The sequence below is a fragment of the Schistocerca serialis genome, chromosome 6, assembly GCF_023864345.2.
Source record: "Schistocerca serialis cubense isolate TAMUIC-IGC-003099 chromosome 6, iqSchSeri2.2, whole genome shotgun sequence".
NCBI classification, from domain to species: domain Eukaryota; kingdom Metazoa; phylum Arthropoda; class Insecta; order Orthoptera; family Acrididae; genus Schistocerca; species Schistocerca serialis.
In genome coordinates, this window is record NC_064643.1 from 95,881,971 (window position 1) to 95,954,059 (window position 72,089).

At 40.4% G+C, this 72,089-nt stretch overlaps 1 protein-coding gene across 1 annotated transcript; it reads right to left on the reverse strand.

Annotated features, from left to right (window-relative positions):
- Nucleotides 1–5,945: 5,945 nt before the first annotated feature.
- LOC126484650 (alkaline ceramidase) lies at nucleotides 5,946–34,163 on the reverse strand. Its single transcript, XM_050108240.1, has 5 exons — nucleotides 34,006–34,163; nucleotides 33,796–33,914; nucleotides 33,422–33,678; nucleotides 32,294–32,431; nucleotides 5,946–10,666 (listed from the first exon to the last, which is right to left on the reverse strand). Exons 2-5 carry the CDS (start codon nucleotides 33,886–33,888, stop codon nucleotides 10,348–10,350), a joined length of 807 nt encoding a protein of 268 aa, XP_049964197.1. The 5' UTR covers nucleotides 33,889–33,914; nucleotides 34,006–34,163; the 3' UTR covers nucleotides 5,946–10,347.
- Nucleotides 34,164–72,089: the final 37,926 nt, after the last annotated feature.

Genomic DNA, 72,089 nt, shown 5'->3' on the forward strand with positions numbered 1-72,089 from the left:
TTTGGAAGGGGAATACAACGAGGACTCCAGAGATTAGGGTAAATGGAAAGGAAGGAAGGCGGAGAAGAAGGAGGAAGACTTATTGAGGATTGGGACTTGGAATGTTTTAACCCTTCTCCAGGAAGGGAAATTAGAAAATGCCAAACATGAAATGACAAGAAACAAATTGGATGTACTCTGAATGTGAGGTGAGATGGGGTGGTTGTGGAGAACTAGAAAGTGCCGACTTCCGATTGTACTATTCAGGTGAAGATAAAAATGTTATGTATGGGGTTGGAATTTTGATAGGTAAAAGACTGAAGGACAAGGTTATCAAGGTTGAATGTGTTAGTGGAAGAATAATGATGATGAGACTGAAAGGGAAAAAGAAAGACTTACTTATCATCCAGGTATATATACCAACAAGTAATCATTCAGATGAAGAGGTAGAAGAATGTTATGAGAAGATAGAAAACTTAGCAGAGAGAGAGAAAAGAAATGCATGTATCGTTGTAATGGGTGGTTGCAATCTGGTAGTTGGTGAAGGACCAGAAGGAAAAGCTCTGGGAATATTTGGACTGTGAGAAAGAAATGAGATTTAAATTGGAAAGAACCTGGGAAGGACAGAAGAGAGAGCACATTAACTTTGAGAAACTGAGAGAAACAGGCAATTGTGAAAAATTAGAGAATGCATATTGTGAAATCATGACGCAACAACAGAAAATGGAATGCACAGAAGGAAGATGGGGTTGTTTTAAAAATGGGATCAAAAAGGCAGCTAAGGAAACACTTGGAATCAAGGAGAGGAAAAAAGTAAAGAAAGAATGGGTAACACCAGATATGATAACCAAGATGGATGGCTGCAGGAAATGGAAAACTATAAACACAGAAGAAGGGAAGCGCAACTACAGGACGTTAAATAATGAATTAAGAAGGGCAACAGAAAAAGCAAAGGAGAAATGGCTGACAGAAAAGTGACAAGATAAAGAAGGAAAGAAAATATGATTTGATGTACAAAGAAGCAATGGATTTGACATTCAGGGAAAAGAAAAACAACAATGGACTAAAGGAAGTAGAGGCAGCAGACGGTAAAATGGTGAGTGAACCCCAAGAAATAATGAGATGGGAAGAATATATACGAGGTGCATTCAAGTTCTAAGGCCTCCGATTTTTTTCTAATTAACTACTCACCCAAAATCGATGAAACTGGCATTACTTCTCGACGTAATTGCCCTGCAGATGTACACATTTTTCACAACGCTGACGCCATGATTCCATGGCAGTGGCGAAGGCTTCTTTAGGAGTCTGTTTTGACCACTGAAAAATTGCTGAGGCAATAGCAGCACGACTGGTGAATGTGCGGCCATGGAGAGTGGCCTTCATTGTTGGAAAAAGCCAAAAGTCACTAGGAGCCAGGTCAGGTGAGTAGGGAGCATGAGGAATCACTTCAAAGTTGTTATCATGAAGAAACTGTTGCGTAACGTTAGCTTGATGTGCGGGTGCGTTGTCTTTGTGAAACAGCACACGCGCAGCCCTTCCCGGATGTTTTTGTTGCAGTGCAGGAAGGAATTTGTTCTTCAAAACATTTTCATAGGATGCACCTGTTACTGTAGTGCCCTTTGGAATGCAATGGGTAAGGATTACGCCCTCACTGTCCCAGAACATGGACACCATCATTTTTTCAGCACTGGCGGTTACCCGAAATTTTTTTGGTGGCGGTGAATCTGTGTGTTTCCATTGAGCTGAGTGGCGCTTTGTTTCTGGATTGAAAAATGGCATCCATGTCTCATCCATTGTCACAACCAATGAAAAGAAAGTCCCATTCATGCTGTCATTGTGCGTCAACATTGCTTGGCAACATGCCACATGGGCAGCCATGTGGTCGTCCGACAGCATACATGGCACCCACCTAGATGACACTTTTCGCATTTTCAGGTCGTCATGCAGGATTGTGTGCACAGAACCCACAGAAATGCCAACTCTGGAGGCGATCTGTTCAACAGTCATTCAGCGATCCCCCAAAACAATTCTCTCCACTTTCTCGATCATATCGTCAGACTGGCTCGTGCGAGCCCGAGGTTGTTTTGGTTTGTTGTCACACGATGTTCTGCCTTCATTAAACTGTCGCACCCACGAACGCGCTTTTGACACATCCATAACTCCATCACCACATGTCTCCTTCAACTGTCGATGAATTTCAATTGGTTTCACACCGCGCAAATTCAGAAAACGAATGATTGCACGCTGTTCAAGTAAGGAAAACGTCGCCATTTTAAGTATTTAAAACAGTTCTCATTCTCGCCGCTGGCGGTAAAATTCCATCTGCCGTACGGTGCTGCCATCTCTGGGACGTATTGACGATGAATGCAGCCTCATTTTAAAACAATGCGCATGTTTCTATCTCTTTCCAGTCTGGAGAAAAAAAATCGGAGGCCTTAGAAGTTGAATGCACCTCGTAGAATGGCTATATGCTGCAGATAGACGACCAAGTGAAGAAGAGCTTGGGACAAGAAGAAGAAGAAGAAGAAGAAGAAGAAGAAGAAGATAAAGCTGCAGATGATGATGAAGGAAATACAATAATAACTAGTGAGATTGAAGCATCTATGAAGGAGGTGAAAAATGGAAAGGCAATGGGAATTGATGAGATTCCTGTGGAACTGTTAAAGTCATTGGAGGAAGAAGGGAAAAAGGAAGTTGGTTGACTTGTGTAATCAAATATACATGACAGGAAAATGGCCAAAGGACTTTACAGAAAGTATCGTAATACCTTAAGAAAAGAAAAAGAACAGCAAAAAGTGTAAAGAACATAGAACAGTGAGCCTGATATCGCATGCAGCCAAAGTCTCACTGAGGACACTCAACAGAAGGCTATATGGAAAGTTGAATTGTGTGATAGCAGATGAACAAGTTGGTTTCAGGCAAGGAGTGTGAACTAGAGATGCCATTCAGCATAGAGTGATAGGGGAGAGGTACATGGAGAAGAAAATGGAGGTGTACGTTGTGTTCATTGATCTTGGGACAAACTGACGGAAATCCTAAGGAAACATGGAGTTGACTGGAAGGATAGACAGCTAATCAGAAATTTATATTTGAACCAGAGCGCTAAAGTAGGAATAGGAGGTGTGATGAGTGAAGAAATTGAACTGGGAAGAGGTGTAAGACAAGGTGGTTGTTTATCACCAACACTGATCAATATCTATCTGGAGGAAATTATTAATGAAAGTTTTGATGGAAGAGGAGTTTGTATAGGAAGTCAGAGAGTGGAGTGTATAAATTTGCAGATGACAGAGTTGTGATGCCAGATAGTGCAAGAGAGATGGATCTAAACACAAAATTAAAAGGATATGGAATGAAGATTAAAAAGAAGAAAATGAAAAGCATGGTAATTGGAGGAAAGGGGAAAAAATGCTGTATGAAAATAGAGGGAGAGGAAATAGAGCAAGTGAATAATTTCACAGTTACTTTGGAAGTGTAATAATGGATGATATGTATTGCTCAACAGAAATTAGGAACAGAATTGCAATGGCAAAAGAAGGATTCAAGAGGAAACAGCAATTACTTTGTGGACCACTAAACAAAGATCTGAGGAAAATACTTGCCAATTGTTACATCTGGAGCATTGCACTGTATGGTGCGGAGACCTGGACATTGAGGAAGGAAGATAAAAGAAGATTGGAGGCACTAGAGATGTGGATATAGAGAAGAATGGAAAAAGTGAAATGGGAAGACCGAGTAAGAAATGAAGAAGTATTTGCTGAAAGTCATTATAAAGAGAAAACGGAACTGTATTGAACATGGTTTGAGGGGGGACTGTTTATTGAAGGAAAGAATAGAATGAAAGGTGGAGGAGAAAAAGGGGAAGAGGAAAAAGAAGATATCACATGCTGGACAATATCCAAGGAGACAAATATTCAGAAATGAAAAACTGGATATGGCCAGACAAAAGTGGAAGAGGCTTAACCCATGACAAGAACTGCTGTAAGGCAGAATAGTATACCACCACTACTACTACTACTACTACTACTACTACTATCTGCGACTCAGCATCTCCGCTATGTGATGAGTAGGAACTTTCCTTCTCTAATATTATCACTAAACTTGGGGTATATTCTGCAGCATACTGTTTGACCGTCTGTTCCGAGAGAGATTGGTTCGTACAAATGTAGATTACTCCCAGCAGCATCAACAGTAGATCAAATATTAACCCTAAGGAAAATTTTACAAAAGCCTTGCTATTAACTACGAAGCAGCATATGATAGCATAGACAGAGAAAATCTGCATTGTACCTTGACTGAAGTAGGAACTTCTGGAGAATTCCTAAAATTAATCACAATGAATCAGATATAGAGTAGTGTAAGAATGGGAGGACTGGTGTCTAATCCACTAGATATACAAGATGGTGCAAGGCAAGGAGATGCACTGGCTTGCTGCATTTTTAATGTTGTCTCGGAGACGGTCAGAAGCTATGCAGACCTGTTAAGCTAGGGAATGATCTTTTATAAATCAGAACTTATAATAGTTCATGTCACAATATTGTGAAAAGGAAAGTTGTTACTCACCATATAGTGGAGATGCTGAGTCACAGATAGGCACAAATATAGCTTTCAGCCAGTAAGACATTTGTCAGCAAACACACGCATACACACTCACGCAGAAAACTCTCACATACAACAGTTTTGTGTGTGTGTGTGTGTGTGTGTGTGTGTGTGCGCGCGCGCCGCGCGCACGGGTGCGCCATTTAATTCTGACGAAGGCCTTACTGGCAGAAAGCTATATTTGTAATATCTTTTTGTTGTGCCTATCTGTGATTCAGTATCTCCGCTGTATGGTGAATAGCAACTTTCCTTTTCACAATATTTTTTTATATTCCATCCTGGATTTTCCATTGTTTAATATCTCATGCCCGTGACATAGGTGTAGTCACAAGAATTAGGAAGACAATGGAGGAGACGTTCATCACACTTTAGCAGCTGATAGGTATATGGGACTGGATATCAAACAACATAGTATAAATATATGGCTGCTGGAAGAGCATGTCATCCTCATGCTGAACATGAACTTTTGGAGAGGACAGCAGTTTCAATATCTGGGATTGACATTCATCCACTAAAATGACACCAATTATGAAATGAAACAGATAAATAGCAGGCAACAAAGCCTATTAGAAAATTAACATCAAAATATGTTGGAATGCTAGATGCCTTTGAGAGGAAGGTACTTTGAAAAATCATTGGTCCAAACTTTGAAAGGAGGAGGAGGAGGAGGAGGAGGAGGAGGAGGAGGAGGAGGTGGTGATGGTGGTACAACCATGAGCTATACTGTATATAAAAATCCATCTGTTAGAAGAATAGTGAAATCAGACACACTGAGATGGGGGTAGCATTTGGCATGGGTCTGATACAGAAGTGACCAAAAGGATATCCAAGGTGTCAGAGGATTGGGCCGTTTGAGAACCAGGTGGATAGATGGAGTCATGGAGGACCTGCAGAAATGGACTGTAGAGGATGGAAAGCTCAAGAGAGGGATCGTGATGTGATAACTGGTGGAGAATTGTTGAATAGAGCAAGGTTCACAATGAACTATTGAGCCATAAAAGTGGTGAGACATTTAAATGTAAAGTAATGAATTAAAGTATTATTAGTTTGGTTTCAACAACCTCAAATCTTTCCTATAAAGTATAATGGGAAATCCAGGAAGAAATAAGAACAATATTTTTTTATAAATGTGCCTGTCTGCTTCTCAACATTTCCTCCACTGTCAATGTAAAATATACAATGATTCAAAGAATTATTGTATATATTTTATATAAATAATTTTTATGGTAAAAAGGCGACTGGAAAACTGGTATATAAAAAGGTGCAGACTGCTTTTTGAGGTGTAACACTGCTCTCAGTTAAATTTAAGTAGCTCAGTTAGGAGTCATCAGCATCTGACTAATTTTCATACTTAATAACAAGATAAATCATTGTGTTACACAACATAATTCATTTTTTATTTCTCTTATCAAAATACAATCATACAAAATGTTGAATTATATTATACAAAAGTTTATTATCTTTGGTATTTAAGATTTAGCTGTCAAAGAATCAGGTAAATGTTCAATTATATAAACACCAGAAATTTGTACTCGCTAAGCACAGTTTTTAAATGTAATTCCTCTTGACACACATGCACTATACTCTAATTACTCATCTGTTATGACAGTGTCCTCTCATGATTCTACCTTTTGACACTCTAATGGTAGAAAATAAAATATTTATTCAGAATGAGCACATCATAAGTTCATCCCCAACATCCAATATTAAAACTGTGCCACAGACAATGTAACATGTGCCAAGAGATTCAGTCTCTTCTTTCTGAGCATACCCAACACAGTGAATCACATTTCTGGTTCACACACAAAAAATATTAAAAAATATTTTAAGCTTATTGAGTTACAGATTACAAGATCAGAGACTGCTCTATAATATGAAATTCTACCTCTGAATCTCAAGGCAGATTTCTAAAAATTACAGTTTTCATTACCTGTAACATTGTAATACATCATCAGAGACCGATATGGCAAAAAATACAATGAGGGTAATACGCAATATGAAATAAATCAAAGTGTTTAATGAAACACCTAAATACAAGACCAGCATGTAATAGTAAATAAGTAAAGATTCAGACTAGAGAGGGCAAGAAATTTTCAAAATTCAAAGCAAAATACTGCATATACAATTATCATTAAGCATATTCCCTTTTAATCACATAGGCAAGAACAGAAATCCATACATGGTGGGTAATACACAGTCCAGTCACATTAATATGACCAACACATATGTTCGATGTCAGCATGCAGTAACCATTTACAGACACCAGGCGGCAGCGTTACCATTGTAGGGTGTACATAAAGCAGGTTACAAGATGCAAAGAACAGTGCAATCTTTGTCATAATATGGAAACATAGTGATTTATCTGATGTCCAAAAGGGCATGACAACTGGATTTTGAGCCATGGTGGAAGTGCTTCCGAAATGACTAAGTTTGTAAACTGTCCACATGCCACCATGGTTAAAGTATACCATGCATGGTAAAATGGTGCAATCCAAAATCAGTGCCGAAGCAACTGTGGTGCACCACAGACCACAGATGACAGCGGTGAATGACAGCTGCGAATATGCGTACGGGCAAACAGACTTGCTACTGTTGAGCAACTGAATGTCCAGATGAACCAATGACATTGCAGTGAACAGTGCTGCAAATGGATCTCCACAGCACACTGCTGGTTCATACACCCAAACTGACTGATGTTAATCAGCGATGAAGGCTGGAATATGCACACCAGTACCACAACTAGACATCCACTGAGTGACGACAGGTGCCCTTTTAAGATGAATCACATTTTATGCATCATTGGACAGGTGGCCATTGGTGTGTACAGTGCGAAACATCTTAAAGCAAACACCCTGCACATAATATTGTCTGGGGAGCAATTGTGTGGCATTCCCTGGGTCATCTCGTCATTCTGGTTGGCACAATGAACCAACACAAGTACGCATGTATCCTTGGGAATCATGCCCACTCCCACATGCAGCTTGTTTTTCCTCGGCACAGTGGCATCTACCAGCAGGACAGTGCAATGCGTCACACAGCTTGCAGTGTACGTGCCTGGATCAAAGAGAACCAGATGAGTTTACCATACACCCCTGGCCACCAAACACCCCAAGATTTAAACCCAGTTGAGAATGTGGGGCACCACTTCAATCAAGCTGTTCGCACAATGGATCCTCAGTCGCAAAACCTTGCGCAGCTGGCCATGGTACAGGAGGAGGGGGAGGGGGAGGGGCAGCACAGCTCTGTGTCCCTGTTAGTACCTTCCACCTCACTGATTTGATTCCTCCACATTTCACATTGGTTTACACTGAAAAGGTGGCTATTCAGGCTTTTGACAGGTGGTCACGTTAGTGTGACTGGACAGTGTACAGCAGGAAGTACAACAAAAGTGAGCAGTTTCAAATTTAATTTCCAAGACTTATGAAAGCAAATGTTTTTACTCTGTTAGGAAAACAAGTGCCATGTATTAATAACTGATTATCAGTTACAAAGACATATTTCCTGTTGGCCCCAATACTTCCCATGTACCACATGGAAGAAGCAAATTAACTTTCTCTACAAGTAATTACTACAAAACAGGCAAGAAATATTAAATAGATGTTTAAATAAATTTAGTGTTGGAAAAGTGCAGGAGATCATAACTTCAGATTTTTTTTCTCCGCATAACTGCATACACCATGTGTAAGAAAATAGCAAACTTCTTGTAGCCAAAGTTTTATGGTGTTATTGCTTCAGAAAAAAAACTTCAATATAGTTTGAATTGATACCAGTAGTTTAGCAACCAGCAGGAGGAATAAAAAGTTTCACATTTAGCAACAGTCATTCATTTCAAGAGTCTCCCTCCTCTAATTTGTGTGTTGAAGAGGCCTGCCCCTTAATAAGCCAAATAAGTTCATATCAGGGGTTAGCAATGACTAGTGAAAATTGCCAAATATATTCAAGATCCTCACATAAGTGCTATCCTTATTTATTTACAGCCAGTGCAACATGAACAATGAAAAGCAGCACCAAAGAGATCAAAATTAATTGGAAACAATTACAGTGTATTTGATTTGCTGCTGATATAATCATCTTAGCAAATTCTGGTAACAATATGAACTTTACACTAAAAGTTTGTCCAATGCCTTGGATACACATAAACTAGAGGCAAACAAGACTAAAATAAATTGAAAAGACAATTAAAGGCAAACATTAAGGTAGGGAGTAAAATGCTACCCCAAGTAAATCAATTTAGCTACTCAGGAAGTACAATAGCAGACAACACAAGTATAATGGATATTTTTTTTAAAAAAAAGGACTGTTATGATTAAACAAGCATTCAGAAATAAGAATAACTTTTTGGACCATTTTAAGTTATGGCTGTGAAGGGTGGACTTAAGAGGAAAAAAATTACGAGTGCTGGGTATAGAGAACAGCCACAAAACACCCTGCATTGAAAGGAAGTACGTCTAATGAATAAATATTAAAAGAAACTGAAGAGAAAAGGACTCTGGTTAACAGAGAGAAGAAAAACTAAATTAAGTGAACACCTAATTTCACATAACAGCTTTATAGAACACATCTTGAAAGAAAAATACTGAGAAAAAAATCAGTACGCTGGCCTTGAACATCATATGACAATGGAATGAATTGCAGTAACTGTGACCAAATGGTTAGGGACAGAGAAGGGTGGCACACCAACAATAGGTTGCCTTTAGTGTCTGATGATGACACGGGTGCTAATGCATTACTTGGAGAGAAACGTTTTTCAATATGCAACCTTATATCCACTCTTAGAATTGGTCTTGATAAGCACTTCCAGCAGCAAGTAAAGAAATTACATCTATATAGCAGTCAATAATATAGATGGTAAAATGACAAAAATTAATGAAAAAATTATATTATTGCAGTTACTTTTGTTATTGTATCCTGTATAAATGACCTGATTTTTAAGTTCATTCTGAATGTAGTGCAGAACAATAACACATCCAGCTAGGTTCTTTTCCACTGAAATTTTTGGATTGTTACAGAATCTTTCAAAACAGATACACCATATATTTCAGTGGCAGAAGGTGTTAATTGTAATGATGTTCCTGCTTTGATGCTTGGCACTCTTAACTGGGAGCAGCCCTATATAGATATTGCAGATACTTGTTTCATGAATTATCTCCTGTTTACAAGTTCACCTCCTCAACAGTCTTAAACAAATTATAAGTATTCATAGACAAACAAAAGCTGTTTAAACTTAAACATCAACTGAACATTTAATTACTAAGGTAACACTGTGTATCCTACTCTGTATGATACAAAGTTTAAGTAGTGATTAAATATTGCACTCAGTAACTATTTTTATGTACAAAAAACATTCACATACTACTAATATTTACAACATGGTGAGAAATTAAATTAAATAAAAAATATTATATTGCTATAAACCTCTGTATGGGTACACATACAGATCATACTTTCTCTTTTTAAACTCTGGCAACTACATGTGCCAATACTTTTGCTAAATAAATTAAATATATTAAGTTTCCTTTTAACAGAAATTGCATAATTTTACATTATAAATTCGTTGTTAGGGTTATTACCAAGAACTGTGGGACAATTTGTTCATGTGAGGGGGAAAAGGTTGGAATATTAATTACAAGACAGTGGCACACCACAAACATACCAGTAACGGTAGAATGTTATTGTAGTTACTATACAATAATGTAAAAATGTTAAAAAACTATGAATATTATTTGGTATACATCTAGCAACACTGAACATGAGGACATTAACTCATTTGATTTATATTTCATTCTTGTGATTTTTATAGTAGCAACGAATTGAAACATATGGGATTCCTAGTTCAAAGTCATCTCTAGGCCAGTACCGCAGCATAGGTGTCTGCTCTGGACGTTCCTCTTGGACAGCAAAGTATGCAAACAGCACACATGCAGTGTAGGATGCTATGAAGATCAGCACATGCCATAGAGCATGTAAGTATGGGAAGTTGAGGGACAGCCAGGTGTCACACAGAAGCCTGTCATTCAGCCAGCAGGTAACTGCTAGCAGCCACACAGCTGCACAGCGCACTCCCAGACGGTATACCCGCCAGCACGGACACCTAAATACACAAACAAACAACACTCAAATCCAAATGTAATTAACACAAAGGAAATACAAATTACCATCAGTTATAAATAACATAATACAAATCCAATGTTGAACCCTGCCTGACTTAGATCACTCGTCCATCCAACTGAGATCCAACCCCAATAACCCAAATCACCCTCTATTAACATTCAAGAATTTCTTAACCTCAAACCTTGCCTCACCATCATTCCCCAAATCCCTCAACATGAAACTAATCTTTCATCCACAGAAAGAATCACAATCCACCAACTAAAAACTGATCCCAACCTTGTAACCCTACCAGCTGACAAAGGCTCCACTACTGTGGTTTTGACCTGCAGGTATTACTTGGCAGAGGGACTCCGCCAGCTGTCAGATGCATCCACCTTGAAACCCCGCCACAGGGGCCCCATCCCAGAAATACAACAATATCTTCGGTCTTTCACCACATCAATAGGCCCATCCCAGAATATCTCTCTCTCTCTCTCTCTCTCTCTCTCTCTCTCTCTCTCTCTCTCTCTCTCTCTCTGTGTGTGTGTGTGTGTGTGTGTGTGTGTGTGTGTGTGTGTGTGTATATATACCACTCCTCCTCCTCTCCTACCTTCTACACACTTCCTACAGCCCACAGACTGATCCACGTAGGACACCCCACTGTGGTTGGTTACTGTGCCCTCCATTGAGAGAATCTCTATCCTCATGGGCCAACATCTTCAACCTGTTACCAATAACCTACCCTTCTATATAAAAGACACCAATCATTTCCTCCACTGACTCTGCTGGGTTCTTGTTCCTTTACCACACAGTGTCCTGCTCATCACTACTGCTGCTACTTCCCTCTACACTAACACCCCTATTGCACGTGGCCTTATTGCTATTGAACACTAACTTTTCCAATACCCCCCAACTGCCTCCAAACACACAACCTCTTCCTTTGTCACCCTGACCAACTATATACTCACCTACAGTTGCTTCAGTTTTGAAGGCATCTCCTACAGTCAAATTGATAGTACAGCAATGGACCCCCACATGGCACCATTTTATGTCAACCTATTCACGAGCCATCTACAGGAATCTTTCCTAACCACCTAGAATCCCGAAACACTCACCTGGCTCAGATTCACTGATAACTTCTTTGTTATCTGGACTGAGCGTACAGACACACTATCCACATTCCTCCAGAACCTCAACACCTCCTCACTTTACCTGGTCCTCCTCAATCCTCGATGTTGACCTCCACCTCAAAGATGGCTGCATAAGTACCTCTGTCCATACCAAACTCACCAACCACCAGCAATACCTCCACTGACAACTGCCACCCATTCCACACCAAGAAGTGCATTCCATACAGCCTAACCATCCGTGGGTATCATACCTACAGTAATGAGCAGCCCCTTTCCAAATATACCACCTGTCTCACTGAGGCCTTCACAAACCAAGAGATTTGTTGTGCCTTATCTCTCCAGTCACTTATCACCTCCAACATTCCCACAGTACCATCCAGGACTAGAGCAACTGTATCACATTCTCCACCAGAGAGCTGACAACCTCTCGTCATGAACTAAAATGAGGATTATCCTATCCACTACCTTTCCCAGCCCTCCCGCAGTGGTATTCTGCCACCCACCAAACTTACGCAATATAACTGTCCATCACTAATTCATCCTTGCTCTCAACCCTTGCCTCACTGCTCAAATACCTGCAATAGACTTAGATGCAAGATCTGTTCCATACATCTTCCCACCACCACCTACTCCAGTCCAGTTATAGGCATCATCATTCCCATCAAAAGTAGGAGTATTTCTGAAAGTAGTCACATGATTTACAAAACTAAGCTGCAACCACTGCTGCTTTCTACATGGTCATGACAGCAAACAAGCTGTCTGTCAACATGAATAGCCACTGAAAAACTGAGGCCAAGAGACAGCTGGACCACACAGTTGCTGAACATTCTGTCCAATGCAACATGCTTCACTTCAATGACTGTTTCACAGCCTGGGCCATCTGGATTCTTCCTATCAACACCAGCTTTCCTGAACTGCACAGGCACGAACTCTCCCTACAATACGAGGGCTGTTCAAATAGTAGGGTGACTTTTCAAATTGTGCGGGCAATGTATATACGATTATCGATTATTTTTTTTTTTATTTTTATTTTTTTTTTTTTATTTTTTTTTTTTCTGGTACACATGTCCCGAATGTATGTTTACAGTTTCAAGTATACAGCATACTTCACTTGTTTGTGACAGATAGAAAGGTTAGACTTTTTTAGTGTGCTCAGCAATTTTCAATTATTATAAAAAATGGAGCAAAGAATTTGCATCAAATTTTGTGTGAAAAATGGAATCAAGTGCTCCAAAACATCCGAAATATTGACAATGGCATTCAGTGAGTCTGCTCTAAGTAAAAAAAGTTTACAAGTGGTACAAGATCTTCCATGATGGCCGAGAAGATGCCATGATGAACCTCATTCTGGATGTCCCAGCACAACAACAACAGATGACAACGTTGAAACTCTGAAGAAAATTGTTTTGGAAAATCATCAAATTATCGAAGAGAAGTTGCTGAGGATGTTGGCATATCTGTCAGTTCATGTCAAGCAATTTTTTCGGATCTTTGGGGCATGAGACATGTGTCAGTGAAGTTAATTCCAAAACTTCTCAATTTTGATCAGAAGAACCGTCGCATGAGCATCACTCAGGAGCTCTTGAATGATGTCAATGATGATCATGATCTGCTCAAGAGGGTCATAACTGGCGACAAAACATTATGATATTCAAACAAAAGCCCAATCATCCCAATGGAAGCACCCTGGAGAGCTAAGACAGAAGAAAGCACGCCAAGTTCGATCAAATGTCAAAGTATTGCTCACTGATTTTTTTCAATTACCATGGTGTAGTGCATCATGAACTTTTGTCTCAAGGTTGTACGGTCAATAACCTTGATGTTATGTGCTGTTTGTGAGAAGCAATACACAAAAAATTCCGGAATTGGGGAAAAACAATTCATGGCTTTTGCATCACTACAATACACCTGCTCATTCGTTATTGCTTGCGAGAGATTTATTGGCCAAAAACAACATGACAATCATGCCTCAGCCACCACATTCACTGGATTTGGCCCACTGCGACTTTTTCCTGTTCCCAAAACTAAAGAGAGCTACGAAAGGATGAAGATTTTCAACGATTGAGGAAATAAAAACTGCATCACTGGAAGTACTCAAGGCTGTACCAAAAAGTGCTTTGAGGATTGGAAGAAGCGTTGTCACAAATGTATTGTATCTGAGGGGGATTACTCTGAAGGGGACAACATGAATACTGATGAATAAACAGAATTTTTTTCATACGAATATAAAGTCACTTTACTTTTTGAACACACCTCGTATATCCTACATTCCTGTAACCCTGTGGCCTCAACCTTAGCTAGCCCCTGGCCTTCACTCACCTCTCCCCTTCCCTGCTCCCACACCAGCACTACATAATAGCCTTCTATTACTCCAGTGCACCCACTAACCTTTTTCTCCCTCCTCTACTTTTCCATTCTTCCTCCTCCCCCTCAAACCTCTCAACTGCCACTATAACTGAGTTGGTGTAATTTGATCCCTGACTGTTGCAGTGAGCTGGGCACAGCAGCTTCACAGGCCTATCTCATCCTTTAATGTAATGTGATTTTGTAAACGTCTCCATGGCAATGACTCATTGTTATCACAGCTCTGCATTGGCTATTATTAACACCTGCAGCCATTATCACTTCACAGCTGAAAGCTGGCAACAGAGCTACAAGCTGTCAGGGATCATTTTATGCTGCCTCAACTATAACATCCCTACCCTGTCCCCACCACATCCCTGCATGCACCCATCAAGCAGCATTACACCTTCTCTCAACCCCTACCCTGCTACTGCTCCCACTGCCCGACTCAGCCTCCTACTCATCCCAAAACACCCTCAGACTGCTTTTTCCATCAGCTGCTGCTACGGTACACTGCCCACCTTGGCGACTGTGCTTGTGCGAATGTGTTTGACCAAAACCACAAATGTATAAAAGTCTTTTTGTTATGCCTATCTGTGACTCAGTATCTCCTCTTTATCATGAATAGCAATCTACGCTTTTTATTATACTGCCATACAAACATATTTTAGAGGTAGAAGGAATGTTTATTTACCAATTTCCAAAACATGAACAAATTGAAAAAAACTGAAAGGGAAAAACGAAATACTTATGTCTGGTTTTCATAGCTTTAAAAAATACATAAAAAGGATAAGAAAAAAATAGAAAATAGGAAAATAATTGTTGAGACGTAGTTCTGTGAGAGGGCAAGAGAAGTTGCTCCAAATATTATATTCCGAAGGGTGTAAGGAACAGGGACTGAGTCAGAAGCAACAATTGAGAAACAGGTAATAAACACCAAAGCACAAATAATGAGTTGTTGATAATGAAGAGGTCAGAACCGAAGTCAAAAGAAATTTCATCTAAACAATATAAATGAAATTTTAGACAAAAAAAAAAAAAAAATGTGGCTACAAGGAACGAAACACAAAAATAAATAAAAAGAAAGCAAGCATATTGGTACACAGATGATAGAGAAAATAATGCAGTATGTAAACAGATACAGGGCTATTACAAATGATTGAAGCGATTTCATAAATTCACTGTAGCTCCATTCATTGACATATGATCACGACACACTACAGACACGTAGAAAAACTCAAAGTTTTGTTCGGCTGAAGCCGCACTTCAGGTTTCTGCCGCCAGAGCGCTCGAGACCGCAGTGAGACAAAATGGCGACAGGAGCCGAGAAAGCGTATGTCGTGCTTGAAATGCACTCACATCAGTCAGTCATAACAGTGCAACGACACTTCAGGACGAAGTTCAACAAAGATCCACCAACTGCTAACTCCATTCGGCGATGGTATGCGCAGTTTAAAGCTTCTGGATGCCTCTGTAAGGGGAAATCGACGGGTCGGCCTGCAGTGAGCAAAGAAACGGTTGAACGCGTGCGGGCAAGTTTCACGCGTAGCCCGCGGAAGTCGGCGAATAAAGCAAGCAGGGAGCTAAACGTACCACAGCCGACAGTTTGGAAAATCTTACGGAAAAGGCTAAAGCAGAAGCCTTACCGTTTACAATTGCTACAAGCCCTGACACCTGATGACAAAGTCAAATGCTTTGAATTTTCGACGCGGTTGAAACAGTTCAAGGAAGAGGATGCGTTCAGTGCGAAACTTGTTTTCAGTGATGAAGCAACATTTTTTCTTAATGGTGAGGTGAACAGACACAATGTGCGAATCTGGGCGGTAGAGAATCCTCATGCATTCGTGCAGCAAATTCGCAATTCACCAAAAGTTAACGTGTTTTGTGCAATCTCACGGTTTAAAGTTTACGGCCCCTTTTTCTTCTGCAAAAAAAACATTACAGGACATGTGTATCTGGACATGCCGGAAAATTGGCTCATGCCACAACTGGAGACCGACAGCGCCGACTTCATCTTTCAACAGGATGGTGCTCCACCGCACTTCCATCATGATGTTCGCCATTTCTTAAACAGGAGATTGGAAAACCGAGGGATCGGTCATAGTGGTGATCATGATCAGCAATTCATGTCATGGCCTCCACGCTCTCCCGACTTAACCCCATGTGATTTCATTCTGTGAGGTTGTGTGAAAGATTCAGTGTTTAAACCTCCTCTACAAAGAAACGTGCCAGAACTGCGAGCTCGCATCAACGATGCTTTCGAACTCATTGATGGGGACATGCTGTGCCGTGTGTGGGAGGAACTTGATTATCAGGTTGATGTCTGCCGAATCACTAAAGGGGCACATATCGAACATTTGTGAATGCCTAAAAAAACTTTGAGTTCTTGTATGTGTGTGCAAAGCATTGTGAAAATATCTCAAATAATAAAGTTATTGTAGAGCTGTGAAATCGCTTCAATCATTTGTAATAACCCTGTAAGTGGAGGGATCAAACAATGGAAAATCCAGGATGGAATGTAACAATATTATGAGAAGGAAAGTTGCTGCTCACCATACAGCAGATGTGTTGTGAACAGTGTAAATTTAAAGTTTGTGGACTTGCATTCCGTTTCGTGCTCAGAATCTATCTACCATCTCCAGACGACTGAAGCATTTGTGTTGGATAGGTTCTCAGTACCAACGACAGAGATTAAAAATACTGCAGATGGAAGTTGCCTTTCCAATCTGTTATTGGCTCTCGCCATCCAACCAGTCTAACTCTGCGATCGCCGTTTTCCCCCCTTGTATTCTCCATTCACACCTTCCTTCCTCATTTTTTTAAATTACTGTTTTGTATTATACTCCTTTGTCTCTAATCATTGTCACATTACAACTATTTATAGTTTTTTCATGTGTCCCACATCTTATATTTTCCTCATTTGTTTCTAATTTTTACCATCTTCTGATTACTTTTACATTTAGTTTTAGCTCTAGTGTTTGACTGACAACTTATTTTTAGAGCTGTGGAATCTGCACATTAGTTTCAGCCCACTTTTCCCCCTGCATGTTGATTGTCTTCAGATTCAGTTTTTGGGCAACTTATCCCGTTTCTTCTGTCTGGATTCAAACCTACACCCCTTCTTTAGCCTGGCAGAATTGGTCAAAAATGTTAGCCTCACCAACCACAGATCTCTGGCAGAAGACTTTTATCAGAGACTTCTATTCTGTAACAATGTCTGGTGCATATTTCTTAACTTGAGCTGTAAAGTGGAGAATTGTACAGCCCTAATGAATAGGTCAGCTATCCTTACCTATAGGAAGCTACTGTTCAGATAACAAAATACACGAGGATGCATAGTTTTGTTCGTAAGATACAGAACTCCCCCCACACCATCGCCATAACCCACTGACTCAATGAACATTAAAATGTAGTAAAAAATACACACACATTCAACGGATTTTTCAACCTGTGAAAAGTAACTGACAATGTAGAATGAGGAAAGATCTTCAAAATTATGAGAAAAGTAGGAGTAAGCTAAAGGGAAAGACAGTTAATGTACAATATGTACAAGAACCAATAAGGAAAAATAAGAACGGAGGACCAAGAACCTCGGATTAAAAGGATGTTGTCTTTTGTCCTTACTGTCCAATCTCTATGACAGAAATTTAAGAAAGGTTTTAAGACTGGGTTTAAGATGGTGAAAGCTATCAGTGATAAGATATGCTGATAACATTGCTATCCTCAGTGAAAATGAAGGAGAGTTACAATATGTATTGAATTAAATGAACAGGCTATTGAGTACAGAATATGTATTGAGAGTAACACAAAGAAAGACTAAAGAAATAAGATGTAGCAGAAATGAGATATATGATACACTTATCATTGGGGACCACAAAGTAGATGAAATTACAGAATTCTGTTACCTTAGAGTTATCTTGTTATCAGGAGAAAGAAAACTGGCATTCTACAGGTCGCAGCGTGGAATGTCAGATCCCTTAATCAAGCAGGTACGTTAGAAAATTTAAAAAGGGAAATGGATTGGTTAAAGTTAGATATAGTGGGAATTAGTGAAGCTCGGTGGCGGGAGAAACAAGACTTCTGGTCAGGTGAATACAGGGTTATAAATACAAACTCAAATAGGGGCAACGCAGGAGTAGGTTTGATAATGAAGAAAAAAAAAAAAAGAAATAGGAATGCGGGTAAGCTACTACAAACAGAATAGTGAACTCATTATTGTGGCCAAGATAGATACGAAGCCCATGCCTACCACAGCAGTACAAGTTTATATGCCGACTAGCTCTGCAGATGACGAAGAGATTGATGAAAGGTATGATGAGATAGAAGAAATTATTCAGATAGTGAGGGAAGACAAAAATTTAATAGTCATGGGTGACTGGAAGTCCATAGTAGGAAAAGGAAACACAGAAGATGAATATGGAATGGGGGTAAGGAATGAAAGAGGAAGCCGCCTGGTAGAATTTTGCACAGAGCATAACTTAATAATAGCTAACACTTGGTTCAAGAATAATAAAAGAAGGTTGTATACATGGAAGAAGCCTGGAGATACTGACAGGTTTCAGATAGATTATATAATGGTAAGACAGATATTTAGGAACTAGGTTTTAAATTGTAAGACATTTCCTGGGGCATATGTGGACTCTTGACCACAATCTATTGGTTATGAACTGTAGGTTAAAACTGAAGAAACTGCAAAAAGGAGATGGGACCTGGATAAACTGACAGAACCAGAGATTGTAGAGAGTTTCAGGGAGAGCATTAGGGAACAATTGACTAGAATGGGGGAAAGAATACAGTAGAAGAAGAATAGATAGCTTTGAGATATGAAATAGTGAAGGCAGCAGTAGATAAAAAGTTAAGGGATAATAGAAATCCTTGAGTGACAGAAGAGATACTGAATTTAATTGATGAAAGGAGAAAATACAAAAATCCAGTAAACGAACCAGGCAAAAAGGAATACAAACATCTCAAAAATGAGATCGACAGGAAGTGCAAAGTGGCTAAGCAGGGATGGCTAGAGGACAAATGTAAAGAGTGTGCGTGTGTGTTTGAGGTTTACAGGCGCTAAACAGTGTGGTCATCAGCGCCCAAATGCATAAAAACAGGAACACATGCAGTGAAGGGACTAAGACGAACAGCGAACAAGGAGAACGGCTAAAAGACACAGACCTGACACAGTTCCAAATCCTCACATACAGAGGCAAAACAAGAGGAGAAGGAAAACACTATAAAGGAAAGGAAACACAAGGAAAAGAGAACAGAAACCGAAGGGAAACAAGGAGGAAATCATGACTGGCTGACCTTTTACCTAAAACCTGGGTGAGCCAGTCACCCAGCAGCACATTAAAACCTTCTCCCTAAAATCCGAGGCAACAAATTGGACAGGACACAAAACCGTAAGACCTTAACAACAGCCATTGCGTCATCTTGTAAAATAGAGGGCAAATCCGGTGGCAAGAACTGCAGATTGGGGGGTCCTCCCGCCGGAGTAAATAACCATGCGTTAAGGGACTGTGCCCGATGCAGAGGCGAGTGAGGAGAACCTCATCCCGCCTGCATGACTGGTAGGACGTACGCCATGGCCGCGTGGTGGCCTTGACCAGACGCAGCTTATTTTCACCGACTGCCAGCCACTCCTCTTCCCACTGACGCATAACACGAAAACGCAGGAGGGAGGTAACAGCATGGAGGGGGACGGCACTTTCAACATCGTGAGGGAGGGAACATGCATCTTTGGCAGCCACATCCGCCAGTTCGTTTCCCCTAATACCCACGTGCCCCAGCACCCAGCAGAAGGAAACCTCCTTCCCCTGCCGTTGCAGGTGGAGGAGGGCATCATGGATGTTCCGAACGACCGTATCCGTTGGGTACAAGTGTTGCATGGTCTGAAGGGCACTCAGGGAGTCAGAACAGAGGAGGAACTTAAGACTGGGAACACACCTCATCTGCTCCAAAGCCCGCAAGATCACAAACAATTCGGCATCAAAGATGGTAAACGCTGCAGGAAGCCATAACTTGACGACTCGATCAGGGAAAACAACAGCACAACCAACAGAGTCCCCCTGTTTAGAGCCATCCGTAAATACTGGTACATGGTCGGGATGCTGGTTTAAAATATCATAAAATAAGGAGGTAAAAACAAACGCAGGAGTGCAGCTCCTTCGGTACTCCAACAAGTCTAAAAGGACGCTAGGCCTCTGGAGCAACCAGGGAGGCAGGCGAGTAAAACCTTGTCATTGGTGGGCCACACGCTCCACACCAAGGGACTCAAGCAAATGCTTGGCACGAATCCCAAATGGTCTCATTGCCCTGGGACGACTGGAAAAAGAGACGTTCCATAGGCGGTCGGGCAATGGTAGGGTATGCAGGGGAGGTAGGACAGGCAAGGAATTGACACACCCATCGCACCATGAGGAGTTTCCGCCGGATGGCGAGCGGCGGTTCCCCGGCCTCAGCACACAGGCTGGGGACGGGACTGGTACGGAAGGCACCAGTGGCCAGCCTGATACCCTCATGGTGTACTGCATCAAGAATCTTCAGATACGAAGGCCTCGCTGACCCATACACGGTGCAACCATAGTCAAGACGCGATCGGACGAAAGCCCTATAAAACTGCAGCAGACGCACCCGATCTGCTCCCCAGGACCGATGGCTCAGACACTTCAAAATATTCAGTGCCTTCAGGGCCCGCACCTTGAGGTCTTTAAGGTGAGCCAAGCACGACAACTTGGAATCAAAAGTGAGGCCCAGGAACCGCACAGTGTCGCTAAAAGGAAGAATGGTGTCCCTCAGACGCAATTCAGGGGAGGTAAAAAGACGCCGAGAACGATTAAAATGAACACACACACATTTGTCTGCAGAAAAGGTAAAACCTGTCTTCGCAGTCCATGCCTCTAATCGCTGTATCGTAAGCTGCAACTGCCAACTAGCAGTGACAAGACTGGAGGAAGAACAGAAAACAGCAAAATCGTCCACAAACAAGGAGCACTGGGCAGGACTCCGGATAGCGGACGTGATACTGTTAATGGCGACGGCAAAGAGGGTGACACTTAAAACGCTTCCCTTAGGAACACCATTCTCCTGCACATACAAATCAGATAGCACATTACCAACCCTATAATGAAAGAGGCAGTGGGAAAGAAAGGACCGAATGAAGGTGGGGAGACGACCACGAAAGCCCCACTCATGGAGTTGATTGAGGATATGGCGGCCCCAAGTAGTGTCATACGCCTTATGAATGTCAAAGAAGACACCAAGACAATGCTGGTTACGTAGGAAGGCCTGCTGGATGGCCGCCTCAAGCAGGGTCAAGTTGTCAATAGTTGAATGACATCTCCGAAAGCCACACTGAGAGTGGCTAAGGAGCTGCCTGGTCTCGAGCAGTCATACCAGGCGACGGTTGACCATGCGTTCCAACGTCTTCCCGACACAGCTCGTCAAAGCAATACTTTGATAACTGCTGGGATGCGTTCGGTCCTTCCCCGGTTTGAGGAGAGGAATCAAAATCGCCTCCCTCCACGAGTCAGGGTATGTGCCGGATAACCATATCATATTAAAACAATTCAGGAGAACTTCCTTGGATGGCAGCAACAAGTGCTGCAGCATGCTGTACCGGATTTGATCATGACCAGGCGCAGTATCATGAGCCACAGACAGCGCTGAATCCAGTTCCCACATTGTGAAGGGGCAGTTGTAGGGTTCAGAATTTGGAGACCGGAAGTCCAAGTGACCCCTCTCGATGGCAGTTCGGTAGCGGCAGAAATCTGGATCACAGTTAATAGTGGCGGTAGCTTCCGCAAAATGCATGGCCAGTGTCTGGGCAATGTCTCTCGGCGCCGTGAGGAGACATTCCTGATGCAGCAATGGCATGACAGGTAGTTGGCTGCGTTTCCCGGAAATCCTCCTGATGGCTTCCCAAACGTTCGTAGAATTAGTGGAGCAGGAGATGGAGTTCAAGAACAATTGCCATGACCGTCGTTTGCTCTCTTTAATCACTCGCCGCGCTTTGGCCCTTGCCACCCGAAAGGCCACAGGATTGTCAGCTGAGGGACGGCACTTGAAGCAGCGCAGAGCTGCACGGCAGGCTCGGATGGCGGAGCAGCACTCAGTGGTCCACCAAGGGACAGGACGCCTCTTGGGATGACCAGATGACCGTGGAATGGACAATTCAGCAGCATGGGAGATCACGGCTGTAACATGGTCTACCCATTCGTGGACGCTGGCACAGCGTTCCAAAACAGCCAGTTGGCTGAAAAGTGTCCAGTCAGCTCTGCAGAGGTGCCACTGAGGCGGCACTGATAATGCCACAGCCTCATCCAGGAGGCGAATCCAAAGGGGGAAGTGGTCACTAGAATGGAGGTCAGCAACAACCTCCCACAGAGCAGAATCCGCGAGCCGATGACGACCCGGAAGCAGTACAGAAATGAGTGAGAGCACCAGAGTTGAGGATGCACAGTTCTTCAGACAGCAGGAGGCTTTCCAGAATGCAACCCCTGGGGCAAGTAGTCGGAGAGCCCCATAAGACATTATGAGCATTGAAGTCCCCCAAAAGAAGAAATGGGCGGGGGAGTTGGCTAATAAGGTCTGTGAGAGCCTCAGAGTCTATCACATCCTGAGGTGGTAAGTAAACTGAACAGACTGTGAGCCTCCGACCCACAAGAAGGTCAACTGCAACTGCTTGCAAGTCTGTAACGAGAGGGAGCTCAGATGAGGGGTGCATGTCACGGACAAAAACCGCAACACCACCCTTTGCCCTTTGCCCCGTCAGATCATCTTTTTGATATACGGTATAGCCCCGTAAAGAAGGAGCATTAGTGGCTTGAAAATGTGTCTCTTGGAGACATAAGCACAAAGGGCACACTCGTACAAGGAGTTGTAATTCGGCCACATGCGTCCTGAACCCATTCAGGTTCCACTGTAATATGGGAGCCAGTGATTAGGGTGGCTGAACTTTCACCCTTCCTCTGTGCTTCAGAGGAGAGCCCGCACTCGCCAGAGATTTATTCCTGGGGCGAGAAGATCGCCCCCGGTCGACATCAATGTCCATCAGCTCCGATGACGACCCACGGGAGATGTCAGACAGTACGATGGCCTTGTCATCGGACCGACCCTGACTAGTCTCCTCAGATGGCAAAACCTTCACCTTCGGCGTCTTTGTCTTGGAGGGCTTAGAATGCAGAACCTTGTCAACAGGTGAAGCTTTACTCGCCTGGGCAGAAGGCGCCATAGGGGGAGAGGCAGGAAGTACCCCAATGTCAGCAACCACAGCCTTGTCCGACGTAGCAGGGAGAGCCACAGGTTGCAAAACAACCACAGCAGCACAAGTGCACTGGCAAACGCAGGTATTAGTGCTAACACTAGCAACCACCGTTTGCGTAGCAACAGTGGCCATTTGTACCGGTTTCTTCAGAGCGGAAGCGAAAGATGTTGTAAACACAGGAGGTTGCATGGCCTTAAAGAGCTTCTTGGCCTCACCATAGGGGATGCGCTTAGATGTTTTAATCTCCTGTATCTTCCGTTCTTCGAGATAGATGGGGCAGACCCGGCTCCAGACAGGGTGACTCCCAGAGCAATTCACGCACTTCACAGGCAATGAACAATCGGCTCCTTCATGGGCAGGCTGACCACATTTACCACAAGTGGCTATCCCATTGCACCCCAACGTAGTATGCCCAAAGCGCTGACATTTAAAACAGCGCATTGGGTTGGGGAAATATGGCCTTACTGGCAAACGTAAGAACCCCGCTTTAACATGCTCTGGGAGTCTCGGGCAACTGAACGTGAGAATAAACGAGTCGGATTTGACTAGGTCCCCATCGACTCATTTCATAATATGCTGCACATCAACAATACCGTCATCAGGCCATTCAGATTTTAACTCATCTGTGGGGACATCCACCAAGTCCCTACATGTCACAACACCCTTACTATAGTTCAGAGTGGAGTGGAGCTCGGTCTCGATAGCATACTCTCCGAGACAGGTTGCTTTCCGAAGAGAAGCGACTTGACGGGAACTAGAAGTCTCAACTAACAGAGTCCCATTGCGCAGTCGCTTCACAGATTTAAGTGTTCCTGCAATTCCCTCAAGACCCTTGTGGATGTAAAAGGGAGAAACCCTCTCAAAGCTACCCTCCTTCCGTTTAATAATCAAAAACACATTCTGATTATCAGCATGTGCTCTGTTACGACAGTCTGATAAATTTCAATCAACATCAGGCACTGGAGGACTTGCAGCATGAAGTCGCTTCTTCGATGGGGTGTATTTTCCTACCAGTGGCCCACCCAAGCCACTGGTAGGGGGAAATGTAGAGGTCGAAGGGTCCATTACGGTCCCACGAGCAGCTAGGGAACTAAAGGTCCGCTCAGACAGAGCTCCGCGTGCCTGAGTAAGCCTTATACAACCGGGGTGCGGCAGGTGCCCCAGAGGTTGCCCGCTTGCGACTGTTTCACCCCAACAGCCATACATCTCATAGGCGCGGAGCACACCGGAAGATTGAGGGGTTTTTATAGAGGTTGTCCTTCCTCGCAATCCAGACGGTCAAGCCAAGATTACCATTCCCGCAGCACACAACATTCCACCGCCGCGCCATACGGTGGTCGCTGAAGCATGTCCGGGGGTTACGGTGAGAGGAGACTGGCGGCGCTGACCAGTCCCCAGCTCAGGACCCTGGGGTCGCCAAGCCCGTACTCAGCAAATGAATGCTGAGCCCCTGGGGGCAAATGTAAAGATGTAGAGGCATATATCACTAGGGGTAAGATAGATACTGCCTATAGAAAAATTAAAGAGACCTTTGGAGAAAAGAGAACCATTTGTATGAATATCAAGAGCTCAGATGGAAACCCAGTTCTAAGCAAAGAAGGAAAGCAGAAAGGTGGAAGGAGTATATAGAGGGTCTATACAAGGGCGATGTTCTTGAGGACAATATTATGGAAACGGAAGAGGATGTAGATGAAGATGAAATGGGAGATATCATACTGTGCGAAGAGTTTGACAGAGCACTGAAAGGCCTAAGTCAGAACAAGGCCACGGGAGTAGACAACATTCCATTAGAACTACTGACAGCCTTGGGAGAGGCGGCCCTGACGAAACTGTACCATCTGGTGAGTAAGATGTATGGGACAGGAGAAAATACCCTCAGACTGCAAGAAGAATATAACAATTCCAATCCCAAAGAAAGCAGGTGTTGACAGATGTGAAAATTACTGAACTATCAGTTTAATAAGCCACAGCTGCAAAATACTAACACGAATTCTTTATAGACGAATGGAAAAACTGGTAGAAGCCGACTTCAAGGAAAATCAGTTTGGATTCCGTAGAAATGTTTGATCACGTGAGGCAATACTGACCCTACGACTTATCCTAGAAAATAGATTAAGGAGAGGCAAACCTACATTTCTAGCATTTGTAGACTTAGAGAAAGCTTTTGACAATGTTGACTGGAATACTCTCTTTCAAATTGTGAAGGTGGCAGGGGTAAAATACAGGGAGCGAAAGGCTATTTACAATTTAAACAAGATGGCAGTTATAAGAGTTGTGGGGCATGAAAGGGAAGCAGTGGTTGGGAAGGGAGTGAGACAGGGTTGTAGCCTAAGCCCGATGTTGTTCAATCTGTATATTGAGCAAGCAATAAGGGACCGAGAAAAATCTGGAATAGGAATTAAAATCCATGGAGAAGAAATGAAAACTTTGAGGTTCGCCAATGACATTGTAATTCTGTCGGAGACAGCAAAGGACCTGGAAGAGCAGCTGAACGGAATGAACAGTGTCTTGAAAGGAGGATATAAGATGAACATCAACAAAAGCAAAATGAGGATAATGGAATGTAGTCAGATTAAATCGGGCGATGCTGAGGGTATTAGACCAGGAAATGAGACACTTAAAAGTAGCAAATGAGTTTTGTTATTTGGGGAGCAAAATAAATGATGATGGTTAAAGTAGAGAGGATCTAAAATGTAGACTGGCAATGGCAAGGAAAGTGTATCTGAAGAAGAGAAATTTGTTAACATCGAGTATAGATTTAAGTGTCAGGAAGTCGTTTCTGAAAGTATTTGTATGGAGTGTAGCCATGTATGGAAGTGAAACATGGTCGATAAACAGTTTAGGCAAGAAGAGAATAGAAGCTTTCGAAATGTGGTGCTACAGAAGAATGCTGAAGATTAGATGGGTAGATCACATCACTTATGAGGAGGTATTGAATAGAATTGGAGAGAAGAGAAATTTGTGGCACAACTTTACTAGAAAAAGGGATCGGTTGGTAGGGCATATTCTGAGGCATCAAGGGATCACCAATTTAGTATTGGAGGGCAGCATGGAGCGTAAAAATTGTAGAGGGAGACCAATAGATGAATACACTAAACAGATTCAGAAGGATGTAGGCTGCAGTAGGTACTGGGAGAAGAAGAAGCTTGCACAGGATAGAGTAGCATGGAGAGCTGCAGCAAACCAGTCTCTGGACTGAAGACCACAACAACAACAACAACAACAACAGATGCAAAATTACCCATTTTGAACAAAGCAAGGACGAAATAAAAAGCAGATCAGCACAGGCAAAGCTTCTTCTCTGGCCAAGATAAGTCTTCTAGTATCAAAAATTGCGCTTAAAAGGTGGAAGAAATTGCTGGGAATGTACAATTGGAGCACCATGATAGTGAATCATGGATTAATGGTTCAAATGGCTCTGAGCACTATGGGACTCAACTGCTGTGGTCATAAGTCCCCTAGAACTTAGAACTACTTAAACCTAACTAACCTAAGGACAGCACACAACACCCAGCCATCACGAGGCAGAGAAAATCCCTGACCCCGCCGGGAATCGAACCCGGGAACCCGGGCATGGGAAGCGAGAACGCTACCGCACGACCACGAGATGTGGGCAATCATGGATTATGAAAAAACCAACAGAGAAGAGAATCAAGGTATTTGGGATGTGGTGGTATGAAAGGATGTTGAAAATTAAGTGGACTGATAAAATAAAGAATGGTGACAATCTGCACAGGATCGGTGAACGAAGAAACATATCGAAAATTACGACAAGGAGAAGCGACAGAATGATAGGACTTGTTTTAAGACATCAAGGAATAATTCCATGTGCTAGAGGGAGCTGTAGAGGGTAAAAACTGTAGGAGCAGAGAGAGAAAGGAATAAAGTGCTACTCTGAGGTTAAGAGGTTGACACATGAGAGGAATTCATGGTGGGTCACTTCAAACCAGTCATAAGACTGAGGACTCCAAGCAAAAAACGAAAAAAAAAGTGTCTTGAAAGGCCTGACCACCAAGAGTGGTAGTTAACTGGACTAACACATAACAAGAGAGCCATGGCACCTGGTGGGAAATATACTATCATGTGCAAATGATTCGCTCACTTCATCACACTTACTAGTGACAGTACCTCTCGCCCAAAGACCTCATGATCATTTTTGTTGTGATAACATTCTTCACATTTGTACTAGTGGGAGAGAGAACAACATTTTAGGAGAGTGACCTGTCCCAACTTAGGTGGTCTTGTGCAACATTGCTTAATGTCCACTTTAACAAGTGAAGAGGCAATTTTTATGTGCAGATACACAGCATAACAATGGATTTCTCTTTCACCATTAACAGTGGACATCTTCATGGAAACATCTGAGGAATCTGTACTTCATTGCAGACTACTGAAATCAAAATGCTTGCTTCAGTATGTTTTGAATACCTTTGTAATCTGCCTGCATGTGGAAAGAGAACTTTGTCAGTTCCACCGGTATCCCTATAAACAGCGCCAAAACATTCACTTTACAGTGGAAATAGAGAAGAAAGATGTGTTGCCATTTCTTGACACTGAAGTGGACACCACTAGATGGTACACCTGGATACACAGTGCACAAGAAGCCCAAAAGCATCAGTAGATATCTACATGCTACATCCCACCACTACCTACAGCAGAATAATTCCGTACTGAGTTAAGAGGAGTCACTGAATGTGTGAAATGCAAAGCTTGAACTGCAGAAGCTGTGAACTACTTTAAGAGTTAATGGGTACAGCAATGTAAGCATAAACAAAATCATGACTTCAAAGGACAACAGCAAAAGGCTAAAGCTTTATGAGAGGCCATACACACTAAAATCAAAGGGTACATTGGTAACGTGATTTGTGGATGATTACGGGAAGTTATAATGGTAGAACAGCTGATTTACACTGATGAGGCAAAACATAATGACCACCTGCTTAATAGCATGTTTGTGCAGCCTCGAAATGAAATACATCACTGATTCTGTGTATCAGGGATCCAAGAGTTTGTTGGTAGGTTTGTGGAGGTATGTGGTCTATGCACAGTTCATGTAATTTGTGTAAATAATGGGCCATTGATTTTCATATGCGGTGATCGCAACCCATAGCAACAAAAATGAGTTCCATAAGATTTACATTAGGCAAATTTGGTCACCAAGACATCAATGTAAGTTCACTATAATGCTCCTCAAACCACTGTAGTACAGCTCTGGCTCCGAGACATTGACAGTTATACTGCTGAAAGATAACATCGCCATTGGGGTAGATATCAAGTATTAAGGGATGCAGGTGGTTCGCAGCTGTCAGTGTGTCTCCGCGTACTATCACAGGTCTCTTGCAAGCACAGGACAATGTTTCCCATAACATAACAGCACTGCATGTTTTGAGATGCCATTCGCCTCAGATGACTGTGTTTGTGGAGGTGACCAGTGACCTAACATAGCAAAAATGTGGATTACTCAAAGAGCTGACTCATTTCGATTGATCAACAGTCGAATCCCAATAGTCCCGTGCCAACTGCAATCTTAACTGACCATATCGTTGGGTCAACATGTGAACACATAGGGGTGGTCTGCTGCTGAGCTCCATGTTCAGCAATGTACAATGATCGGTGTGCTCCAAAACACTTGTGCTTGCACCATAAACTGCGCTCTTTTGGCAGCGATGCCACAGATCACCATCTATCCTACTTTACAGAGCAGACAAGCCTCCGAACCCCATATTCTGTGAAGAGTCCAAGATTCTAGCCATTTAGCACCTAGTGGTAGTTTCACTGTTCTTCTACCTCTTTCCGTAAATGCTCACAACAGTAGCATGTGAACATTTGACTAGCTTCACCATTTTCTAGATACTCGTTCACAGACTTTGCATAATAATAATCTGGCCTATGTCAAAGTTGCATATCTCAATGGAATTCCCCATATGCAGTCCATATCTTCACTAGGAGATCCCTGTCCATGTCTGTTCTGCTTATATATTTATGTTACCACATCACGTGCCCACAATGCCACCAGGCGGCATCCAGCATCACAGTAGGCAGTAGCCATAATGTTTTGTCTGATCAGTATATATAGCCAGTGATGTTTTCATTTTGATCACATGAGGAGTATTAAATATTCAATGTAACAACAACCTTAATATGCTATGTACTAGAGAGCTATCAAATTATTTTTTTGGAGAATCATCTGTGGGTGCAAAAACACACAAACACAAAATTAATAATTTGCACCAAGTTTTCATTTTCTACTTTTGACACACACTGGTGTTTCTGTCATTGATATGCATTGATCAACCAGAACATTATGACCACCTACCTAATAGCCAATATGTCCACCTTTGGCAGACAACAGCAATGAGGCATCATGACATGAAAGCAATGAGGCCTTGGTAGGTCACTGGAAGGATTTGGCACCACATCTTCACACGCAAGTCACTTAATTCCCATAAATTCTGGAATTCTGGGGAGGGAGGCGATCAGTTCTGACACCATGTTCAATCACATCTGAGATGTGTTCGATCAGGCTCAAATCTGGTGAGTTGGGGGGCCAGCATATCAATTGGAACTCACTACCTTGAACCACTCCATCACACTCCTGGCCTTGTGGCTTGGTGCATTATCTTGTTGAAAAATACCACTGTCATCAGGAAACATGATCATCATGACGTGGTGTACGTGGTCTGCAACCAGTGTATGGTACTAACTGGCCATCATAATGTCTTGCACAAGCTCCACAGGACCTGTGGATGGTCCCTGAATGTTCCCCAGAGCCTCCGTTAGCTTGTCTCCATCCTGTTGTACAGGTGCCAAGGAGCTGTTCCCTGCAAGATGACAGATTCGTGCTCTTCCATCGACATGATGAAGAAAGTATTGGGATTCATCAGACCGTGCAGTGCTTTGGCACTGTACCACCACCCAGTGCTGATGATCATGTGCTCATTTCACTCGTAGTTGCCGATGTTATGGTGTTAACATTGGCACATGCAAGAGTCATCGACTGTGGAGGTCCATCGTTAGGAGTGTTTGATGAACTGTGTATTTAGACACACTTGTACGCTGTCTAGTATTAAAGTCTGATGTTAGGTTCACCATAGTTCGTTGCCTGTCCTGTTTTACCAGCCTGCCCAGCTTACAACGTCAGACATCTGCAATGATGGGTGGCCACCAAACCCCACAATGTCTGGATGTGGTTTCATCTTGGTTTTGCCATCTGTTGAAGACACTCACCACAGCACAATCTGCCCTCAGCCAAACTCAAATTGATCATGCGCCTTCCCCATTCTACACATGGACAGGTGGCACTGCTATTGCCTGGACAGGTTTATATCAATAGTAGGTTGGTGGTCATAATGTTCAGGATGATCAGTGTATATACTTGCAGGACACTGGATGCAAATAAACAAGTAATAATGGAAAATGAAAATGTCAGTTTCCATCCTAACCTACACTTCTGGCTATGCTACAGATCAATCTGTCATTTCAACCGAGATTTCACTTTCTAATTCACTGTCTTCGTTAACACTCAATGAAACTGTCACCTCCCAACCTAATTTAGACCTTGGGTAACATTACAAATCAGTCTCTCACCGTAACATAGATTCTGCCTCTGAGACGAAATCATTAATAATATTTCAACACAGACTTTGCAAAATTGCTGTGTTGTCAATCAAAGAACTCTTACAAGCATCAAAAGCAGAAAATGAAGAAAGAGTGACATACAAAATATGATTAATCCTATGTTAGTGGCATGAAGATGGATCTAGTCAACAACTCTTCACTGGTGACCACATACTATCCCCTATTGACTGTCTGAAGCTTGATGTAGAGTTGCCTTTCTGTCTGCTCTGTGCCATGAACAAAGCAACCACTAAACTAGTGCTCATGCCAGGAATTTATGAGATCTGCTGATAGAGTGCAGAGTAATTTACACGGGAGAGGCAGAAGCAGCATGACTAAAGGAGCACGAATATCACATGCAGCATCATAAATCCACAATGGCAGAGCACCAAATTAATGCGGTGTACACACATAGTTCAAGGAAGCGCACTTGCTAGCCAGGTAGCCATTAGCTTCAAGAGAAAGTTATGAGAGGTCATCGCAACAGTCAAGAAGCCCACGAGTTTGAAACGTGTTGGTGGTGACAGGCCTCGATCATCGTGGCTGCTAGCAGTAACTGGTATATGAACAGTCTTGAGGCTGAAAGCACTTCTGCGGAAGGTACATAACATACTGACCCATACCAGTCACCACCTACAGAAGCAGCACGATCTCACAACAAGCAGCTCCCTCCTGATTCACTAATGTTGGACAGTAAAATTTCATCATAAATTACAGTCAACAAAGAGCGTCAGATTCCTTTCTCTCCATTCCCAACATCCAGTCATAGGCCACATATTATTTTCACTTCTTTTAAGGAATCAAAGGAACAGGAGTGATTATCTTGAGCAACAAGTCAGGCAACAAACATTTAATTGTAAAATCTTAGATATTCCACCAAATAAAGGACTGGTCTTTTTCATTCAGTGAATTTACTGGAAGGGTTATTTTGTCATAACACTGTTATATCACCAGTACTGATTGGAATTGGATAAAAGTGTAGGAGAATATTTCTGCACAGTAACTGTGACATGGAGCATCAACATTCTATTCTCTTAAGAAGTTAATGTGGAGAACCTATGCAACCAACTCACAGATATTATAGGTAATGAACTTAAGTGGTTCCAACAGTAGTACTATGGGCACTGTATGAAAGCAAAGAGTGTTTCACTACAGATTCATACCAAGCCAAAGTCTTCCTGTGAAAAACAGAGTAAAGCCAAAACAAGAGTGATGACACCTGTGTGTTGCAAGATCTGAAAGCAAATATAAACATTTACATTAATGGTCATCTGCTTACCTCTTCAATTCATGTATGAGCAAGAAAAAGGCAGGAATTCCAAGTGTCATTAGTGCAAATGCATTTACAGCTGGGTGTAGAATTGCCAGGCCTGTGGCAAATATTGTCATAACTATTGCTGCCAAGCTAAATAGCTTCCTGTAATTCAATCAAATCATCATGTTATTTCACAGTTATTTATTTAACCTGTACAACTCTCTATGCATTTAAGACTATCATTCATCACACCTTAAGTGAGAAATGGAACTTGTTAAGCAGTGCAATACTATCGTGGATAATTCTAGGTAAGGTACATGGTTTTTCATTCATTATAACAGGTGATCCAAATTATGTATTTAAGCATAGTAACTTTTCAGTGGGAGGAATGAATAAATTAGGGTAAGAATTGGAGTGGCAGGGTATCTCAATGCAACTATGAAAGATTTTTGACAATGAAAGGCTATCAAATGGAAGAGTGGTAGCTCTATACAGAACTAATTATATCTCAATGTTGACCTACAATTATATATTATTTTGGATGAGAGTGAGTAAAGAAAGAGTCAAATGTAACACAACTGGACTTTTTTGGCCAAGATTATTAAAGACTGCTTGCTGAGAGTAAATAACTTTCACATTCTTTTTTCCCAACTGCTAACAAGAGAGTAGTGTCAAATGAGACATGCTCTACAGTAGTTGTTTAATAGGAATTGCTCAAACATGCAATTCTACAATAAATTGATAGTAATGTGTCAGATTCACACAACATTTGTCAGAAAAACACAAAATTAGATAATATTTTCTTGCTTATCATTGGCAATCTCTGACCTCTTGATATATCTCATTAATAACTGTTCAGTACATCTGCGAAGTGTAGTGCAGTGGTCATGGGTGCAGAATGAAAGGAAGGAATGATTTTTTTGGTCTATGAAACTAAGCTATATTACAGAATTTACAGACATGGATTAAAATTCTCATTAAATTGTAACCCTTAGAATCTGTCATGACTTTATAATACAGTATCCCTGTGCGACGAATACATCCCTTTAATAAAATTTTAACATCCAAAAGTCATCCTCCCAATTATTTTCAACAACAGATTTAATAAGGATCAATAGCCAGTATCACGAAACAAAAATACGTTATTTTTACCTGTCATTCTGAAAGAAATGTGGAAAGAACCTCCTTGGGAAGAACATGGCAAATGCTGCCATGAAAACCCACAAAATTGCGAGTTCATCCAGCAGCTGCCCAATGAGACTAAGTGTAGCATGAAAATACGCTGAACTAAATCCAACGACGATCAGTAATACCCAAATGACATTAATTCCTGGATTAACAAATCTTGCATACTCTCTGAATAAATGCATTAAAAGTGGCGGCAGGAGAAAGAACAGCACGTTACTGAACTGCAAAGAAAAATAAAATAATGTCAAAGTGTCCAATATGCATAACAATAGCAGGAACAAAGCATCTGCCTGCATTTAAAATATAATCAAGGTTTTGAAAACACTACTGGTACTAACTGTATTAACGAATTCGGCGATGACAGGAGATATTAAGTAATTTCCTTCACACCAGTCAACAGGAGAACTACCAGGTTCCAGTGGCTGCCACATGATTTTGTCGACAAAAATGTATTTTTCTGTAATTATAAATATCGTGTGAATTCACTTACACAATAAAAGCAAGAGCATTTAAGAATGAAGTATCCGTACCTTCAGACATATACTTACGCAACAACAAAAAAGTCTGCAGTTACTTCGAACCTGGTTAACCCTTCAACACCCTGCCAGGTAAAAAATCGCCTGGCTGTGTGTCGACGCTCTTCTGCACGCCTTGACGTTTTCCTTTGTGTCGAGCCTGGCATGTTATCGCAGCAACAGCTGACTGTAAACATTGCGATGTTGCCATTTTGCACAACAGCACGTGGGCTACAGTTGTCAGTTGATGTTCAAGGTCGCACAACACCCGTATGGCGATCAGCGTAATATTTGCGTATTCATGCTTCAGAATATACTCATAGTCTTGTTGAAAGTATCATTAATATAGATTATTTCGTGAGTTCAGATCGTAGAAGATTAATTGCTCTGGATTATTAATCAAATGACGGGCCGTTAAATGACAATTTTTCTTTCTTCCTATGGAATGTTAATCAATACCTGTATACTTTTCGTGTTCAGTGAGCAATAAACATTCTTATCCATTTATCAAAAGGGAACTGGTTAATGCAATTGCAATTTTAAACATGTTTTTCAATCTTTTGTCACGGCATACTGCTTCAAGGTTACCCACCCGGTAGTACTTATAGACGCTAGTCGCAGCGATTTTTGTTTCCAATTGTTATCCATAAGCAACCAGCATGTCAGTTAAAAATAACTGAAATCAATTAACTGTTCAGCTAGTTGCTGAAGTTTAACAGGTGATTTTGTGCAACGTATTTTCATGGATCTGAGACAACTCGAGGACAAACTGAACTGAAAAAAAAAAACACCTAAGAGGCAAACTTGCTATTTTGCCAGATGCTTTATTTGCCTGTTAGTATTTTTACATGCTATCCCTGTCATCAAACAAAATATTTAGAGACTGTCAATAATAACAAGCAAAAGACACAAGGCAGATATACTGGATACCGTAATTAAGTAAATGGCAGTAATAATAAATAATCACATAATAGCTCAATTACAAGATAAATGCAGTACGTATTAGGTCAATGAGAAGGGCAATAAATTAATTAAATGACAAAACAAGGTTATATAATATATAATACAAGATTATATAGTACAGTCTACTACTTATTTGTAGTTCATTGGCGTAAGAAATGCACAGTAGGTCATTTGTCACACACTCACAGAAATGGTGAGCAGGGAGAAATCCTTTACTTTTCTTCCTTTTTTTTTTTTTTTAATGCTTATTTTAAATTTATTTATTGGCAGTTTCAGGTAATTTGTTGAAATAGATAAGACCAAGATTTATGGGTCTGTGGGAAATACCTGTAACCACATAAAATGAGGTGCACATCATTTAAATGTACAGAATTGTCATTTTATTATTCATTGTCTAAGATACACATTCTTGTTGATGACATTGGAGAAGAAGACACAAAGAGATAAAAGTTTGTACCAAAGATAACAAGTACTACAGTCAGTTGATGGACTGATTATTCACACTTAGCCCCCACCCCACCTCCTATGCCATCAATGCAGATTGCCTGGAATGCAATGAGACAAAAAATTTATTTGTCAGCCAGCTTCAGTTTAATGACCTCTTCATACACTGGGCTTGAAAACTGTTGCTGTGGCTTCCTGACTTATCATATGTTGTGTGTTGGCCACTGCATTACTCAAGTCAGCCTAAGTTGATCCCCGACTGTTGCAGTGGGCTGGGCGCAGCAGCTTCGCTGACGCACCTCAACCAATCAAATGATGCGATTTTGTAATCGGCTGTATGGCAACACATCAGCATTGTTACAGCTCTGTTGACAGCTACTGTTTTTGTCTGCAACTGTTGGTGGCTCACAGTTGAAAGCTGGCAAGAGCACTGTTAGATGTAAAGGATGATCTTGCACTGGCTCAACTATAGTACTGCAGTGTCAAGGGCTATCATTGCAGAAGTGCACATGTGTCTGCTGCTAGTGTTTAGTGGGTGAAGTTTTTCTCTTTCCACCTCGTTTTCATGACAGACTAAATTTCAGCACAGCAATTATTCTTTAACCATGAAAGTCTTCTAGATCACATTCCATATGTTTAGATTTCACCCTAAGTGTGTGGAGCTTCTGTATATTTGTAAGTAACATCTCAGACGATGTGAAATGCTATCAATATTCATGCTCATAACTGTTGTTTACTGAGAATTGTCGTAGGCATTAGTTTCCCATGTTCTCTTTACCTTGCTGTAAGCTAAGCATCTCCATATACCAGTTACTAAGCTGCTGTCAGCTGTGTTCTGTAGTTGTATTTTCCTTAAATTTGCTGTTAATGTATAATGAGCAGGGAAATTCTTCCTCTTCCTAGCTTTATAGCCCTTAATGGGCTTGGTCTGCTGTAGGACATTTGTCCCTGTCCAGTGCATTGTGTCTCCAACCTCTAACGCCAGTAATTTTTCAGTCTTCTTGTTCATCAACCAAGTGTCAAAATCTTGGTTTTCTCCTGCTTCTTTGACCCACTGGTTTTTGTAGCACTGCTATTTTTGTTAGATTCTCATGTTCCTTATGGAAAACATGCCCAATCTGTTTCAGGCAGTTTATTTTAATAAACTTTATGATTTCAAGTTCTTTATATAATCTGTAAAGTTCAAAATTATACCATCTATTATGTTCTCCATCTTTGGTAGTAACCCAATAGATTTTGTGTAACACCTTTCATTCAGAACATCCTATTAGCTCTTCACACTGTTGTCTGTGTCCAGGTTAACACTGGACATATTGCAGTTTTATACAGCTGACACTTAGTTCTTCTGGACAACCCATAATAGCGTTTATTAGCTAGATAGATGTGCCACTTTATTTCCATACTAATATCATACAGTGATGTTATCAGAGTTCCCAGATAGACAAATTTGCTAACAGATTGTATTTAAGACTGGTTAGTTTCTAATATTATATTTAGTTTAGATTAGAACAGATTAGATTACATGTACTTTTCGTTCCAATTTATCCATAGTGAGGAGATCTTCTGGGATGTGGAACATGTCAGAAGACAAGAATACACAGTAAATATTTACGAAATAAGAACAGATATGCTAATGTACCTTCCACAGATCCCAAATGAAATTGGATAATGATGTGTATTTGGTCAAAAAAGACAAACTCTTAATCATATGGTTATAATAGAGGGAAACATTCCACGTAGGAAATATATATCTAAAAACAAAGATGATGTGACTTACCAAATGAAAGTGCTGGCAGGTCGACAGACACACAAACACACACACAAAATTCAAGCTTTCGCAACAAACTGTTGCCTCATCAGGAAAGAGGGAGGAGAGGGAAAGACGAAAGGATGTGGGTTTTAAGGGAGAGGGTAAGGAGTCGTTCCAATCCCGGGAGCGGAAAGACTTACCTTAGGGGGAAAAAAGGACGGGTATACACTCGCGCACACACACACACATATCCATCCACACATATACAGACACAAGCAGACATTTTTAAAAGGATATAACACTTGTCACCAAATGTGAAATGTTCAGTATACTTAGGAGCATATGGTAGTTCTTAAGCAATTGTAGCTACTCATCGTTAAATAAAAAAATGAAATAAAAAACATTTTAGCGTACTTATCTATAACGATTGCATTAGTGTACAAAAATTGTACAGAAGTCAGGTTGTACACAGTATTAACATTATGTGATATTATTAACAACATACAGTATCAATTGGTTCTGCTAAGAATTCTGGTCGTATTATTTGAATGTTTTTGGTTTTAATGATGTTCACTTCCAGACCCACTTTTGCTGGTGCCACCAGCATCCTATGTTTCTTTAGCAGCTAGATCTGTTCATGCAATAATATTAACGTCATCTGCATAGACCAGAACCTGCACCATTCCACTGTATATTGTGCCTGTTATGTGCTAGGAAATTGGAACCTTATATGGGTTCATTGTTATCAGCAATTGTTAATGTCCATGTAATAGTTGTTTCTTCATTGTCAGAGTCATAAAGTAAGTGATGAAGACTTATAGGCCACATCAGACGAGGTACACATAATTTAAATGTTCAAAACTATTTTTTTTTATTATTCACTTCACAACATACACATTTTGTTGACAAAAATAAAAGATAACTAGACACAAAGAAATAGAGATAAAAGCTTTACCGTAGGTAATGCACACTGCAGTCAACTTTTGGATCAGTTATCCCCACAGGTCTTTGTCAGCCTAGCATACAGAATGTTAGCTATGTTCCCACTTCTTGTGTTGTAATTGTGGATTGACCTCCTTAGATCTTATTGCTTAGGTTTTCTTTAACAAAGTCAAGGCAGCTAGATACTGTCATGACCCTGTTTGTTTGTTTATTTATTCATTCATTCATGCAGGGATCATCTCACAATGATACAATATTTGTCATCATAATACAATGAAAATAAAAGGTTCATACACGTGTAGAATATGTATGTACGTTTTTATATCTAAAAACAAAGATGCTGTAACTTACCAAACGAAAGCGTTGGTATGTTGATAGAGACAACATACCAACGCTTTCGTTTGGTAAGTTACAGCATCTTTGTTTTTAGATATATTTTTCCCACGTGGAATGTTTCCCTCTATTATATTCATATGTATGTTTTTAGGAGGATAGGGCAGGTGGATGTTCATTGTTTGAGGTAATCTCTACACAATGTAGCTCATAGCGTTCTTTTCTTATTTCAACACTAATTTTGAGCCTATAGAATTAGCTTGCCCAATAAGGCAATTCCCATGTCATGTATGGGACGTTATGATGAAATATATTTCATTTCTATTTATAGTGCTGAAATGCCGTATTTTCTTCCATACCAATTGTGGTAACCAGAATTGGACATGACCAGGAGGAACTGGCCAAGTGAGTGAGGGCATCGACTGTAATTTGCCGACAACCACAGAAAGACAACAGCAATGGATGGGCAACAAAGACAACACAGCAGAATGACAAATCTGAAAACTTAACCAAATACAGAGTCTAAACATTAAACACATTAAAAACATAAACTTTAAATACAATGGGAAGGAATGAAGCAGTTGGAATCATATCTTGTGTCACTAATCAAAATGGACATGAAATGTTGCATGTTTGTCTTACAGAGGAGACATTTATGAAGCTTGAAAATGGAACATTTCACAACTTCATTGTGACATTTTATGAAGTAACATGAAAATAAATACTCTTCTTCTCTTTCTCCTTCTCCTTTGCCCTTTTCTGTTTCTGTATGTGATCAGCACTGTTATATGGTTTGAAGCAATTTTACTGATAGTTGGTGGCCAGATGCACTTCCTGATGCCACCATTGCCTCCCATAATGGAATTTGTGTATCTCATCTGTTTGTATCTAACATATATCTCATTTCCGAGTCTGAGAATATTTTATAAATGTTTGCATAGGGGGTATCTGTGGTAGTACATGGCTAACAGCCCATTTTCATAGGTGGATATGGGAAACCATGTAAAACAACATCCAGGCTGAGTGGCTCACCAGCCATTATAATTTATCTGTGAGGTAGATTTGATCTGGGGCATACTCGTCTCACTGAATTCCAGAAGCAGTGCGCTAATATGTTTTGCTATCTGGCTGGCTGTGAAGACAAATACTACCATAACTACATCTACATATATACTTACTGCACAAGCCCCCACATAGTGTGTGGCAGAGGGTACCTTGTATTACCACAAGTCATTTCCATTCCTGTTCCACTCACAAATGGAGTGAGGGAAAAACATCTGTCAATATGCCTTGAGAACATGGTTTAGTTGTTCGTGATCCTCCTGGCCTCAGTTTATTTTAGCCCCTGCATCACACCTACTTCCAATCCTGTCTCCCGACCCTAACTTCACTCATTGTGCACTACTCTCACTTCTCCATACTCTTCCTTTTGATTGAACTGTCTCAAGTTGAGAAATCAGAAGAAGCAATCTGTTTTACTTGGTAAAAACTTTCTACAGCCAAGATCACATAAAATTTCTTTATTTACAGACAACCGGTTTTGACAGACATTGTTGTCATCTTCATGTCTTCAAAAATTTTTGTTATAAAATGTGTTCATTTTGAGTTGGACCTCACACAGAGTTATCGCATAGATAACATGTAGCGCACCATATAAGGATTTGTTCTAAATAAAACATTTAAAATCAAAAAGCACCTTGTGCATATTGTCATGTCCATGTATGGGTTGACAATTATTGGACTATATGAAAAAATGTAAATTAGTTAGAAATTATGGAATGCAGACACTTTATTCAACATGTAAACATCACTAAAGATATTTGGATTTATGACAAGGTCGATATGCTTGCCATCATAGGCAATGATGTGGCACATTCTACACCACCCACTGAAGCGTCGGAACATCAATGCTGTTGATGACATCCTGAATGGCTATTTTCAGCTCAGCAATTGTTTTGGGTTGTTTCTGTATACCTTGTCTTTAATGTAGCCTCACAAAAAGGAGTCACATGTGTTCATATCTGGAGAATATGGTGGCCAGTCGAGGCCTATGCCAGTGGCCTCTGGGTATCCCAGAGCCAGAACGTGGTGCCCAAAGTGCTCCTCTAGGACATCAAACATTCTCCTGCTTTGATGGGGTTGAGCTCTGTCTTGTATGAACCAAATATTATCAAACTCAGGGTCACTTTAGATAATGGGGATGAAAACGTCTTCCGAAACCTTCAAGTACCATTAAGTAGTCGCTGCGCCATCAAGCAATATCACACCGGTTATTCTGTGACTGGATGCTACAGACCACACAGTCACCTGTTGAGGGTGAATAGACTTCTTGATTGCAAAATGCAGATTCTCAGTCCCCCAAATGGGCCAATTTTGCTTATAGGTGAACATATCCAAATGGAAGCGGGTTTCATCTCTAAACCAAACCATACTACTTCCCATTATGTCCTACAGCCAACCGTGCAGTTTGAACATCCTAACACAAACTGTTCAGAAGTTATGATGATTTTATTTCATATAGTTCAATAATTGTGACCCACAGATCATTGTTATATCATAAAAAACACAGTACACAATAAAATACACAGTATTAGAGCAAGCAGATGGGCTATTAAGTATTTTATTGTGTAGTGTTTTTTTTATAATGTAACAATCATCTGCTGAGTGCTACAAGTGTGGATATGGTCATGTGCATAAAGTGCTTTCTGATTTTAAATGTTTTATTTGTGACAAATATTTATATAGTGTGCTACATTTTATCTACAGACAAATTGACATGAGGTCCAGCTCAAAATGAACACATTTTATAACAAAAAATTCAAGACCTGAAGATTACAGCAAAGTCTGTTGAAACCACTTGTTTGTAAATAAAGAAATTTTATGTGCTCTTGGCATTAGAAAGTGTTTACCAGGTCTTCTTTTTCCTCTATTCTATCTCTTCATTCTAACCCACTGCTCCATGTCACAATGCACTGCACACAGCCTTGACTGCCTATGAGTACATTGAGACCACCAGTACCACATACCTGTGCCCCTGCTGCCACATCAACTCAGCCAACAGCCACCCTTCCCAAACTGTCCGCGTCACTTCCCACCTACTTCGTACCCTCACCCACTTCACTGTAGTTGAGTGAGTAGGTGTTGAGCAGTGGGCAGGCACATTCAAAACTATACTGTTGGATTTCCCATTGTTTAACACACTCAGTCTTGTTTATGTGCCTATTGTCAACTAAGCATATCTACTATTCAGTAAGTTGTTACAAATTATTTACATTCCTTCAAGTACTTGTCATTACCATATAAACACAGTTGAACACCTATTCTTTTATTCACAACAATGGTTATGTTCATCTTTGGCCATATTGTAGTACAGTAGAGTCTCGATCAGATATGATGAATAATGAAAACATCATTGCAAAAGATAGATAGGGAGAGTACAGCTCAGTGAAAAAGCAGACAACAATGCAATCAACGCCAACGATTAGCTCGCTGCCCTGTTGCATGAACATCTGTTGTCAGTATGGCACGAAATACCCCGACTGCTGCTGGCTGCTACTGGTCAAAACTGGGGAGTTCATATGCTGCTGTAGTTCCCAGTACCTGTACTGTACAGTGTTGTGTGTCGTTTTGTTTGTTGACTGTGTGTTCCATTGTACACTGTACAAAGATGAGTGCTGTAACAAAAAAGAGGAAACTTGTGCCTTTGCATCTAAAATTAGAAGCACTAAGATGATTTGACAAAGGAGAAACAATAAAAAAATTTGCTCTCGAATATGGTGCTGGTGACGTTATTGTTGGTGACTGGCAAAGAAACCGACTTAAATTGGAACAGTTTTCTTCACAGAAATGCTCTCACAAATCTCTCAGTCAAAGAAGTATAAAGAAGTCAGACTTCGAAAAAACAAGTGAGGCATTGTTCATGTGGTTTACCCAGCAGAGACAGAAGGGTGCTCCGATTTCTGGCCCAATCTTGCAAGAAAAAGCTTTGTTTTTCAGAAATCAGCTGCAGGAAGGAGATGATAATTTCACCGCTAGTATGGGCTGGCTCTACAAGTGGAAGAAGAGGTATGGAGTGCATCAACTAGATGTATGTGGAGAAAAACTCTCTGGTGATGCTCAGGCCATTTCAAAATTTATTGTCGAGTTTAAAAAAAATCATAACTGACGAAAATTTGTCTACTGAACAAATATATAACTGTGAAAAAACTAGGCTAAATTTTAAAATGTTACCAGTGAGAACACTTGCTTCTTGTGAAGGAAAAAAGTGCTCATGGGCACCAAAAAAGCAAAGAGCGGCTCATAGTTATGGCAGCTTCAAATGCAACTGGAAACCACAAACTAAAACTAGTTGTGATTGGGAAGTCTGCCAAGCCAAGAGCATTCAAGAATGTATCCATCTCAGCTCTTCTGGTTGTCTATACACATCAGAATGATGCCTGGATGAATCAGGAAATCTTCAAGAACTGGTTTTTTAACTCATTTGTACCTGGCTGCAAGAATTTTTTTAAAGAAAGGGGACTGCCATGCAAAGCAATTTTGCTCATGGATAATGCATCCTCACATCCAAGTGCAGGAGAACTGCAGTGCAACAGTATCCGTGCCTTGTTTTTCCCACCAAACGTTACCTATCTCATTCAGCCCATGGATCAGGGCATTCTGGAATGTCTAAAATAAGTATTGACGGGGGATTGCTACAGTCAATCCTGCATTCCGAAGACAATGAAAGCATTGTAGGAGCTTTGAAGAAAGTAGCTTTGAAGGACGTCGTGTACTGGATTAGTGAATCTTGGAGCGAAATAAAGTCAGATACAATTTCTAAGTCATGGAGGAAAATTCTGCAGGAAAGTATGCCAGACATAGAAACTGAAGATTTAGCAGATGAGGACGATCAACCATTGTGTAATTTAATCAGAAGATTGTCAGGTTGTGAAGAGGCAGAAGAGGTGGAAGTAGGCGAGTGGTTAAATTCGGACGAACAATTGGAAGTGACAGACTCTTCTATAATTGGCATGGTTAACAATCCATTACAGTGTGAGAGTGACAAGGATGACGAGGCAGAGGCTGTACCGATGATGAGTCACACCGATGGATACACTGCTCTTGAGGCCGCCATATGCTACGTGGAACAGCAGCCTGAGGCGACACCAACTGACCTACTGCTCATGAGATGGCGGCATGACATTGCCGCAAGGAAATGTTGCAGCTTCGCCAAACAAAAGACATTTCACTATTACTTGTCTAAATAAATAATTATTGTTATTCTGCCAATGCAAATGCATGTGTAACTACTTTTATTTTAGTAAAGTTCATATTTTGACCTGTATTACTTACAATATCATAATATTTCTTTTTCCTATTTAAATTTCGATAGTCCAAGTTTTCGATAGTTCGAGGTGGTTCCGGTCCCATTCACCTCGAACAATCGAGATTCTACTGTAGTACATTGTCCTGCTAGTATTACAACAGTCTGATGTACAGAACTTTCAGAAACATGTTTTGATCAAGTTTAAACTGGAAAGAACATGTAGCAAAACTCTTCCAGAAACTCACTTTGGCATGTTTTGCTCTGAGACTCATTTCAAAAGTATGTTCCTCAGGAGGTGTTAGAATGGCTTACTTTTGTTACTTCCAGTCCATTGTAGCTTATGTTACAGATTTTTGAGCTAAAAGTAATTGGGGATTAAATAAAATTATTACATTACAGAAAACGACTTTTGGATTTTGTCACAGAGCTCTACAAGGGCTCACTGCAAGTGTTGTGTATGTTTACTAAACCCCCCTATACTTATACAAATATGTGTTGATGACAAGAGCTAAACTTGGAGTCCTGCAAACCAATGGCAGCTATTATAGTTATAACACTCTCAACTGTCAATCACTCAATGAAGAAAAAGTAAGAACAACAATAAAAGTGAACTTACAGTGTCAGTGCTTTTGCATTGCATGCTTCTTTGGTAACTGTGAGGGGAATGATGAGAAATGAACGTGAAGATGGCTAGACAAGATAACTGAACCAATGAGAAAATAGTTTTCTATAAACATTGTCATGATGTGACATGTATAAAATTGGTGTCATGATGGACTATATTGTGCAGAATGTTGTCATATAAAACAGAATATTCCATAAAATTTTAACTTTACTCTTAGGTACTCTTAGGCCCTGCATAACCATACTGTTGGAAATAGGCACGTTTCAAAAATATCACACACAGTTTTCGGAACACTAATTGTGCTACACAAAGGCTCAGTCCATCACTACAACCAGTTTTTTTCCAGTCACATTAATTGGCTTGACCAACTTAAAACCAAACTGTAACATTTCAACCTAATCTATACCTTGAGCTGCACTGTGGATCAATCACCCACCACAACCAATTTTCTTACACTCATATTCATTGAATTTGCCTATTCACAATCAAACTAACATGTTGGAATATCAAACAATTTCTCAAGAAATATTGTCATATTCTGAGAAACAACAATACAAAAAATATACATGAAAACCAGTAAGCAATTTACTAACTGGTAAACCAGATCAATAATCATCAATCTCACACTATCCATGTCAAAAACAAAAGTAATCAGTTTGTATCTTCAGTGATTCTCATTGGCTACTGCATACTATCACCCAATTGTCTATGACCAACAGAAATGAACTGCCAATAACAGCATGGATCAGAAGAACCTCCAACACTGTAAGTGCACTTTAACCAAGAAGAACTCATCCTCAAAGACTTGTGGGTCACTTTGGTGTCATTCTTTATAATGCACTGCCGACATATATAAAGAAATTGGAGAAGGAAATAGTTTTTAGAGCAGAACTAAAAGAGTTTTTCCTGAGAACTGTACCTACGGTGTAAGTGATATGTTAGCTTACTTCGAAATACTCTGCCCTTGCTAACTGTTGAGTACTTTTTAATCTGTTAGTGGGTGTAGATCTTATGTCTTTGTACAAGAATGTTTCTGCTGTTGGTTACCTGTTTTCTCTAATTCAATTTTTTGCAATAGATCCCCTCAAAGTAGGGAATCTGTTGCAAGAAAAGTTATGTTGGATACAGTGTTGGCAGGTGTTTGTGTGTGTATATTTTTTAGAAGTGCAATATAATTTGTACATGTGTTTACATCTTACAGAACTGAATAACAAAGTTTTTTGTGTTCCAGCTACATAACTGATTTTACCACTAGTGCATGGTATAGGCTCCTTTTAGACTAGATACATGCGGTTTTCTTTCCAAATCATATACTGAGAGATACAGCTAAGACATTGTTAATGCCACGGACTTGAATTCTGGAGGAGCAGGCTTCATCCTGTGTCTGGCCACCCTGACCTGGATTTTCCATGGTTTTCCTGAGTTACTAAGGTGAATGGTGGAATGGTTCCTTTGATAAGGCCGTGGCTGACTTCCTGGCCCTACCCACACTCAATCCTATCCCTTTGTTCAAGGGGCATTCAGTAAGTAATGTAACACATTTTTTTTCTTCGGCTAATTCAGTTGAAAAAATGTGGAATTTGTTGTAGGACACCACAGAGTTTTCCTGCTTCAGCCCCCAGTGTTTCATGAAATTCTGCAGGTGGCAATGCTGTATGTCACCTTTGTGGTATTGATAGTTCTGATGCCACAGCATAGGTTGGCACTACGAGAGTGGAAGATCTTCGCCGATGACAGTGCCCTCTAGCCGACGCTGTGCAGCTCTATGAGCACCACTCCACTTTCGCCCAGTTGATCAAGAGCAGATGGCCGAGAACCATCGCCTTAGCTTAACTTGCCATTGAGACTTTCTATTTGGACCATGGCTTCGCACCTACATGCTCACCTGTACCAAGTTATGTATCCAAGTGTATAATTTGGACTGGACTATAGTAAAACCACTTTTACTTTACTTGCAGTACTGAAAGCTTTACCTCAGCTGCTCCTATTCGCTTCCTACATTGGGCCTTTGTTACAGATTTCAAGAGCAGACCCATGTGCCATCTTCTCAGTTTGATATAAAATTACTGGCGATGAGAAACGGCAACGACAGGGGATAAACATTTTTTTCCTCTCCTCTATCTGTTTTTTTGCTCGGTACTGCTTTAGCTTTCTCCATTTCCCCATGTGAATCAGTGTATGAGTGCTTCCACCCTTCGCTACAAGACTTTAAGTTTGTATCAACAATGGCTTCACCACAGGAACAGACTTCACTGTTCGATCTTGTACGGTTTCAGGCTCACAAATGACACAGTTGCTTGCTGCTGTAAGTGGACTGGTCACACTACAAACTGCAGCTACTATGACACCTCCTCCTGTACCACCGCCAATGATGCCTCCAGTGCTGCCATTTCGTGCCTTCAAACCTGACATTGAACGCTGGTCAGAATACATTGCCCATCTCAAGGCACACTTCGCATCATACAACGTACCAGGTACAGAGCGGCTTGCATTTTTCATTGCCAACGAGGGTGTTGTGTTATACTGTGTGCTCGTAAAACTGTTTCCCACCACTGCCCCAGAAACTAAAACTTACGATGAAGTGATTGATGCTTTGAACTCCCACTTCTGTGACAGTGTAAATGCGGTAGCTGCATGCTACAAATTATTTCGTCTCTGGCGTGGTCCTACTCTGTCAAATAAATCATGGTTAGCTGACCTTCAGGGACTAACATCTGATTGTGACTTTAATTGCTCATGTGGGCGTCATATGTGGATATCATGATTAGAGACACTATTGCTCAGAATGTGGGGGACCACCACATCTGTGAGCAAATCTTACGATTTAAAAACCCACCTTTGAAGGAAGTAGTGGACTTGCTAGACAGACAAGGGACATTAGATATGGCTAGTTCCATGTTCGACGTGACCCCAGGTGTGTGTACTGTTAGCGAGGCATAATACGGGCCCTCCCGTCCTGCCCCAGCCCAGCTAGCCATGTCGCGCCGTTCATGCGCAAGTAAACAAGTTTCAAGCCAGGCACACACTAAGAAACTGAAATTATGTCCAAACTGTTTTTGTACCCGCCCACGAGACAGTTGCCCATCCCATGAAGCACAGTGTTATTTTTGTAATAAGAAAGGACATGTGCAAGCTGTGTGTAGTAAGAGAAACTCTAATTCACAACCTGTCTCCCATTCACATGACTCGCATGGGCGTCACCGCAATGGCAACCACCATGATCATGATTCACATCAGCCTATGGACGTTAATGTCATTTATTCACAGCCTTCTGCTTCACATGCTTCTACAGCTCATCATGTGAATAAACAAGTTTAGCCAGACACTTCCTCTCACATTCAGTGCAATGCGAGGAAACTTTTTGTGACTTTGAAAATTTGTGGGCGTTATGTTCGCATGCAACTGGACACTGGTGCATCAATTTCTTTACTGAACAGATCAATGTATGACTTGCTTGGTTCGTCCCTGCTTTCCACACTAACTGCATTTACTGGACAAGAAATTTCAGTGCTTGGCGTGTGTAGTTTGTAAGCCACGTATGGTGCAATGGCATGTACAGTGTCTTTCCATGTGCTCTGCTCTAGTGATGATATGAACATAAAAATGCATTTGAACTTTTTGGCCTCACAATTCAGGACAATGTACTTTGCATCAATGCTACTGACCACTTTTACTTTACTTGCAGTACCGAAAGCTTTACCTTACTTGCTCCTGCTCACTTCCTACATTCAGCCTATGTTACAGATTTCAGGAGCAGACCCACATGCTGCCTTCCAGATGGCATACAAAAACATTCAAAATGGCATCTGTAATGGAGATGCATTCCAAGCAGAGAGCTGTCACTGAATTTCTTTTGGTGGGAAGCAGACCAAGACAGATATTTATAGGCACTTTCAGAATGTAATGGAGACCTAGCAGTGAACAACAGCATTGTGAATCAGTGGGCAAGGCATCTGTCATCATCACAACAAGGTCGCATAAACCTGTCCGATATCCTGCATACAGGCCTGTCACAGACAACTGTGACTCCTGCAATGCTGGAAAATCCAGATGCTATCTTTCATGGTGAGCAATGGATGAAAATGAGACACCTTGCTACACGACTGGACATCTCTATCAGTGCTGACACTCTCATCCACCATTCAGACTACTCAAAGGTGTGTGTCTGCTGGATTCCTCACTGCCTAACAGAAGACCATAAAGAGCAAAGAAGTACCATTTGTAAGGAATTCCTTGCGTGTTATGAGGCTTATTGTGACAATTTTTTGATGAAAATCATCACAGGTGATGAAACACGAGTTCATCATTTTGAACTGGAAACAAAATGACAGTCCGTGGAGTGGTGCCACACCACCTCTCCTCCAAAGAAAAAGTTCAAAGACTCACCCTCAGCCAGTGAAGTCATGGCAATGTTCTTCTGGGTCTCTGAAGGGGTTACTCTGTTTGATGTCCTCTCTCATGGTTCTGTGAACAACTCCAATGTGTATTGGGCTATTCTCAGGGAACCGAAGAAACGACTTCAGCTGGTTCGTTTCCATAAAAATGCAAATGAACTTCTGTTTCTCTGTGACAATGCAAGGCATCACACAAGTCTGCACACCTGAGAGGAGGTCACAAAACTATGAAGTTTGATGCACCCTACAGCCCAGATCTTGTACCTCCTAACTTCCATCTGTTTGGCCCAATGAAGGATGCGCTCCGTAGGAAGCAGTATGTGGATGATGGGAAATTTATTGCCGCAGCAAGATGTTGGTTCTAATACTGACCAGTAGAGTGGTGCCATGTAGGCATCCAGGCACTCCCAGTAGGCCATCACATTGAATGGAGATTATGGTGAAAAATAGGGCTTTGTAGCCAAAAGAGTGGGGACTAATATGGTGTATCGGAATTCTGAATAAAGCTAACCTGCTTTCAGAAAAAATGTGTTGCATTGCTTATTGAATGCCCCTCGTATGTGTTTGTGTACACATATATTATTCCTGTAATGTATCTAGCATATCCCATAATTTTGTCTTGAATAGTTAAAGGATGAACAAATAAAAAATAAATAAATAAAGTAAAATGAAAGACTTCTTGCAATAATTAAAGATACTCACACAGTTACATAATTTTAGTGCCATACTAACAATAGCATGTATTTTTCTTTCACCCATAATGTTTTTATGAAGTGCTACTCAAGTAATATAAAACATGCAAACATAGTCATACAATTTATTTAGAGCTTTTATCTTCTGCTTTTATTTTATTAACTTATATTTTCTTTTGTTTTATGTCATCACTTGTGCCTTGTCTTATTTTCTAACAATTCATTCCACTGTTCTCATTTTGTTTTAAGTGAGAAGTATCAGTGGATGATTGAGTATACTGAGCCTACTGATACCAAATGATGGATTTGTCCTATAACGTAATGAAGATGTGACATATGATGTCATGCATAGGCAAACAGAAAGAGAAAAGAGCACTGACCATTTTTCTTTTGCATCTACAGAGAGTGGGCAAGGATAACAAAGCACCACAAACACAACTCAGTGTAGGAAATCTGCTGGCATTTAAAACAGCTTGCAGGCAGCTGGGTATTGATAAATACAGGTCCCTTGTGGTTTTAAAGGCAATCTTATATGATTCTTCCTGCAAAATAGTGGTAAGTTCAGCTAACAATGATGGAGGTGAACAGCGACCACACACCCTTCTCCCCAAAGTAGACCACAGAGGCTCAATCTTATTGAAATCTGATGACTGTGGTGGCCAGGGGAGGTGTGACAATTCATCCTTGTGTTCACAAAACCAGATTTTGATTATGCCTGTGTGAACAGGGCCCTGTTATCTTGGAACAGAGCATAACCATTGGGGAACAAACATTGTACCATGGGATGGACCTGATCAGCCAAAAAGATGACATACTCCTTGGCAGTAATGCAGCTTTGCAGAATAACCAAGGGATCTATGGAATACCATGATATGGCTGCCCAAATCATCACTGACCACCACCATGTTTCAGTCTTGGGAGGTAAACTTAGTCACAAATTGGAAGAAGTGTAAAACAAAATCTTCCAACCAAATGACGTTTTTCTATTTTTCTATAGCCCAGGTTCAGTGGCTTTGGCACCACATTTTGCTGTTTTGGGCATTTGCAGTACTAGTGGATGGTTTTGGAACTCGAGCTCACTCTGAAATTCCCTGCTTCTGGACTCCCTTCATATTGCTTTGGTGCAGAGAGCATTCATTAGTGTGACATTCATTTCTGCAGTGACTTTTTCAGCTGTTGTTTTCATCACAGTCTACTTCAGTGATCATTCATTATGATCACTCAACACACAATTTTGTCTGCACTGTGATTTAGCAGATGATGTTCTTCCAGTTTCCCTGTATGTGATATAAATCTTCAATATGCTGCCTCTTTGAACACCAATCACTTTGGTTACCTTGGTTGTGGAAGCACTCACCATATGAGCACCAACGATTTGCCCATATTCAAAGTCACTCAGCTCTGACATAATCTACTTACAATTGTAGAGAATACTGTTCTGATCATGACAGATGCTTGCAATGTGTTAAGGACTTTGCACAAGTGCTGTTGATGGTAGAATACACCACCACAATCTGCAGGCTTAGCTAGCATCTGCATTTATGTTCAACCATGCATTTGTCGCGTTTCCATATTTTTGTCCAACTCCTACATGTTAGTTGTGGAATGTTGGTTAGGTAGGAATGTGTCAGCTTGTTTATGAGTTTGCCAAGTGATATCTGATGCTTCAGTTAACCTGGACAATTTCTTTTGATTACCTGCCATGAATCTGGACTTCATCATGGCAATGTAATACATATTTTCTGAACATGCATAACCATACTTATCAGTTAATGGAATTACATCAGTATATTGGCAGGCTTTTTCCACTACAGTATAAAATTGCTTGAAATTATCCATCTCTGGTGGCAGTGGTGGTGGTAATGATAATGACAATGATAATGATGAAGGCAATATTTACTGTAGGTCTTATGGCTGCTTTTCAAGAAGGCAAAATCACTGTCCTGCACATGAATTTGTGGTAATGTTTCTAATGGTTCTTCCTCTGTTTATACAGGTACTGTTGGGCCCACTATACTTGCCATTTCTGGTGGTGGAATTGGGATGCCATTTAATTTAGATGATGACAGAACGGCTTTTATTCTTTTATGTTTCTATTGGTTCTTCCACTGTTTCCACAGGTGTTGTTGGGCCCTCTATACCTGCCATTGCTGTTGGGGGAATTGGGATGCCATTTACTTTAGATGATGATAGAACAACTTTTATTCTTTTGGCACATGGGCTTCTTTACCACTGTTATTGCTGTGCAGACAATGTTTTGTAAGGTGCTCTCTTACAGAGCTGCAAATTAGTATGCATGTTGTGTTATGAAATGACTCACAGTTTTTTAAAAATCTCCTATTAGTGTTGGTGATTTCAATATTAACACAGGATTTTTCTATTAAGTTATTTCTCCATGGAGTAGCCCCAGCAAAAAAAGTTAATATGGGATTATTTCAAAGTTTATCTTTTAAAATGTTTGTTGCACATCTCGTATCATTACAATAAATGTAATTTGCATCTTCTGTTACAACAGAGCAGTTTTCAGACTGTAAAGAGCTTTCAAAGTTTTTTAGAACTTGAGATATAGTAGTTCTTAGCTTGGCAGTACTAGTTACATTCAATTTCTGTTGCAAAATTTTGGCAGTTACTCTTTCATGGCTATCTGCAACAATATTTTATGATTTATCATCCGTACTTGTTGATATATACAATTTAAATATTTTTTTTTTTTTTTTTTTTTTTTCACTATCTTCCCAGTCACCATTTTTTTCTTTTTGTTACTTTTCCTTCAGATTTAGTCTTCTTGATACAGATAATCAAATTTGTTCACTTTATGCAATACAAATTTCTCCATTTACTTTATTGTCTCTCATCACATGATACAAGTTTTAATTTTTGATAATTTTTGATTTCCTTTTTAGAAATTATGCTCAACATTTATTGAAAGTCAGACCCACCATTTTTGAAACTTTTTGTAGAAAAGCATTTTGAATTAGTTGAGAGATCCTTTGTTAAAGTATGAGGACAAAGTATCTCAGTACAGATAATTTGTTCTTCTATAAGATAATGTTTTAGTTACCATTTGTTAATTAAAACTGCTGAAAATGCATTGATAACTTTCAAGATACTTTGTCTTCACCAAAAAGCTAATTCCAGACTCAAAATCTAATAACCAAATGCATTGATTTAATGTCAATATCAACTGCACTCATTTCAGTTTTTATTTTTGTAGTGATTTTCATTTTGATGGTTTTTAGCCCTTCTATCATTGTTCAATCAACAAATTATAAACACTATTTTCAAGCAAATGGAAATGACAACCTATGAAGGCACCAAATTCTATTCTGCTGCACTGAATCTGAAAGCACCAAATTCTGTTCTGATCCACTGAATCTGCTTGAAATTGGCCTTCAGCATAGTTCAAAACTGTATAAACAGTAATTTGATTCAAAAGAAATTGTGTAATCCTTGTGTATCACTTGGCTGATGCTATAATAGTGATACCACAAGGTGCCATTTGAAAAGTAAGTGCTCAGTTCATAGTTATGGCAATTCCCACCAGAGACATGAGTGAGAGATGGCAGTTTGATTTAACAGATTAACATTGCACCTGTATTTTTGTTTTCGAGTGATCATCTGGAAGTAGCATTAATGGCAGCCACATTGAAGAGTAGAAGAAACATGTTTTGATTTGTTTGAGACTAATAATAGTTATCAAACATTACACAGCGTTTTTGTTTGTTAATCAAACCTGAGGATCACCTTAGACATTGTATGAAGTCATTGGCCTGCAACCCTAGACAAAATGATGTCAGTAGATAAGTATATCCAAGGGAGTTGTGGATTTGAGAAATTACTAATGGAAAGTCATGTATATGCCATAAAATAAACAGTGTTGGACCTCAAAGTGGAGAATATTACGAGAATGCCTTGAGAGAGGATAGGAGGAGCTAGTACCAAAGGAAAAGTAAGACAAGGACGGTGCTAACATAAGCAAAAACATAAGAACTAAAAGCAAAATGCAGGACATAATACACTAAGGTCAAAGGGTGGATGGGAACAGCATTTCATTAAGAGAAATAAGGAGAGAACTGGGAACAACACAGGGAACAAAACATAATTTCATGTTCGACGTGTTAGAGGGAACAATAACTCATTAGCAGTATTGCAAACTCCAACAATGGAAAGTCCAGATTGGAATATCAGTAGTAGTATGAAAGGAATAGATTTCTACTCACCATAAAGATGACACATTGAGTTGCATACAAGCACAGCGAAAAGACTGTTACATGTTGAGCTTTCAGCCAAAGCCTTTTTAAGGAAAGAGAGCACAAGCAAACACGATTGCCATCTACAGCTGCTCTGGCCAGAATGCAACTGTCATATTGAATAAAAGGAGCAGAGAAGAGGAAGGGATAACAGGGTACATGTTGGGAGAGAAAAGAGCACTGCTAGGACTAGATGTTGGCAGGACAAGACTAGGCTGCCAGTTGTTGTGCCAGGAGGTTGTGGTGGAGGGAGTGGACTGAGTGGGGGAGAGTGGTAAAGCAGATGAGCAGAGAAGGAGAAAAGACAGTTGGGTGCATTGGCAGATAGCAGTGCATGGTGAGGGTGAGGGACATGAATTGAGAGGAGGTGATAGGACAGAGGGGGCAGAAACTGTTGTGTGGAGGGTGTGGGAACGGTTTGTTACTGTAGGTTGAGGGAGGGATAATTTCGGGAGCAGAGGATGTGTTGTAAGGATAACTCCTCCCTGTGCAGTCCAGAAAAGCTGGTGTTTGAGGGCAGCAGCCAAATGACCTGGGTCATAAAGCAGCCACTGCAATCAAGCATGTTATGTTCAACTGCATCTTGTGCCATAGGGTGGCCCAATTTGCTCTTGTCCACAGTTTGGCAGTGGTCATTCATCGTGGTGACAGCTTGTATAAAAAGTGTGCATTGATTGCAGCAGATCTGGTATATGACATGGCTGCTTTCACAGGTGGCCTTGCCTCTGATGGGGTAGGATAAGCCTGTAGCAGGACTGGAATAGGAAGTGTTGGATGGGTGGAATGGGCAGGTCGTGCACCTGGATCTCCCACAGGGATGTCATCCCTGTGTCATAAGTTTTGGATTGAAAGTGGCATAGGGGTAGACAAGGGTGTTTTGGAGTTTGGGTCAGTGACCAAACAACACTTAAGGAGGGGTGGGAAGGATCGTGGGTAGAATGTTCCTCATTTCAGTTCATGACAATAGACAATAATAGTTGAACCACATCCTTTGTCAGAGCTTTGATTATCTGTCATTATATCACAAAATGACAGACATCCTACCCAAGATCCTTCCCTATCCTCCTAAAGTGGCGTTCTGTTGCCCACTCAACCTCGACAACATCCTGGTCAATCTCTGTCCTGCTACCGAACCCAGCTTTATGCCACAGGGATCATATCCCTGTGAAAGACCCAGATGCAAGACGTACTCAATTTATCCTCCCAGCTTTACCTACACCAATCCTGTAACAGTTTTATCTCACCCATCAAAGGCTAGGCCATATGTGGAAGCAGCCATTTCATACACCAGTTATGCTACGATCATAGCACAGATTTTTATATTGGTATGACTATCAACCATCTGTCACCGGGATGAATGACCACCGTTAAACTGTGACCAAGAGCAAAGTGGACCACACAATGGCACAACATGCAGCTGAAGATAACATACTTGATTTCAGTGGTTACTTCACAACCTCCCCACCATCATCTTTTTTTAACCGCATAGATGGGATTTGTACATACAACACATCCTCCACTCTTGAAATTATCCTAGGCTCAACCTACGGTGTTTCAAAAACCTTATGACACTGAACTAAATTAACTGAATTTTATTAGTACTACCAGTTTTGGCCATAAACCATCATGTGGTACGAAAATCACTTAAAAATTTTCATTTGTCATGAATGTTGAAATGCAGAGCATTGAATATTTTAATCCATTTGATACTTGTAATAAAAACCTCATTCATGGCATTCACAAGTGCAGCAATTGTCCTATTCATGAGAGATGACAACCAGAAATACAAAGTCTTTGTATTTGTTGTTGTCATTCATGACAAATGAACTGTTTTGTGCGATTTTCATACCAGGTGCTGGCTTATGGCCAAAATTGGTAGTAATAATAAAATCCAGCTAATGCAGTTCAGTATCATGAGTTTTTGAAACATATATCGACTGCTGAAAATTGCCTGAACAAAAAAAAACCTATCAACCTACAGTGACCTACTTTTCCCACACCCTCCTCCCAACAGTTTCCACTCTCTCTGCCTTATCTCCTGCTCCAAGTCCATGTCCCCTCAACTTCATTGTGTGCCGCTCTTTGCCAATGCACCCACTGGTTTTTTGCCCACCTCTGCTCCTCTCCTTTTCCGCTCCCCATTTCCATCGCCCTCCCTTCCCCACAGCTTCCCAGCACTTCACCTGGCAGCCCTGTCCTGCACACCATGCCAGACAGCATTCTCTCTCCTCCCATCTATAACCTGTCCCCCTCCCGCAGCCCATTCCAGATTCTGTTCGACACAACTGTTGCATTCTGACCAGAGTGGCCAGAGACAACAGTCGTGTGTATATGAGGTGTGCTTGTTTGTGTGAAGATGTGTGTGTTTTCTTTTCTTTTCTGGAAGAGGATTTGGCCAAAAGTTCAATGTGTAACAATCATTTTGCTGTGCCAGTCTGCACCTCTATATGTTATCTTTATGGTGAGCAGCATTGTATCATTTCCACAATATTGATCATCAGTAGTTTTTACCATTATGCAGGATATGCAAAGGAATGAACAGTATTCTATCTCTGGGAGATAGCAAAGCAGATTTGGTTATATGTGAGAATGGAAAAACACCCACCTTTAGTTACATGTTTAGGAAGATGGAGGGTGGACTGTGAAGCACAATCCAGACACTGGGGAATGAACCAGTGGTGTACTTTCCAGGTGATGTGTTGGGGATTTTGAAATACATATGAAGAAAGTAATGAATATTCTCAGAAGCAGCAGAACTGGGAAGTTGTGTGGCCCAGACAGTGTGTCTATTGATCTGCTGAAGAGGGTTGACTCATGCTGAAGAGGGTTGACTCAGCAGTTGTGCTCCACCGGGCATAAGTGTTCAGGTTGAGCTTGGAGAGAGAAGAACTGGTGGATGACTTGTCGGTAGTCTTTGTGTTCCCTGCCCACAAAGGAGACAACGCTGTAAATTATATGCCAGTCAGCCTAACATCAGTTGTCAGCAAAATTATGGAAAGAATTCTAGCTATCTGTACAATGTACAACACAATGCAACGGCATAACAATATTGAGTGCACATTTAGGGAACAAGAGTCTTGTGAACCACAACTTGCAGGACACAGACGTCAGTGGCAGGGTTATCAGAGGAATATAACAGAGTCCACTGTGGGTTCTTGTTACACAAGTTATGAAATCCTGGAATAGAAGATATAGCAGTAGCTTCAGTAATGGCATTCTTGCCTCTGCAAGTCAGAACCCAAAGAGAATTGGTAGAAAAAGGTGTCCCAGAGAAAGTGCAGACAATATCAATAAGGGTAGGAAAAGTTGCGTCAGGGGAAGTGTGGTGTCACCGCCAGACACCACACTTGCTAGGTGGTAGCTTAAATCGGCCGCGGTCCATTTAGTACATGTCGAACCCACGTGTCGCCACTGTGTGATCGCAGACCGAGCGCCACCACAAGGCAGGTCTCGAGATACGAACTAGCACTCGCCCCAGTTGTACGACGACTTTGCTAGCGACTAGACTGATGAGCCTTTCTCTCATTTGCCGAGAGACAGTTAGAATAGCCTTCAGCTAAGTCCATGGCTACGACCTAGCAAGGCGCCATTAGCCTTACACAGTTTGATAGCTATCGTATAAAATGTCTCATCAAGAATGCTGTATTCTCATGGAATAAAGTTAAGTATTCGAGGAGCTGCATACTTTTCTTATTAGAATTCAATACTTATCCTGTTCCAGACTTGACGCCAGTCGGCGTGTGTGTACGCGTGCCTTTCGGCTCCCTTCTCAGTGTGGCGTAGCTAGCTTGTTACGCCACAACAGGAAGTGCAAGCAATGTCAGATTTGCCACAATGAAGTACACAGGTACATCTGATGCTTATAATACCGAGACTGCTTCAGAAAAAATCTTACAATTTCAAAAGGCTAAGCTTCTACATGAATGAATATAAAAATGGTGGATAATTTTTGCCTTGAAGTTAAGTTGCAAGTTCCTGTCTCATGTGGTTGCCAGTAGGGATCTCCTTGGCCCAATTAGCACATTTGCTCATTCATTACCCAGTGCACATTCATTCAAGATGGTGATAACATGGCAATAAATTCCATTTTAGTGGGTATAATAAAGTTACAACTGGGCAGCATGACTTTGTTAAGAGTACATCACTGCACCTCCTACAGTTCAAAGTTTTCAAGAGCAGTACCAAGGGAAAACCACAAGTCACCCTCATGTGCTTGTTCAAGACATAGAGGACATTCAACAGAATTTTGCATTTATTCCATAGAAGTCTACTCATGACACCAGCTGAAGGTTAGCCATTTCTCAGCTGTCTGTATGGTATATTTTGTGATGAGATTTGTGTTTCATTTTATTCAGAATTCAATTGTGATGAACATTGCATGATTGTGACAAAACAACAATGTTTAGAGTTTTGCAAATTCATTCTGGGTTTGAAGACAGATGATAACAATTTGTGTTAAAACAATGAGGCTATGTTCCATTCAAAGTGGGTTGCCATAATGTAAGATCAAAAGGAACTATCAGTCATGAGAGAAACTCCGTAAACCTTCATGTGTTTTGTGGCATTTCACAAGAAAACATTTACAGACCATTCTTTTTTATGGAAAAGTTTATTACAAGAACCACACACCTGGATATGTTGGAGATGTGGTTATCTTCCACAATATGTGAGAAAATGCTCAAAACATCATTTTTCGACAGGACTGAGCACCACCACATTGACATGTACATGTAAGAGCATTTCCTAACAAGGAGCTGCCTCAACAATGGATCAGCCTAAGGAGAACTCTTTTTTTTCTGGTAGGGGAAGTGGTTATGAAACATTCCATCTATGTCCATCACCTTCCAACAACTTTGGGTAAACTATGACACTGCCAAAAATGAATGCAACAACTCCAGACATACTCAGAATAGTATAGGATGGGATTGATTATTGTCTGGATATGTGTTATGCATCCACTGGAAGGCACTGGAACATTTGTGAGAAGCAAATAAAAGCTTTGATTCTAAATATAATTGTAAAAAGTACCCCAAAGGTCATATTTATATACAAGTGAAAGAGACACTGTTGAGAATTGGATGGTTCTGTTGAAAATAACAACTTTGTAGTCCTATGTGTAAGATACAAATTTGCCTCAAGTATCTCTGTTCACTCATGTAGAAGGAACTGCCTTATGACAGGAGATTAATGTGTTTGAAACACTCTGTATACAAATGGCACAAAAACCAGAATCCACTCTAATATTAGAGTGTCTCTAGATAATCTGATCGTGTACCCAGAATTAGGCAGTTATGAGATTGTGAAGTTCCCTACTGTGTACTCCCTACTGATGCTGTGCACTGTATGCATTTGCAGCCTTAGGACTGATTGAAAATACCAAAGAAGTGACCATTAACAGCTGTCCATTGCAGTGGATGTGTGCACCACAGGAAGACAAGAAAAACACCTTTCAACTGAAGCACTAGTTGCAGGAATGGTAGCGATTAGAAAAAGTAGTTCGAAAGCGTCTAGAAGAATTTGCTCTGTTTCATTCTAATGTCAGCCATACTGACAGAGTGAAATCTTTCTTTATGCTAGAAAGAAAACAGTCTCCAATTCTGGACACAACTGCGAGTGATTGAAGAATCCATCATACATTTGTAATAATGAATCCCCAGCATCTACAGCAAAATGTTGGGCATAATTAGCAAACTAAGGAGTATTGCCTAATTTAAGGAAGAGTGGTTTATCACAATGTGAAAATTATGTTTCTAGCTATGTCACAATATAAAGGAACTGAAATTGAGGTTAGCAAAGGAAAATGCTTAACTCCATTTTCAAATGTTCATTTACAAAGGAAAACCCAGGAGAATTGCCCCAATTTAATGTTCACACCACTGAAAAAGTGAGTGAAATAAGTATTAATGTCAGTAGTGTTGAGAAACAGCTGAAATCATTAAAATTGAACAAAGCTCCAGTGCCCAATGGCGTCCATATCAGATTCTATACTGAATTTGTGGCTGAGTTAGCCCCCCTTCTAACTATAATCTTCTAACAAAAACTGTGCCCAGATCTTGGAAAAAGGCATTGGTCACATCCATCTACAAGGAGGGTAGTAGAAGTGATGCACAAAATTATTGTTCAATATCCTTGATTCGTTGTAGAATCTTAAAACATATTCTGAGCTCAAAGATAATGAGGTATCTTGAACAGAATAACTTCCTCAGTACCAGGCAGCATGGATTTTGGAAACATTAATCATGTGAAACCCAACTCGCACTTTTCTTACATGACATATTAAAAGCTTTGGATCAAGACAAACAGGTAGAAGCAGTGTTTCTTGATTTCTGAAAAGCATTTGACTCAGTACTCCACCTACACTTATTGTCAAAAGTATGATATAAGGGTATCAAGTGAAATTTGTGATTCGATTGAGGTCTTTTTGGTAGGGAGGACACAGCATGTTGTCTTGGATGGAGAGTCATTGTCATTTAGCAGTTACTTTGGCTGTGAGAAAGGGAAGTGTGTTGAGACCCTTGCTGTTCATATTATATATTAATGACCTTGCAGATAATGTTAATAGTAAAATCAGGCTTTTGCAGATGGCGCAGTTATCTGTAGTGAAGTATGATCCGAAAGAAATTGCATAAATATTCAGTCAGATCTTGATAAGATTTCAGCATTCTGCAGAGATTGGCAACTTGCTCTAATTGTGCAGAAATGTAAAATTTTGCCCTTCACAAAACAAAAAGAAGTAGTATCCTCTGACTATAATATCAATGACACACTGCTGGAATTGGCCACCTCATACAAATACCTGGTTGCAGATGTGAAATGGAATTATCACATAGATTCAGTTGTGGGCAAAGCAGCTGGTAGATTTCTGTTTATTGGTAGAATACTTGGAAAGTGCAATCAGTCTACAACAGAGAATGCTTACAAATCACTCATATGACTAGTTCTAGAATATTGCTCAACTGCATGGGACCCCATATCAGATTGGACTAACAGGTGATATTGAACACATACAGAGAAGGGCACACAAATGGTCACAGGTTTGTTTAATCCCTGGGAGAGTGTCACAGAGATACTGAAGGTGCTGAACTGGCAGATACTTGAAGGAATTCCAAAAAAGTGTATTAACAAACTTTCAAGAACCAACTTTTAAATGATTACTCTAGGGGTATACTACAACCCCCTATGTACTGCTGACATTGAGATTGTGAGGATAAGATTAGAATAATTACTGCATGCTCAGTGGCATTCAAATAGTCATTCTTCCCGTGCTCCATATGTGAATGGAACATGAAGAAACCCTAGTAACTGGTACAGTGGGATGTATCCTCTGCCATTCACTTCATGGTGGTTTGCAGATTATAGATGTAGACTGGGGTGTGTTTTCCACTCTTCTCCTGCTGATGTATATTTTGTAGGGTTTGTCGTGGGTCTTATACCAGCACTAGCGGGAAGTTGCATCCCTGGCTGATATAACTGGTCAATATTTTGCCGACCCTAATACTCTACCAGATGAAAGTAATATTACCTTTATCCTCTTTTGTCAGAGTAGGTGTTTGGTGGTCCGGATCCTTCCATGCCACCTCCCTATCAATCCAATTGTGGTGAAGAATCTTGGAATGCTTCCACAAGTTCTCTCTACTGGCACTACTAAATAAATAGCCACACTTCTCACAAACAGGGGTATATTTTGCCCAACATTTTCACTATTTCTTTTAACAACACAACAAACAATTGCTATGGTAATACTACTCTCTTGAGTACATTCAAAAATGTCCATACATGCGTACTTCAGGTCCTGAGAGAGCAAACAAAACACAGATAAAAAAACTACTGCTGTTCAAATGTTCATTACACCCTTGTTGGTGCATTGTCTACTCCATGGCTCTCTTATTCAAGCACTTGCTGCATGATGGCCCAAATAACTCCCAGATGACCATTGGTTGCAACACTATTTTTACTGGTCCCCTTCTCGCTGGCTCCACCACTGCTCCAAATTCATTGCATACAGTAAAGGAAAACACACAGGTTTCCCTTTCTCACTACATTTATCCTTATTCCTTACTCAGGAGCATCTCTTGTCGACAGTTTCCCAATGGTGTGTTTGGATGTCTACAAATAATCTGAAACACTACAAGGTATAGAGTATAATTGTCCGTATTTTGACATCAGTGGATTGCCAATATATTCATTTATAATTTCAGCTCTATTCGTGGAAGCTTCAGGTTGTGTATTAGTCAAGCATTTCATGGAATTTAAAAAGTTGATCAGTTTACCTTCATCTCTTAAGTTTTTCATGTAAGCTATGCATTCTGAGACAGCATTGTTGCAGAACTGTCGTTAAAAATATGTTTTGGAAAACAGAGACAAGAAAAATGACGCCAAAATCTAGCAGGCTATTTTTGAAACCACAGGTTTCACTTGTAGTCATTGCACTACTGTCAGGACTGTCAATTATTTAATTTAAAACAACAATTATACCTGGCTGGTTTGTGTGACTGGCAGATATTGTACTTGAATTACAGTTTCATCTCATTTTACTCTTTGAAGGAACACATTTACCAACATACGATCCAGAATTGCTGTGCATTTGGAACGCCAGAGGAAGAAAGCAGGAGTACCTGGTTTCATGCAATATGTGGAGCCAGGCGTGTTGTTTAATGAAGTTACTGCAGACATTCACAGCAAAATCAAACACTTAGGAAATGAAGACACACTAATAGTCTGTGCTGGATCAAATGACAGCAGAAACTGGAAGAAGACCTATAATTTCAGTAATGCTGTAGAGGAGTTAATCAGGAATATGTTACACATGATGGTGATACTGTGAACAATTCTATACCAGCGAGACAGGGTACAGACAAATTATGTCATATATCAGCTGAACAAGTACATTGTGAACAATACAATCATGCCACAGGAGTTGATGTAAACAGATTCCTAAGAAGACAAGATTTCACATGGCAAGGATTGCTTATAAACAAAAGAGAAAGAAAGAAACTATGCAGAGAATTAAAGTATGCAATAACAACCAAAAAGCAGACCATAATCATGGGAAACAAAATAGCAGTAACCGTCATGCCAGAAGTAGAGAAATCTTCTATAGAATCAAAAAACCAGGAAGATGGAAAAACTGGACCATCACAGTCCAACAATGAGATAGACCACACTGAATCAACAAAAATAGTAGCAGATGCAGCATTAACAGCAGTATTGGAACACACTGTAAAAAAACAGGAAGATCACAATGTGTCAACAGATACAACTGATAGTGGATTAAATGTAATAAAGGAACCATCACACACAGCACCACAACAAGACTGTGAAACGCAACAAACCATACAACCAACAACTTCAAAAGTTGAACAAATAGAAAGGAAACCAACATGAACTTCACAGAGAGTACGAGCAGTTACCCACTATTTAGCAAAAGATTTTTTATTCCACAGCCAATGAAAGAGATAAAGGGCAAGATAAATAATAATGAATACAGCATAGTCACATATCAAGCTCCAACTACAACAGATATTCAGCAACCCAGGACTCATAAAGAGAACAAAAACATTAAAATATTGTACCAAAATATTCAGTACGTAGGCAACAAAAAACCTTGAGGTGGAAGTGGTCCTGAATGAAACACAGCCAGATATATTATGCATCAGTGAGCAGAACTTAGCAGCCTAATAATAAGAATATGATCTGAGTAATTATTTCTGTAGATCAAAACATAAAGGTGGAGGTATCGAATTGGAAGTCTAAAAAATAGTGAGTAATGTGAATATGTAAACCTGCCAGCTTGCATTGGAAAAGATTTTGAAATCACTGGCATAATGAGTGAAGAGCTCAGAATTATCTGTGTATACAGGTCCCGAAGTGGTAATATTATAACATTTCTGAAAAACTTTTAAATCTTAAATGGAAACATGGAAACACCCATTTTTTACTGCAGATTCAGATTCTCCATAAAAAAGTAATCAAGTTTTGTCTAAAACATTTTTTTAAACCATTGACGGATGGTGCTGAAATCAAGAAAAAAGTAAAATTGGGGAAGAACTCTGATTTATGTAGAATTATCTGAGAAAGACGCATCAAATCAATAAAAAATGTGCGTCAATTCTTTCATTATGGCAAATTAAGCTATTTTTGTACAAAATGTACTGTATCCTACTTTTAGCATTACCCAGGAACAATGACATGGACATAGCAGAATAATGTTCCGATGGGGTGCTTCGTTATTGTGAGTCCCCTTGCCTTTCACATGTTGGGGTGCTTCATTAGTGTGAGTCCCCTAGTCTCTCACATGTTGGGGTGCTTCGTTAGTGTGAGTCCCCTTGTCTCTCACATGTTGGGGTGCCTCATTAGTGTGAGTCCCCTTGCCTCTCACAATTTGGGGTGCTTAATTAATGAAATTAGCCATGAAGAAATTGTTCAAAATTATCTCCATTTGCTTCAATGCATAAAGTCAATCGACTGTGAAAGTTGTCCACAGTTTTGAGCAGCACATCCCATGGTATGGCTGCACACGCTCTTCGAGTGCATTGCTCCATGTCATTTTGGGTTGCGGGCTGTCTTTCATAAACAATATTTTTTAAACAATCCCACAAGAAAAAAATCAGGAGATGTCAGGTCTGGTGAATGTGGAGGCCACTGAAATGGTCCGCTATGTCCTATCCGCCAACCAGGGTACTGTAAATTTAAAACGTTCTGCACATTTTTAGCATAATGGGGAGCTGCTCCATCCTGTTGGAACCACATTCATTGCCTAGTTTCTAAATCAACATCTTCCATCAGCTCCAACAAATCATCCCGGAGAAATTGTAAATAAGATTCCCCAGTAACTTTTCGGTCAAAAAAGAACGGTCTATCAAGTAACCGTTTAAAATTCCACACCAGACCATTAACGACCATTTGTGTTGTCAATGGGTCTGTGCCAATGTGGATTGAAAGGGGACCAACAATGACAATCATGATGATTTAATTCACCATTGTTTTTGAATGTGGCTTCATCAGTGAACATAACATATCTAACAAAATCATTGTCACCTCTTATCATTTCCAAGGCCCATTGGCAGAAATGCACGCGTATTTGCATATCAATTGGCGTTAATGCCTGTGTCAGTGTGATATGATATGCATGATATTTATGTGCCTTCGAAACCCTCAAAACAGTTGATTTCGGCATTCCAGTTTGTCTCTGAATCGCATGACTACTTATTTCGGGATCCAGTTGAACACAGGCGAGCACGGTAAGGGTATGAGCGTCATTTTCATTGTATTCGTGATGACGAGGTGGATGGTTCATCTATCTATTTTGAGCTCTTTGGGTGCAACTTCAAATAATATTTTCACTTGGATGTCATCTGTTTGGGAAACGATCCGCATGCAATTGCACAACCGCAGCTATTTGTTATGGCATTCACCTAAAATTAACATCATATTAACAATCTCTGTAGAAGGATAATGAGCCATTTTTCGCTAAAGAATAATTTATTTTTGTCAGTTGATGTTTATGGTTCACAATTTGAAAGTGAAGTGACATCTGATCACATTACACCGACCTTTACACTGAGCTGTAGTTCACAGTTTGGTCATGGTAGCACCACAGTTGGGTGAGTAATGCAATTGTGAAGAGTTCCCTAATGAGATTTTGATACTATTCTGCCTCCCTCCATCAAAAACTGTGGTGGGTAGGAAACATTTTGTAAAAAAAAAAAAAAAAAAAAATAGCTTAATTCGGCATAATGAAAGAATTGGTGCACATTTTGTATTGATATGATGTGTCCTTCTCAGATCATTCTAAATAAATCGGAGTTCTTCACCAATTGGAATTTTTCTTGATTTCAGCACCATCTGTCACTGGTTTAAAAACAAGTTTCAGACAAAACTTGATTACTTTTTTTGGAGAATCCGAATCTGCAATAAAAAAATGGGTGTTTCCATTTAAGATTTAAAAGTTGCCCCCCAGCCCCCTTTGAGCTTACGAACTTGTCTGACCCACTATTTTTACCCAATGCATAGTTTTTGAGATAATCTCATCTGAAACTTCAGGTGGACCACACCGTATCTACAGCGTACCATGCTCTATTTGAGCCACACCTACAATTTGGAATTACTGTTTGGGGGAAATTCCAGCTGCAAAAATACAAAAATAATATTTACATTGCAAAAAAAGTTGTTAGGACCATCCTGAACAAGAAACTGAGACACTCATGCAGAACGGTTTTCCATAGTCTAAAAATACTGACATTTCTGTCTCTATACATTTACAAAACAATAATATCATTAATAAAAGGAAATGCAGTACTAGAAATAAATGCTGACATTCATACATATGAAACAAGAAATAAAGGCTGCTGATAACCATGAGTTGAGAGCCCAACAAACCAAGAAATAAAGGCCAGCTGAGAAATAAACAACACCGACTGAAAGTTGCTGAAAAAGATCCTCGGGTGTCAAACTCATCAAGTGTCTTCCAAAGAGTTTGCAGGACAGTGTGAGCAATAAGACATTCCAAAAACTTTTAAAGGATTATTTAATGGAAAAAGTATTTTATAGTCCAGAAGAGTATATGTATCAATGAATGAAAAATGCTGCTATTACTGTTATAGAGGTTCTGTAACTAGTTGAACATATTATGAATATAATAGAGAGAAACATTCCACGTGGGAAAAATATATCTAAAAACAAAGATTCTGTAACTTACCAAACGAAAGCGTTTGTACGTTGATAGAGACAATAACAAACACAAACACAAATTTCAAGCTTTTGCAACCCACGGTTGCTTCATCAGGAAAGAGGGAACAGAGGGAAAGACGAAAGGATGTGGGTTTTAAGGGAGAGCGTAAGGAGTCATTCCAATCCCGGGGGTGGAAAGACTTACCTTGGGGGGAAAAGGGACAGGTATACACTCGCGCGCACACACACACACACACACACACACACACACACACACACACATATCCATCCGCACATATTGTGTTGTTGTTGTTGTGGTCTTCAGTCCTGAGACTGGTTTGATGCAGCTCTCCATGCTACTCTATCCTGTGCAAGCTTTTTCATCTCCCAGTACCTACTGCAACCTACATCCTTCTGAATCTGCTTAGTGTAGTCATCTCTTGGTCTCCCCCTACGATTTTTACCCTCCACGCTGCCCTCCAATACTAAATTGGTGATCCCTTGATGCCTCAGAACATGTCCTACCAACCGATCCCTTCTTCTGGTCAAGTTGTGCCACAAACTTCTCTTCTCCCCAATCCTATTCAATACTTCCTCATTAGTTACGTGATCCACCCATCTAATCTTCAGCATTCTTCTGTAGCACCACATTTCGAAAGCTTCTATTCTCTTCTTGTCCAAACTATTTATCGTCCATGTTTCACTTCCATACATGGCTACACTCCATACAAATACTTTCAGAAATGACTTCCTGACACTTAAATCAATACTGGATGTTAACAAATTTCTCTTCTTCAGAAACGCTTTCCTTGCCATTGCCAGTCTACATTTTATATCCTCTCTACTTCGACCATCATCAGTTATTTTGCTCCCCAAATAGCAAAACTCCTTTACTACTTTAAGTGCCTCATTTCCTAATCTAATTCCCTCTGCATCACCCGACTTAATTAGACTACATTCCATTATCCTTGTTTTGCTTTTGTTGATGTTCATCTTATATCCTCCTTTCAAGACACTGTCCATTCCATTCAACTGCTCTTCCAAGTCCTTTGCTGTCTCTGACAGAATTACAATGTCATCGGCGAACCTCAAAGTTTTTATTTCTTCTCCATGAATTTTAATTCCTACTCCGAATTTTTCTTTTGTTTCCTTTACTGCTTGCTCAATATACAGATTGAACAACATCGGGGACAGGCTACAACCCTGTCTTACTCCCTTCCCAACCACTGCTTCCCTTTCATGTCCCTCGACTCTTATAACTGCCATCTGGTTTCTGTACAAATTGTAAATAGCCTTTCGCTCCCTGTATTTTACCCCTGCCACCTTTAGAATTTGAAAGAGAGTATTCCAGTCAACATTGTCAAAAGCTTTCTCTAAGTCTACAAATGCTAGAAACGTAGGTTTGCCTTTCCTTAATCTTTCTTCTAAGATAAGTCGTAAGGTCAGTATTGCCTCACGTGTTCCAGTGTTTCTACGGAATCCAAACTGATCTTCCCCGAGGTTGGCTTCTACTAGTTTTTCCATTCGTCTGTAAAGAATTCGTGTTAGTATTTTGCAGCTGTGACTTATTAAGCTGATAGTTCGGTAATTTTCACATCTGTCAACACCTGCTTTCTTTGGGATTGGAATTATTATATTCTTCTTGAAGTCTGAGGGTATTTCGCCTGTTTCATACATCTTGCTCACCAGATGGTAGAGTTTTGTCAGGACTGGCTCTCCCACGGCCGTCAGTAGTTCCAATGGAATATTGTCTACTCCGGGAGCCTTGTTTCGACTCAGGTCTTTCAGTGCTCTGTCAAACTCTTCACGCAGTATCGTATCTCCCATTTCATCTTCATCTACATCCTCTTCCATTTCCATAATATTGTCCTCAAGTACATCACCCTTGTATAGACCCTCTATATACTCCTTCCACCTTTCTGCTTTCCCTTCTTTGCTTAGAACTGGGTTTCCATCTGAGCCCTTGATATTCATACAAGTCGTTCTCTTATCTCCAAAGGTCTCTTTAATTTTCCTGTAGGCGGTATCTATCTTACCCCTAGTGAGATAGGCCTCTACATCCTTACATTTGTCCTCTAGCCATCCCTGCTTAGCCATTTTGCACTTCCTGTCGATCTCATTTTTGAGACGTTTGTATTCCTTTTTGCCTGTTTCACTTACTGCATTTTTGTATTTTCTCCTTTCATCAATTAAATTCAATATTTCTTCTGTTACCCAAGGATTTCTACTAGCCCTCGTCTTTTTACCTACTTGATCCTCTGCTGCCTTCACTACTTCATCCCTCAAAGCTACCCATTCTTCTTCTACTGTACTTATTTCCCCCATTCCTGTCAATTGCTCCCTTATGCTCTCCCTGAATCTCTGTACAACCTCTGGTTCTTTTAGTTTATCCAGGTCCCATCTCCTTAAATTCCCACCTTTTTGCAGTTTCTTCAGTTTTAATCTACAGGTCATAACCAATAGATTGTGGTCAGAGTCCACATCTGCCCCTGGAAATGTCTTACAATTTAGAACCTGGTTCCTAAATCTCTGTCTTACCATTATATAATCTATCTGATACCTTTTAGTATCTCCAGGGTTCTTCCATGTATACAACCTTCTTTCATGATTCTTAAACCAAGTGTTAGTTATTATTATGTTGTGCTCTGTGCAAAATTCTACCAGGCGGCTTCCTCTTTCATTTCTGTCCCCCAATCCATATTCACCTACTATGTTTCCTTCTCTCCCTTTTCCTACACTCGAATTCCAGTCACCCATGACTATTAAATTTTCGTCTCCCTTCACAATCTGAATAATTTCTTTTATTTCATCATACATTTCTTCAATTTCTTCGTCATCCGCAGAGCTAGTTGGCATATAAACTTGTACTACTGTAGTAGGTGTGGGCTTCGTATCTATCTTGGCCACAATAATGCGTTCACTATGCTGTTTGTAGTAGCTTACCCGCATTCCTATTTTCCTATTCATTATTAAACCTACACCTGCATTACCCCTATTTGATTTTGTGTTTATAACCCTGTAGTCACCTGACCAGAAGTCTTGTTCCTCCTGCCACCGAACTTCACTAATTCCCACTATATCTAACTTCAACCTATCCATTTCCCTTTTTAAATTTTCTAACCTACCTGCCCGATTAAGGGATCTGACATTCCACGCTCCGATCCGTAGAACGCCAGTTTTCTTTCTCCTGATAACGACATCCTCTTGAGTAGTCCCCGCCCGGAGATCCGAATGGGGGACTATTTTACCTCCGGAATATTTTACCCAAGAGGACGCCATCATCATGTAATCATACAGTAAAGCTGCATTACTGAGAGAAAATGCAAATATGATTATAATGCAGTATGTAAATAATTTTCAGGACTTAAAAAATGGGTGAAAGATGTATGCAACATTATTATAAGTATTGCCACTTTGATGTATTAAATTGTAATAAATAGGTTTAAGTTAACTTGTCCTATATTACAAGCACACACTTTGTAAAAACATATAACAAAATGAGACCAAATACAAATCAATCAATCAGCTGAATTATGAGCAAAACATTGTGTGAAAAGAGCTTGGGGAATAATTTCACAGACCTCAGGTTGCAGGCCATTTAATTCTCATGCCAGGAAGGAAGTAGCATCATAGTCTGGCTGCCCAGTTTGTTTTTCATATCATAATTCTGAAACAAGCGACCCAGCTCAGTGAATACAGCAGCAGCAGTAGCAGTTCTAGTTTGTCTAACATCATGAAAACCATGAAAATGTTCTTGAATGTTGTTGTTGCAGTCCACCAGCCACACAAAAATAGAGTGTTGTGACCTGTTTGAAATGTCTGCTGCTTCATCCACAATTCAGGCATAAAATGAAATTCCTCATTTACACATTCAGTCAGTTCATTCTGCATAGTTTTTTAAAATCCCAGAAATAGCCCAATTTCTTCAGTGTGCTTTCAAATATTCATTTCTATTTAGCGCAAGTTTAAAAATGGCTCTGAAATTTTTGGTGCAGGACATTTTCTGTCTCATCATGACCTCTGAAAGTTAGTTCCTGCTTACACAAAAGCCTTATGACATCAATTGGAAGTTTCATGACCTCTCTGTTAGGCTTCACTTCATTGTTGTCTCTGATTTTATTCGGTGTATGTTGTTCATTAAGTAGCTCTGAAATACTAAACACTTGTTTGGACAGTTCCGTAAATGAAATAAAACTACTTAGATAATCTTTAGGAGATGCATGTTGTTCTAAACCTGTAGACAGATTATTCAGATCATAATAACCCTCAGCAGATCATATGGTTACTGTGTTTAAAAGCAAACATGGCCAGCAGAACAATAACAATTTTCCTTTTGTGTGGCTCTGTATTAACTTGTGCTGCTCGTGCCAAGAACTTTGGAGTGACCCTGTTTTGGACTTATCTTTCTAAAGAATGTGTCACTTCAATGTTGGATGTCCTTTAGCTTCAGATGTCCTTGAAAACAAAAGCTCCTGCAAGGAAGTAATGATATCCTCACTCAAAAGTGCTATCTCAGTACTTTCACAAAGTTGGGCATGACCCATATTCACTACACACAGGACAACTAACATAAAAACTTAGAGAGGTGGCACCACAGCAACTGGCCTCCTGCAGCATGTAAGAACACAGCAGCACCAAGGCTGGCAACACAGCTAAGAAGCCTGTACTCCTTCCTCTATTTCTAGCAGTGACTAAAGGTTACCATTGCAACCAATCATTTACAGGTGGCCTGGCATATGCCCGGCCTCCTCAACATATAGAGTATGCCTCACTCCATCTGCTATAGGTTATGGTTGAGCTTTCACATTTTGATGTGGTCTCTAGTGTTGGATTTTTAGAAGAAATAACACAAGTTAACATCTTTTGCTTGTGAACCAAAATGCATAAAAGTTTATTGCAAAAATATAATTATTGGTACTACCACCACCACTACTACCACTTTCTCCTCCACTACCTCCACCTATACTACACAAAAAGGAGGAGGCTCAGCCTCCCATGCCTCGTCTGATTAGCTGCTACTGATATAAAAGTCTGTGAAGTGTAATCATTCATTTAACATCTGTATTGGAAATAATTGGATATGTATGTGCAATAATTTCTTATTGTATGTGTGTTTTTGGTGAAAATTTATTTGGGAAAGCTATCACGAAAATAGTCACTGTAAGTAAATATTTGTGTTGACTTTGTCATGTGTGAACTCAGTGAACATTTATCAATGTAATGTGAAAGTAAGATTCTATTGTCTTATATCAATTAGTAGTGTGCTCACTTGGTGGATTCACTGACAAGCCATGAAGAACTGATAGTTGTATGAGGGGTTGCACAAAGAACTGGTCATTGCTTAACCATGTTCTAATCAAAATAAAAATGCCAAGAATTGAACATAAAACACATGTAGTTGTGTCAGTTGTTTTTCAATATACTTAAACTGTTCAAACCATTTTCAACAAGAATCTTTAAATTGATAGTGCTATTGAGGAAGAATATAATTAACAACCAAGTAAAATAATAATGGAAATTCCTGGATGCAACAGTAGATGAAATAAGGGAAAGGCAACCACTCATCCATAGCAGATTGATGTGTGACACATGGCCAGATACAACAGAAAACAGTTTTCACTCAAACTTACAAGCTCTCTCTTTTTTGAACAAAAGTACACACATTCACACGCACAACCACTCAGACATAGCCTCCTAAGGCCATGGCAAGACTGAATATCAATTAATGATCTGTCTTGCCATGGGTGTGG

Excerpts from the sequence above, each read along its gene's own strand:
- LOC126484650 (XM_050108240.1), bottom strand. The coding sequence starts at position 33,888 with ATGTGGCAGCCACTGGAACCTGGTAGTTCTCCTGTTGACTGGTGTGAA. Across the intron at positions 33,679-33,795 it reads TCGCCGAATTCGTTAATACA|TTCAGTAACGTGCTGTTCTT; the intron begins GTTAGTACCAGT and ends TTTTCTTTGCAG. Across the intron at positions 32,432-33,421 it reads CATTTCTTTCAGAATGACAG|GAAGCTATTTAGCTTGGCAG; the intron begins GTAAAAATAACG and ends ATTGAATTACAG.